The 71470-nt window shown below is 49.1% G+C and overlaps 1 protein-coding gene across 1 annotated transcript; it reads right to left on the bottom strand.

The window, feature by feature from the left end:
* Nucleotides 1-36999: 36999 nt before the first annotated feature.
* RRM2 (ribonucleotide reductase regulatory subunit M2) lies at nucleotides 37000-44415 on the bottom strand. The gene is made up of 10 exons (XM_065928584.1): nucleotides 44262-44415; nucleotides 44090-44164; nucleotides 43593-43736; nucleotides 43191-43307; nucleotides 42438-42571; nucleotides 40737-40831; nucleotides 40490-40623; nucleotides 39324-39428; nucleotides 39126-39239; nucleotides 37000-39047 (listed from the first exon to the last, which is right to left on the bottom strand). The coding sequence occupies exons 1-10, from the start codon at nucleotides 44358-44360 to the stop codon at nucleotides 38895-38897; spliced, it is 1170 nt and encodes a 389-aa protein (XP_065784656.1). The 5' UTR covers nucleotides 44361-44415; the 3' UTR covers nucleotides 37000-38894.
* Between the last annotated feature and the right edge of the window lie 27055 nt (nucleotides 44416-71470).

Raw genomic sequence — 71470 nt, 5'->3', positions numbered from 1 at the left:
GCAGATCAAGCCACATGTGAGCCATGGAAGGGATGGCCTTGATAGCCTGAAAGCCCCATCCTCACCCCGTCCCTGGTGTGGATGCTGAGCCCAGTGGAGGCCCGCACACGTCCGCTTAGGGCAGATAGTGCCCTGGGGTGACCTCTCCCGCCCCCACCAGGCCTGGGCCTGGCCCGCTTCTCAGAGCAGCCTGTGGCCCCAAGGTACAGCCCCTGGTTCCCGAGCTCTTTAATGGATGCTGTCTCTCTAGGCCTCCCACTTTGCACTGGCTTTTTATACTTTTTTTTGCACTGGCTTTTTAGAACAGCATCTGATTTCTAATCAGGCGTTCATCTCCCGGGCTTTCAAGGGGCCGAGTCTGGGAGGGTGCGGAGCCTGAGTCTCGCACTCTCTCTCTGCTGCCCAGAGGCTTGTGGGAGCCTCTCAATTCCTTCCAGTAGGAAGGCAGGTTGGAGGGAAGGAGCTGGGAGGGGAGAGGGAGGCCCAGACCTTAAACGACCCACCTCACAGCGGGGCCCGTGTCTGTCCCTGATAACAGGCCCAAACTGACTGCAGCCACCGAGGGAAGCTGCGCTAATCAGCCACCCAGACTTCACCAGGGGCATCTCCCCCCACCACACACACCCCAGACAGGAAAACCAGACTGACAACACAGTCCGTCCAGCTACCTCTTCCAGCATCAGTAGCTCGGACTGAAAGCCCCACTCTGATTCCAGCACCCAGGGGATGAGGAGGGGCTGCCTGGTTCCCCCACCGGCTGAGATCCGAGCCAGTCAGGGGATTGTTCAGCAGCCTGGCCACAGGACCCGTTCTTGGGAGGGAAGCATGTGTTACCACGATCTACCAGCCGACTCCCCGATCATGATATATTCATGCTTTGTGTCTCAGCCACGTGCTCAGCCTCAACAACAAATTCCCAGTTCCAGCCAAGGAGGAAAGGTGACAGATAGTTGGGAAAGCTGCAAATGGATCATTCTGGAAGATGGGCAGGGTGACAAGGGGTTCCAGCAGGCACAAAAGCTCCTAGATGGGGAGTCTGGGGTTTCCCGAGCCCTCCTAAGAGCGGGAAGCCTGCAGAGAGGCAGACCTTGTTACCGAGTACAGGTTTGCTCTGCTTACTGCATGAAAGAAAGAAAGAGAGTGAAGTCGCTCAGTTGTATCTGACTCTTTGCGATCCCACAGACTGTGGCCTACCAGGCTCCTCAGTCCATGGGATTTTCCAGGCAAGAATACTGGAGTGGGTTGCCATTTCCTTCTCCAGGAAATCTTCCCGACCCAGGGATCAGACCCGGGTCTCCCACGTTGTAGGCAGACGCTTTACCGTCTGAGCCACCAGGGAAGTAGATTACTGCATGAGAGGCCAATAAATCCGAGATGAGGTGTTAAGACAAGGAAGGGGCTTTATTCGGCTAACCAAGAAGATGGCAGGCTAGTGCCTCAAAATAACCATTTTGTTGGGGTTCTTTTATGGATCAGAGATGACAGGTGAGGGAACAAAGTAAAAGACTTCTCAGTCCTTGCACATTTCCCCTAGAATGGCAAGCCTCAGACAGGGGGATGTGTTAGTTTCACTTCCTTACCGTCCTTCAAAGGGTGGGCATATAGGGTTACTTCTGGGGTCAGGTTATCTTCCTGAGGCAGGCCATTATGTCTGCCTACAATAACAAAAGCAGCAAGATGAGGGTTAAAATCACCTGTAAAAGAATGAAACTAGAACACTTTCTAACACCCATACACAAAAATAAACTCAAAATGGATTAAAGATCTAAATGTAAGACCAGAAACTATAAAACTCCTAGAGGAAAACATAGGCAGAACACTCTCTGACATAAATCACAGCAAGATCCTCTATGACCCACCTCCCAGAGTAATGGACATAAAAGCAAAAATAAACAAATGGGACCTAATTAAACTTAAAAGCTTTTGCACAATGGAGGAAACTATAAGCAAGGTGAAAAGACAGCCTTCAGAATGGGAGAAAATAATAGCAAATGAAACAACTGACAAATAGTTAATCTCAAAAATACACAAGCAGCTCATGCAGCTCAATACCAGAAAAATAAATGACCAATCAAAAAATAGGCCAAAGAACTAAACCGACATTTCTCCAAAGAAGACATACAGATGGCTAACAAACACATGAAAAGATGCTCAACGTCACTCATTATCAGAGAAATGCAAATCAAAGCCACAATTAGGTACCATCTCACGCCAGTCAGAATGGCTGCTATCCAAAAGTCTACAAACAATAAATACTGGAGAGGGTGGGGAGAAAAAGGAACTCTCTTACACTGTTGGTGGGAATGCAAATTAGTACAGCCAATATGGAGAACAGTATGGAGATTCCTTAAAAAAACTGGAACTAGAACTGCCATATGACCCGGCAATCCCACTGCTGGGCATACACACCGAGGAAACCAGAATTCAAAGAGACAAATGTACCCCAGTGTTCATCGCAGCACTGTTTACAATAGTTAGAAGAAGTTAGGACTGTTTACAATAGTTAGGACTAGATGTCCACCGGCAGGCAAATGAATAAGAAAGTTGTGGTACATATACACAATGGAATATTACTCAGCTATTAACAATGCATTTGAGTCAGTTCTAATGAGGTGGATGAAACTGGAGCCTATTATAGAGTGAAGAAAGTAAAAAAGAAAAACACCAATACAGTATATTAATGCATATATATGGAATCTAAAAAGGTGGTAACAACTACCCTATATGTGAGACAGCAAAAGAGACACAGATATAAAGAACAGACTTTTGGACTCTGTGGGAGAAGGCAAGGATGGGATGATTTGAGAGAATAGTATTGAAACATGTATATTACCATATGTGAAACAGATGACCAGTCCAAGTTCGATGCATGAAACAGGGCACTCAAAGCCGGTGCACTGGGACAACCAGAGGGATGGGAAGGAGAGGGAGGCGGGAGGGGGTTCGGGGTGGGGGACACATGTACACCCATGGCTGATTCATGTCAGTGTATGGCAAAAACCACCACAATATTGTAAAAGATTTAGCCTCCAATTATAATAAATAAATTGATTTTAAAAAGAAAGATGAGGGTTAAAATCACAGAAGCAGATCCAGCATGAATTCAAAATTAACCTTTCCTGATTGCATCCTCACCACGTCCCTCCAGGACAAATTCCCTCTAGGAACGGACTTCCTCTGAGCCTGGGACACACAGGGTGCTCTCCTGAGGGACCTTAGTGGCAGGAGGAGTAGGTGGGTTCCCCCGTCCAGTGGGAGAGTACTGGGCAGGCCGCCTGCAAGGCGGGACTGAAGCTGCTCCCCTGGGTTCACTCACTTTGGGTTACTCTCAGTGGGGAGGGGGCAAGACCCAAGCTGGCAAACTGGGTGTCAGCCAAGGCCACTAGGGCCCTCAGGAGCTGGGAAAACCTGACTCCCATCTCTCTTTGGTCCTGAAGTCAAATTAACTTCAAGACTTTAGACCCCCTGGGGCCTCCAGGATCCTGCTTCCTTATCTCAGGGATCCAGGAGTGAAAAGCAGCTCAGAGAACCTGAACTTCCAGTCTATTTACACAGCCTTCAGGAGCCAGTGGTCTTCAAGAGGAGTCTGGAAAGGGCATTTGTTCCCTGGTGGCTCAGTGGTCAAGGATACACCTGCAATGCAGAAGACACAGGTTCAACCCCTGGGTCTGGAAGATCCCATGGAGAATGGAATGGCAACCGACTCCAGCATTCTTGCCTGGAGAATCCCATGGACAGAGGAGCCTGGTGGGCTACAGTCCGTGGGGTTGCAAAGAATCAGACATGACTGAGCAGGGCCTTTCTTTTTTGTTCTCATGCCAGCAAGCCTCCAAGTAGCAGCAGGCCCTGCCAGTCTCAGAATGTCCTCTGCTGGGAGGGCCTTGGTCTCCCCCAACAGCTCCCCAGCCCCCCACCCCCCACCACACTTGCCTTCTCATCTTTTACTGTCTCTGCCACAGAATGCAGACTTGTCTCATACAGAGCATCTTTCCACCTTCTCTGTTGAGTTGGTACCAAGGACATCTAGGCCTCAACAGGGCATATGAGGGCATCCTTGGAAACAAAGACAGTCCTTTTCTTAACAGCAGTATTGGAACCAGTAGTTAATCCAATACGTCTTTCCTTCTTGTCCCATGTGTATGTATGTGCATGAGTCAGTCTCTGTCCGACTCTTTGTGACTCCATGGACTATTAGCCCTCCAGGCTCCTCTGTCCACAGGATTCTCCAGGGAAGAATACTGAAGTGGGTTGCCATTTCTTTCTCCAGTGGATCTCCCCGATCTGCGAATCGAAACCTCGTCTCCTTTGTTGGCAGATGGATTCTTTACCACTGCGCCACCTGCAAAGCCCACATGTGTATAACTGTACCAAAAAGGGGGCTCCAACTTGAGAAATTATAAAAAGAATCCAGTAGTCAGGGCGTAAAGGGCTGACTGCTTACTGATGAATGAAATAGATAAATAAACAGGTACAGAAAGAAGACTTTTGGGAGTTTCCATTATCAGACTAAAGACAGATGCTTCTGGGAGGGGAGCTGCCATAAATCTCCTCCCTGGGCGGGTGGGGATTCCCTCCAGGAAAAGACACAGGACCACTTGTATAAACAAAGTGGTAAGTCATCAAGCTGTCTTATCTCTTAAAGCCTGTAGGTCTTCCCTAAATAAACTCATTTTTTTCTTTCTGTCCCTCCCCTCCCCCTACTGTTGGGTGTACAATCGCCTGTCTCCAGTTATTAAGCCACTTCATTTGTGCTCGCATCTGTATGTGAATCTTTTCTCTTGCTCATCTGTCCCCTTGTCAGTTAAAGTCACAGGCCCCCCTCCTCTGAAGCCAGATCTATAGAATGAAAGTTTTTCCTCCTGACAATTTGATGTGTCACTTTGGGAGCTGTCTCCAAGAAAGCCCTGGAGACAGTTCCTCTGGGCAAGCAGACATTTGGCCAAAGGGCTTAGCAAATGCAAGGAGACAGAGACAGGGCCTTGCGTGGGAAGAAAAATCAGAACAGCCACAGTCATCTTCAATTTGGAAAATGGGAATGGGCAGGCCATAAACAAGGGCCATGAACTACACTGGGAGCACACTGCCCCTGGAGCCAGGGACACTGGCCCCGAGCCCATCTCTCCCATCTCTGTCCAGCCAGCCTGCCTTCTCCTGTCCCCTGCCCTCCCCTGTAATGGACAACCAGGCTCCAGCTGCTCTGGTCTGGGGACCGTCTCTGATCCATCCAGGAGGACTCTGGCTGCAGCCTTGACCCCATGGACACCCTGCCTTGCTCCCCAGCCTCCTGCCCAGGCGCTCAGCTCCTGTTTTGCTCCAGTTCCTCCTGGCCCAGAGAGGAGAGGGGCAGAGACAGGAGGCAGGAGACCCAAGGGAAAGAGGACCTTCATGACTGCTGTGTCTTGGGCCCACACCTGCCCAGGACAAGGCATGGCCTGTCGGTGGGGAAGATCAGCAAGACAGGGTCATCACCTTTGAGCCCCGAGGCCCCCCTGAAAGCAAGCCCACAGACATACATCCACCTTGCACTGCCCAAGAGGGTGCCCGCCTTGGGAGGAACTCCAGACTCTGGCCTGCCCTTGCTCTCACCTGTGTAGGACATGGGCACTTCCTTTCTGGGCCTGCGTACAGAGCAGGTATCTGTCCATCCTCATAGCCTGCAAGGCCAAAAGGTGTCTGGGGGCTGAGCAGTGAGGTCCAGGAGAGAGGGGAGGTGCGATGCCTAGGGATGCCTCCTCCCAACCCAGGTAAGGGATCTGCTCACAGGCTCTCACTCCTTTCTCACCCACTTGCTAATACATGCCTTAATCTGCCCATTGCTTCCTCTAACAACCATTTGCCGGGTGTCTACTAGGCGGCAGATCTGGGAAAACTGAGGCAAGTAAGACTCAGTGGTGAAGGGCATAGTGGAGGGACGTCCTGGCAACCAAGTTCACAGCTGAGAGATGCTCCAGGGGAGCTGAAGGCAAGATGGGAGACCTCACAGAGGAGGTGGCATCTGAGCCCGGTTAGAGAGAAGCTGGGGCAGGCCTCTGTGACAGGTGTCAATACACGTGCCTTGGACAGAATTGTACATCCGGCTCTTAAGGCACAAGCTCTCATTCCCACTGCCATCTGCCCCCAGCGAACAGAGGGGTGCTCTGTGAGAGACACACTCAGGTCTTTACAGGGCGAGTGGGCCCCTCCAGGCCTCACAGGTGGGGAAGGCTTGCCCCAGGAAAGATGGTGGGCGCACCGGTCAGGACTCCTCCTGACCGAGTCCACCTGGCAGAATGTTCCAACACTGCAGGGTGCAGCACACATGGCAATGGGGCCTGGAGGGTGCCTCTCCCAGCCCCACAGGGTGGCGAACATGCTTGGGCTCCAGAGTCAACAGAGCCAGCCTGAGGCCCCAGCACCACCCAGCCGGTCTCAGTTTCTCCAGCTGTAAAATGGGATCATAAAGAATCGTCTTCCTCTTGGAGCAGTTGGGAGGATTAACGGAGACCAAATGTTTCACCCACTTGCCATGCAGGGTGCCCTTGACCCTTGCCTACCCCAAGACAGAGGCCCTGGTCACAGGCTGCGGGGGTCCAGAGAGGACAGAGGCTGTTAGGAGCCAGTGGCTGACATACGTCGCCAGGTTCGCAGGAAGCTGGGGTATGGGGGGGCGGTTGGTCTGAAGGAAGCAGTGCAGGATCTAGAAGATGGATCGCAGCCTGCATTGTGGGGATCCGAGGAGCTTCCCCCACCCCTTCCCCCTCCACTGTTGCCCCCCACCCCCTGGGCAAGCCACTCTATCTGCCTGGCTCTCTACCCCACCCTCGGCTCTGCAGGGCCTGGTTAATTTAGAGGAGTCATTCTAATCAATTAGATGAAGTGTAAAATAACTGCTCTCTGCTCTACTCAGGAAATGGGGTCTGTCATCTTTAAGGCTTTATTGAAAAGGCATTAGGATGGAATTGTGTGTTCCTGGCAGGTAGGCAGCAGAGAGGGCCAGGGGGAGGCCGACGGACAGAGATTCCCTGGCAGAGAGCTGCCCCAGGCCGCCCTCCTACTCGGCCCCACGGGTAGAAGGACCGCTGGGCCAGCAAGCCCACCAGCAAACTCCCTCCGCGCTTCCCACCGCCCTTTCCACCTTCAGACACTGTGGGCTGTGGGAGGGCCGCTGTACTCGAGCTCAGCAAAGTGGGCAGAGAAGCCCCAGGGAGCCACAGGGCACACGACACACACCCGCAGTGAACAGGGTGAACAGTGACCCAGCCGAACCCCAAGTCCAATCAGCCGCATGACCTTTCCAGTCTCTTCAGGGGGAGCATCCTCCCTGACCTCTTCACCTCCTTCATCCGTTGTGGTTTGCCTCCACTCCTACTACGGGTCACCCAGGAGAGGATGCTAGTCATATAACCCTGAGTGCCTGTTGGCATGATGCTGTTTACAGACCTTGTTTCAAACCATTTTATATCATGTAGGTGTTACACTACTTATCTCTCGTGTCCAAAAGGAGCGGCTGGGGTCAGGAGCAGTGTGTCCCCTCTGTGGTGCTGGCAGTCCTGTTAGCTTCGCCCGGCCTCCTCCCCGCGCGGAACGGGGTCCTGGGGACATCAGCTACCTGGCCACGTGTCCTCAGGGGCCACCATTGCTCTCAGCCATGCCACCCTCTGGAAACTTCATTGCTCAGGATTCCACAAAGGTGCTCAGTGGGAAACGCATATGGCGGCTCCAAAATTTCCTTAAGAGTCAAGATTATAAAGTTAAAGTTAGTTGCTCAGTCGTGTCTGACTCTTTGTGACCCCATGGACTAAAGCCCGCCAGGAGCCTCCGTCCATGGAATTTTCCAGGCAAGAATACCAGAGTGGGTTGCTATTTCCTTTTCCAGGGGATCTTCCCGACCCAGGGATTGAACCCAGGTCTTCAGCATTGCAGGCAGACTCTTTACCATCTGAGCCACCAGGGAAGCCCCATGTCGAGATTAAGATAACCAAAAGATGAGACTTCCCTCAGGGTCCGGTGGCTAAGACTCCAGGCTCCCATTGCAGGGAACTGGAGTGCGATCCCTGATCAGGGAACTGAATCCCACATGCTGCAGTGAAGATAAGACCTCGAGTACCACAGCTAAGACCAGGTGCAGGCAAATAAATAAATATATGTAAAGATAACTAAAAGAATAGAGTGGCTATCTTCTGAACGGGAAGAATGCAAAGCCTTTAGTTCGAGAAACAGCCAAAGGATAACGGACAAGGACAAAGACACGGAAGATTCCTCTCGTGGCCAGGGTAGCCTGTTCCCACGTGCATGCCGAAAATGCCGAGGCTGGTGTTGCAGCTGCATTCTCACCCCTGGGGACCAGAGGAGTGGCTATGGGATCGGGAGACCCCTGCAGGGCCCTGGGCTCCCCACAGCAGACCTGGGTCACCTCTAGGACCAGTTTGCTAGCCACACCCACACCTAGTCCCTCAGTAAGAGGGTCTATCTCTTCTATCCAGGTGTAGGTATTCAAAATAGTTGACAACTGACATGATCCAGCACAGACCAATAGCCCAGATGTCAGCCTGGCAGCCTTGCCGTGAACACTGGCTGAACCTGAGCCCTGACTCTCTCATTTAGCCATGTGGGAATAGAGTCATCCCCCTGTCGCCTGCTGGCACACGTGTGGCTCAGCGTGACCCTGAGCCATCATATAATAAAGATGATGATGTTAAACTCTGTTGAGTACTTATAAAGTGCCAGTCCCTGTGCTGAGTATAGTAGTTCCCATCACTTACCCATTACTTACTTAAGTGGGTGTGATCGTTATCTCTACTGAGAAATAAGGAAACTGGGGATCAAAGTGATTATCACACAGCCGCTGAGAGGTGGAGCCCTGATGCAGGCTCAGGCACCCAACTTCAAGGCTGGGGCCCTGACACTTGTTTGCTTCTCTTTATTTTCTTTTTTAAATATGTATTTATGTATTGGCTATTGCTGGGTCTTAACTGAGGCATGTGGAATCTAGTTCTCTGACTAGGGATTGAACCCAGGACCCCTGCATTGGGAGCACGGAGTCTTAGCCATTGGACCATCAGGGAAGTCCCTGTTTCTCTCCCTGTTTCTCTTTAAAAGAAAATAAAAAATGAAATATGCACCCTGGACTCCATTCAAAAAAGGTAGGAAGGCACATCCTCTATTTTGAAAATGCTGTCTAAACACCCACACACTCACCCAAGCTTTCCTTATGGGAAGAATGAGCTTGCGTGGACCCTAGTTTCCAGATGCTGTGGCAGTAGTAACAAGCATTCATGACCCACCGGGAGTCAGGCCACTGTGTACCACAATGTACCTAGCTAAGAAAAAGCTTGGGAGAGGTTAGGGAGCATCCCTAATGCCACAGATCTAAGAGGAGACACAACTGAGATTTGAACTGCTACCCCTCTGAACTGCAAGCCCAACAAGGCACTCGAATTAGAATTAGAAATTTTCAGGACTTCCCTGGTGGTCCAGTGGCTAAGATTCTCCGTTACCAACGCAGGGAGCTCGGGGGTTCAATCCCTGGTCAGGGAACTAGATTCCACATGCTGAAACTAAAGATCCTGAAAGCTGCAACTAAGACTTAGCACAGCCAAATAAGTAACTTTTGGGGGGAAAAAAAATTAGAAACTTTCCTCCAGTCCAGGCAGAAAACGGAGGGGAAGGAGGAGGGTGCAGCCATGGCCGAGAAATGGCCAGAGGACCGGCCCGTGCCCGGCTGCGGGAGCCCTCTCCTCCAGCCCTTCCAGCACCATCTGCTCTGGACCCCTCGGCTCCCACCTGTCATTTCCGTGATGGATGGTTCCATCCGGTCCTTTTGCACAGCCCTCATTCTGCAGACTCAGGGAAACCGAGACTCCACTGAAACCCTCGGTGACTGGCCCACGGTCACACCACCCACCCCTGCAGTCTGAGCGACCAAAGCCCTCCTTGGTCCAGCCTGGGCTCTGCTCCCACCTGATGGCTGAACCCAGCCACCCCCCCAAAGGCAGGCCCAGCAGACGCCCTGCTTTTTTCTTGCTGTCTTTTCTCCCAGTTCTGTGCCCTTTGGTTCTCCTGGGAACAGGCTGTCATTCACCATGATTAGCTCGCTTCCCCTCTTGCTGCAGCCAAGAGCTAATCGTCCTGATTTCCTTCCAAGAACGGTCTCTCTGAATAGCCTTCACAGGCACAATTAGGCAGGTTCAGACTGGCTTTCACACTCCAACTCTATAAAAAAAAAAATCAAATCAGCCAGGAAGCGGGGCCTCTCGGAAGTTCTCTGAGAGCTCCTTTGTGCAGGGAACAAAGAGCACACATAATTACCTGCTTAGCTGATGAGCACTGGACCCCAGAGCCACGCTTGCAGCAGAGCGGGGGCCGCCAGCGCACCCCCACCAAGACCCGGTCTCTCGCCTGCCCCATCAGCAGCTGTTCCTGGGGGCAGGCGGCCGAGCGCACCTGCCGGGACGTGCCGTGGGGATGGCGGTGCCCTCAAGGGCCCCTCCCCGGTCAGGCCTGGCCAGCTGCAACTGCAGGCCATTAGTCAGGGCCTGGAGAACCCCTGATAGTTCAGTTGGTAAAGAATCCACCTGCGATGCAGGAGACCCCAATGCAGGAGGTTCGATTCCTGCGTCGGGAAGATCCACTGGAGAAGGGATAGACTACCCACTCCAATATTCTTGGGCTTCCCTGGTGGCTGGTAAAGAATCCACCTGCAACATGGGAGACCTGGGTTCTACCCCTGGGTTGGGAAGATCCCCTGGAGAAAGGAAAGGCTACCCACTCCCGTATTCTGGCCTGGAGAATCCCATGGACTGTATAGTTCATGGGGTCACAAAGAGTCAGAAACAACTGAGTGACTTTCACTTTCCCTTTGGGAGAACCCGAGTCGTGCAATGCTGGAACTGCAAAGCTAATCGCCTCATTATCATGATGGAGGACCCGAGGTCAGAGAGGAGAGACATCCTTCCCAAGGTCATGAGGCCCGTCCAGGCCGAGCCCCTGCTCGGAACCCAATCTTCCTACAGGTGTGCTTGCCGCGCTGACCATACAGCTGGTTTGAGATGCGCAGTCATCTTGACCAGAATAAAGCAAAGGCTTCCAGCCAAGTAAAGAAGATCGCCTTCCCCACCAGACTGGCACATGCCTCAAATTGTCGACAGGCCGAGTAAACTGTTGCCAGTACTTTGCATGGAGACAAAGAAAGGGGTCCTTTATCTCCATGTGGAGAAACCAAGATCCAGAAGGAACTGGTTCAACTCAGATAGCCAATAAACGGCAGAGCCAAGACTGCCCCCACGTCCCCTGCTCCCTGGACCAGGGCTCCCATCAGATATCCATCACTGCCAACTCCCAACACTGTACCTGCTGTCCTAACGAGACAGCATCTTGGGTGACTCAGAGAGCCCATGACATTGACAGGTGGTTCCAGACCGTCTAAACAGATTTGGAGACTCAGAAGCTTGGGAGAGACCAGTACAGGCGAGGGACCCCTGGCGATCACTCAGCTCCTCACTGAGCTGTGTACCTGGGCGAGTCCCTCACCTCTTCACACCCCTGCGTGCGTGCAGGGAGGGTCATACCCTCATGTGTTTGGGAAATGGCACCGTATTCTTCTCCTAAACCAGTAAAGGCTCTGAGCAGTCCTACGGGAAGGAAGCCTGATGAACTGTTTCAGTCCAGTGATCCCTAAATCTCATGCCTCCTGGAGCTGTGTTGTTTTTTTTTTCTTCCCTGCCTGCAGTAGTAGAAGCCTGATTTGGAAAACATCATTGCGAGCCCACCTGTCCATGAGGTCCTCATGGAAAGACCCTGCATCCCATCTCGGGATCCCCAGTACAGAGGCCCCAGGGTTGTGAGTGGGACTGAAGGGTAGAAGAGTCTCAAGGAGGGTAGCCCCAATCTTGTGAGAATCAGAGGAGCAGACCCTAAGAAAACACTGCCAGCCGAGGGGAAGGAAGAAACAAGGAACTCGGAGTGCATCCCTGACGCTGAAGGGCAGGGAGCAAGGAAGAGCGAGATACTGTGGCCCTGGGGTCCCCTGGCTGTTGCTGTGGCCCCCTGGGCTCCCTTGGGTGTCACAGTGGCCCCCTTGGAGTCCCTTGGGTATTGCTGTGGCCCCCCCGGGGTCCCTTGGGTATTGCTGCGGCCCCTCCCCCGGGGTCCCTTGGGTATTTCTGTGGCCCCTTGGGGTCCCGTGGGAGTTGCTGTGACCCCCTGGGGTCCTTCGGGGCTGAGCAAGAGACACCCAGGGAGAATGTGGTGACCACTGTTCACAGCTCCTCCACCACTCAAGCTTGAACTAAGGCCATCCCCGCTCACTGGAGAAGTGGTGCTTTCTTATTCGGAGCCACAGATTCCTTTGAGAATGTCACCTGCCTCCTCTCACCTCTTAGCACCAGCTGCGACTAAAAGCAGGACCAGACTTGATCCCCATTTGAAACTGACATCTGTCTCTTGGCCAAAGAGTGTGATATAAATGACCAATTAATGGAAGAAGACAAGAGAGTTTCATCCAGAGGGCTAAGGCCCTGCCAGCCCCAGCAGCACCACTTTTTATGGGGCACTGTTCTAATCACAAGCGGGTCCTCCGGAGGTGAAGAAGCGGGGCGTGCCCAGGGTGGGTCCACAAGGCCTCAGCTTGGGAGGCCCGAAGTACCTGCCATGCCCTCTGCCAGGAGCAGCCGGCCAAGCCCAGGGCAGAGAGCTCACAGCTCTGGTCACACACTAGGCTGGTTGTTATTCAAATTTAAATCGGCCTGAAAGTTCAAGAGGCCTTACTACTCCGGACACAGAAAATGAAATTAGTGAACAGAGCCCATGGTTGCATGCTCTTTTCATTCTCTGGATAAGGAATTTTGGAGGTGGGAGGGTGTCAGATCCCAGGGCAGAGTCTAAACTGATCTGCTTAATCATAGGCTGATTATGTGCAGTGAGGAGGGTGGGGGGAGACACAGAGGTGGCTCAGGCACAAGCCCCCCTCACATCCCAGAATTCAAGAGAGAAAAGGACAGGTTGGGGCTGTAAAGATACAGCCACGATCCCTCCTTCACACTCCCATATCCCCAGGGGTGGAAATGATGTAGTGAGATGATGTAAGGTTCACAGGTTCAAATCCTGGCTCGGCCACTTACAAGCCACATGAATTTAAAACATAAAGAGGATGAGCCAGAGATTATTAAGCACTCATCTGTGCCAGGATTGTGCTGACTGCTTTATGTAGATCATGCAACTGTTCTCCCAACCACCTGATGAGACCTACTGTTGCCATTTCACAGATGCAGAAACTGAGTCCAGAAGTTAAATGACCTGAATGCCCTGGTCCTTGAATCTTTTTTTTCTTCTATAAAGTCAAGGGAGTCACCCCATCTCCAAGGCTTAAATACAATAACATTTACAAAAATGGCCAGCACCGTATTTGACACGCAATAATGTTCTTTTCTGAAATGCATTCATGTGTTCATTCATTTATCTCTTCATTAATTCATGCAACCTCTTATTTAAAATAAAAGGGCCAGCAATGGTGCCAAGAGGCCAACAGCAGGCCCTCCATCAGGCGACGGCATTACAAGTCCCATTAGAATGCATGCGTGTCCCCCTCACCTCCACCCCACCACGTCAAGCTAGTCCTTACTCCTGAGTAAGGAGTAAGACTGAGCATCAATCCCTCTCCCAGGATTATTCATAATTCTAAAAATGGGAGCAACAAAAATGCCAATCAAAGGTAGCATGAATAAACTGTGGTGCATTTAGTGGGATACTCCCTACAGCAACAAAAAGGATATACCACAGCCACATGGAAATGTGGATGAGTCCCACACATGTGACACTGAGCCAAAGAAGCCAGATGTCAGAGGAGATGTCATGATTCCGCTCGTGTTCAGCACCAGGCCAGGTGAGACCCACCTCAGGTGATAAGAGTCAGGACCTGTCCACGCCCATGTGGTGGGGCCACACGGCCCGGGAGTGGCTTCCTCGAGCTGTAGCATCCTCTTTCCTAATTCTGGAGCTGACATCCCAATGCATTCATGTTCTGGAAAGGCAATGAGCTGGGCTCTTATGCGGGTGCATTTTTCTGTATCACGAAACCTGGTTTTAAAAACGTGTATTAGACACCGCAGGGTGGCACTGTTATAGACTGTGAGATGCCTGTGTATGATGATCAGAGGGGTCAGGACTGGTCAGTGAGTGCCCAGGACATCAGGGGAGCTGGGAGGCGGGGGAGAGAGGAGAGGAAGGCTCAGTCCAGGGCCCGCAGGTGTTCAGAGGTCAGAGGACCCAGCAGAGGAGACAGAGAAGGGGGCCAGGGATGCTGGTGTGAACCCCGGAATCCGTGGAAGCCCCTCGGAGCACTTGCTCTGGGAGTCAGGGAAGATGAGGATGGACCAAGGGCCCATGTTTGGGTCTCACAATGTGAAGGTCACCTGATAAGAGCATTTCAGAGGTGAAGAGGGGACAAAAGCCAGACTACAGCCTGCTGCAGAGAAAAAGAAAGTGAGGAGGAGGACAAGACCCAGCAGATGCTGTCTTCCCAGGCTCACCTCAATGCTGCCGCCTCCAGGAAGCCTTCCATGTGGTCCTTTTCCTTTCAAGGCCACACCACTTTACAGTCACTCATGGCTGTCCCCACCATGGGAGCTGGGTGCTCCCCCAGAGCAAGGACTGTCTCTTTGATCCCCCCGCATCCTAGCTCACAGCAGCCACTTCAGAAACCTTAGTGCCTCTCTCTCCCTCCTCAGATCACAGAAGGAAGCTCTGAGACTTATCCAAAACTGTTCTCCCGTGTTATGAGTCACCCCTCCCCAAACAATTGTTTTTGTACTGCTATGCGAAGATTATTAGTATAATGATGAGACCTAATATTGCATTAATTTGGTGGTGAATCATATTGTCACAGTCATTAACTCAGCGATGGCAATTTTGTTTTAATTTAATCCAGCTCCTTGCGCATTCTGTCAAAACCTCCAAAAATCATGTAACCCAGAACCTCGTTTCAGAACAGACCGAATATCAAATTTATGGAATTCATGGAAATCTGCCTGCAGTGATCGCTCTCTGGAGTGAGGAAACCCAAAGATAGCAGGCAGACAGGTGAGCCCAGGGCAGGGCTAACAAACTGTCCCACCTCCCACACGAGATCCCCTCCACTCCCTCTAGACCCCAAGGGCCTCAAGGGCAAGAACTGGGTGGGATTCTCCTCTCTGCTCCTCGCCAGGCTCAGGGCAACAGCCTGCGTACGGCATGTCCGTGCTCCAAAAGCAGTGGAAGAGCAGCCCGGGAATGGAGGAAGGAAGAGCCCAGTGCCGATAGCACAATTTTTAGTCCACAGGAGGGACAGATGAGATAACATGGTTCTCTCTCCAGCTCACATCAGGACCCTGGCCCTACTCCAGGCTGCAAAGGCTGGGGAAAAGCTGACCAAGAGCCTGGGGTGACAGGAATTCATCTTGTTTTTCACTACTGGGCTTCACAGTCTCCGTGCTTGAACCAGGCATGAACTCTTGCTTACTAAGTCACTAGTGGCTGAAACTGGTTGGCTGTCCTTCAGGAGCCTCCCAAGATGGCACCTACCCCTCAACCGACCCTACTCACTGCTGTGCTAGAATCAGAGTAAAGATTAGCTTGCAGGGAAGACTCGCATTAGCCAGACTCATGTAACTGATGTATAAACCAGAGCCATGTTTTTTGTTTTTTTTTTTTAAACAGACAATGAGCAACTGAGGTGTGACAAGGATTGGGCTACTTTCTCCCAGAGACGCAGTCCTCCCTGTCTTCTCTCTGGACAGGGTCACAGGGCCTGGGAGGTCACAGGGTCACAGGGCCTGGGAGGTCATAGGGTCACAGGGTCACAGGGCCTGGGAGGTCACAGGTCACCCAGCACAGCACCTTCCCCTGGCCCTTACCCTGCTCTCCTCTCCTGCTCCCTGAAACAGAGAGGGCTTCCAGGCCCTCTAAGCTGCTGAAGCTCCAGTTCCACTTTCTGCTGAGACCACTGCCTTTCTTTTTCATTGTAGCTCCTCACCCTGGGGCTTTGGGGAAGAAAGTCCCAGCCCAAGCAATGGGCTGAGCTCAGCAACTGCCCTCCCTTCATCCCATCCTTGTGTCCAGAACCCAGAACAGTCAAGGCTCAGTAAACACAACTGAATGAGTGGATGAATGAACTGGTGAGGTTCCTTTCTCCCTTCCGGCAGGTGAGCACTTCTCAGGAGTCTAACAAACCTGGAGTAGGGGGTGGGGGGCTGTCTGCCAGCCCTCCAGACGACCAAGATGTGCCTCGTCTGAAGAAACACAGCTGGACACCCACCACCAAGCTGCACGCGGCACAGCCTGCCCCTTTCTTCCTTCACAGCGCTCACTCAGCTTCCTTTAGGTCCTCCAGGCCTGTGAGCTGTTCCCCTCTAAGACGACTGTGAAGTCTGTCCCATAACAGACTGACTTGAATTTAAGAGTAGCTATCCTTCCAAGGTTTAGATGGGCTCCTTAGGGTGCCCTCAGGGCTCTTCCCAGGCAGACCTCTGCCAGTTGGAATCCAGTCCTTGGACAGCGGGGTGGGACAGGGACTTTGGGTTCAGATGGTCTGGTTTAGAAGATGACCTGTGTGACTTTCTACAAGTTGAACAACCTCTCTGGGCTAAAACTTCCTCATTCTTAAAGCAGAGTCAGTGAAAATGTGATGGCATAATTACACCTCCCTGGGGGCACAATACACTTCCCTGGTGTCCCAGCAGGAAAGAACCTGCCTGCCAATGCAGGAGACCTGGGTTCAATCCCTGGGTCGGGAAGATTCCCTGGAGATGGAAATGGCAACCCATCCTGGTATTCTTGCCTGGGAAATTCCATGAGCAGAGGAGCCTGGAGGGCTACAGACCATGGGGCCTCAAAGAGTTGGACATGACGTAGTGACTAGACAACAGTGAGGGCACAGTGGAGGGTCATGTAACCCTGGCTCAGCATCACTCCCCAGCTGGGGGCACTCTGGCTCTCGGCGGACTCTGCAGTGTCCTGGAGAAATCCCAGGCACTGGGGAGGACTGGAAAAGAAGAGGGAGGCGTCACCCAGGGAAGGCCCAGTGGCTCCTGTTTCTCGGGCTGCTGCCGGTCAACTGAAAATCAGAGGCATTGAGGCAGAAAGAAAACACCTTGGGCTGAAACAAAAGAGGGGAGAGAATCAGAAAAACTGGAGGAAAACTCCAGAAGCCAACCGCAGCGTGGGGTGGGAGACAAGATATTCTGCACTACTCTCGCTTTTCAGTGAGGAAACTGAGGCCAGGGAATAAGCTGGAGACACACCCAGGGCTAGCCTGTTTCCAGCCCGTGTCCCTCCACTCCTCTGGGTTGACTCATAGCTGACCAGCTGGGTGGATGGAACGACTGAGGGACTGAGTTCCTTCTGCTGCCGAACAAAGACGCCGAGAGAAGAAAACCCAGCCCGGGAAGTCTCACATGGCCAGGTTGCAATTTAACACGTGATACTCAGATATGCCAAATATTTAGCTTATTTATTTCTCTGCAGTTTATCTTACCATTTTCACCAAACTCCACCCATTTGGAGAATGTAAACTTACCAATTAAAGAAACCCCAGTGGAATGGGGCCTTGCAGCTCAAATATAGCAGAGGAACAGGAATATCTTTTCAAAAACTGTCTCAAAGATGAGTGCATACGTGCTCAGTTATGTCCGACTCTTTGTGATCCCCGTGGACTGTAGCCCGCCAGGCTTCTCTGTCCATGGGATTCTCCAGGCAAGAATACTGGAGTGGGTTGCCATTCCCTTCTCTAGGAGATCTTACCAACTCAGGGATTGAACCCACATCTCCTGTGTCTCCTCCATTGGTGGGCAGATTTTTTACCATGGTGCCATCTGGGAAGTCCCATCTTAAAGATAGCCATATGCAAAAACAAAACAAAACAAAAAACCCTACCTTATACCATATTCAAAATTTAACTAAAAAATGGATCATAAGGCTATATGTAAAGACCAAGTTTCTTTTGTTTTGTCAAAGAAGATGCCCACACTCAAACTGCAGAATATGTAGAAATAGTAATAAAACACCCCAAACCAGACCCTACAAGATTCAGCTAAAACAGTCCTCATAGGAAAACCCGTGCTCTTAAAAACTTATATTTAAATTAGGAGAACAACAACAACAATAAAAGAAATAAATTATAAATCCAAAGCTGGAAGTAAAAATCAACCTACGTGGAAGGAAAGAATACAAACAAAAGTGAACATAATGGGTTAGAATAGCAAGGCCCAGGAATGTCCTTCCTGCACCAGTGGGCATAAAGCATTACCTTCCCCTCCTCCTCCTCCCTCCCCTCTGGGCTCACTGGCACCTCAGGGCCTGCTCCACCCCTCCAGCCCACCAAACTGGCCCATCTGAGGAGGAGGGCATGAACACACACCTGGATGGGGGCAGGGTCTGGGCTGCCAGGCCCCCAGCAGAGGATCCACCCAGTGCACCGGCTGAATGGACCACCCAGCAGAGAATAGACAGAGTCCACTCACTCCCCTCCCCACCCTCTAGAGCAGTGGTCCCCAGTCCTTACCGCACATCAGGTCTGCCAGGGAGCTTTAAACATGCCCAAGTCCTTCCCTCAGAAGCTCGAATTTCATCTAGTTGCAAAGCAAAAGTCGCTCAGTTGTGTCCAGCTCTTTGCAGCCCCATGGACTCGTCCATGGAATTCTCCAGGCCAGAATACTGGAGTGGGCAACCTTTCCTTTCTCCAGGGGATCTTTCCAACCCAGGGAATCAAACCCAGGTCTCCCATCCTGCAGGCAGATTCCTTACCAGCTGAGCCACAGGGAAGCAGGGAAGCCCAAGAATACTAGAGTGGGTAGCCTATCCCTTCACCAGGAGATCTTCCCAACCCAGGGATTGAACACAGGTCTCCCACATTGCAGGCAGATTCTTTACCAGCTGAGCCAGAAGGGAAGCCCAGTTGCAAAAGCCAGGAGCAAGTGGGGAGAGGAAGCCCAGGACACAGAAAAGAAGGTGGGTGTGGGAGCCGCCCTGGAGCTCAAACCCCTGCTGCCTTTATGAGCTGTGTGACCTCAGGCCAATACCTTGCCCTCCCTGAGCTTCGGTGTTCTCAAATGGAAGAAGCGTCCCAGATGATTTGGGAGGAGATCAGCAATAACACAGGTAACTGTTTAACTCAGCACAGGTACCTAGGAGCGTATGACAAGGCAAGCTGGCATCACTGGCCCCACCTGGGCAGCCTCCAATTCCAGCAAGGCAGTGGGGCTCCAGGACCACCTGCCACAGCTGGGGAATCACAGAAGCCCCAGGGAGAGATGCTGGCCTGCAGACACGGCTGCCATGGACCCACAGTCCCAGCCTCCAGGAGACTATTCTGGTTCCAATTCAGAATGCCTGGCTCCTGGCTCAATGGGCTTTGTCCCAAAGATGTAATTTCTATTTTGATTCCACTCGACATTTAATGAAATGACTTTCAGACACCACGCAGCGTGTCTGAGTTATGAAACCACATCTTCTGGATCCCGTACTCAGCTCAATCACAAGGCCCTTCTTGTTGCTTCAGGAGCTGCCCCACGTCACCCGAGGGGGCTGAGAACACCCTGGGGGGGCCAAAGCCTGCGGCGCGGAACCTTCACTCTGTCTGATCAGGGCCCAGGCCAGCGTCCCCGCCGGCTAGACCATGACAACAGCCTCCATCCTGCCTCCTGCCCCCATCTCCCTCTCTCCAATCCATCGCTGTACAAACTGAAGATTAAAAACATCCAAGGAGACAGGAAATCAATTGGGAGGGTTGCAAACAGCACTGTCAGAAAAACAGATCAGAGAGAATAGGGTAGAAAACACTGGAATGTATCAGCCATTGCAAGAGTGATGGCTGATGCCAGGACACCCTGCCTGTGGGGTAGACACCAGGCCTCCGTGAATTGAGAAAACTGAAAGACACAGCTCTCATCCATGACCCTTGATCTTTCTGAAATGCACACCTGAGCATGTCACTCCCCAGCTAGAATTCAGCGGGTTTAGCGACGGAGTTCAGATTCCTCAGCATGACATCAAAAGCCCCCCAAGACCCTCATCCCACCCCCATCCCCATTAGAGAGCAGGGGTATCCAGGCCACCCAGCTCCCAACCCCAGAGGACTCAAGGGCAGGACCTAATGAGCAGGGCATGACATCATAGGTCATCTCCTAGGTGATCCCAGTCCACCTGCTGACCTCCTCTGGGCTAAGACCACTTTCTGGATTCTACAGAAGCAAAGATATGAATATTTCTGGAAGCTTTCTATTCAAAACGAAGTGGTGATGGTGGCAGTGGTTCAGTCAATAAGTCATGTCCAACTTTTACAACCCCATGGACTGTAGCATACCAGGCTCCTCCATCCATGGGATTTCCCAGGTAAGAATACTGGAGTGGGTTGCCATTTCCTTCTCCAGGGGATCTTCCTGACCCAGGGATCAAACCTGGGTCTCCTGCATTGCAGGCAGATTCCTTACCACTGAGCCACCAGGGAAGCTCCCCCAAAGAAGTAGAGGCCTTAAAATTTCTCCATGACTTGGCTATTAAAAGGGCTTCCCTTGTGGCTCAGCTGGTAAAGAATCCGCCTGCAATGGGGGAGACCTGGGTTCGATCCCTGGGTTGGAAAGATCTGCTGGAGAAGGGATAGGCTACCCAGTCTAGTATTCTGGCCTGCAGAATTCCATGGACTATACAGTCCATGGGGTCGCAAAGAGTTGGACATGACTGAGCAACTTTCACTTCACTGGCTGTTAAAAATAGGAAGGCAGGCAGCTGTCTGCAGCTGGAGCCCTGCCCCAAGGCCCTGGAAACCTCTAGAATCACAGGGATGCCAAATGCTACTCTGCCAGCAGCTTCATAAAGCCCAGTTGCCACCATATGACGTGAACATCTGGACAAGCCCAGGTTCCAAGAGAAACTGAAAAAGAAATAAACCGAGGACTTCCCGGGTGGTACAGTGGACAGGAATCCACCTGCCGAGGCAGGGGACATAGGTTGGATCCCTGGTCTGGGAAGATCCCACGTGCTACGGAGCAACTGTGCACCTCAGCTACTAGGCCTGTGCTCCAGAGCCTGGGAACTGCGACTGCTGAACCCGCCTGTGTTTTGCAACTACTGAAGCCTGCACGTCCTTCCGAGAGAAGCCACCTCAACGAGAAGCCCCAGGACGGCAACTAGAGAGTAGTCCCTGCTCACCAGTCCTAGGGAAAGCCCCCACAGCAACGAAGACCCAGCACAACTAAAAATAAATAAATTTATTCTAAAAATGAAAGAAATTGAACATTAACCACGGGTCACTGACCCCTGAGGAACCCGAGGTCTCAGGCGCTGGCTGGTCTGCATTCTCTCTGAGTCCTCAGAAGGGTGATTGGCCAAGGAGTTTGAGGACACCTGCGGAAGGAAGTTCAGGTCCCCGGCCCTAAAGGCTTGAAGCTCTGCTCACAGGACAGTCTCCAGAAGGCCCTGCGAGTGCAGGGGAGGGATGGCAGAGACATCTACAGCATCTGAGGATGCAGTTAGCCCTGAGAGTAAGCAGGGAGACTGGCTTCCCAGGTGGCGCTAGTGGTACAGAACCCACCTGCCAATGCAGGACACATAAGAGACGCAGGTTTGAGCCCTGGGTCAGGAAGATGCCCTGGAGGAGGGCCTGGCAACCCACTCCAGTATTCTGGCCTGGAGAATCCCGTGGACAGAGGAGCCTGGCGGGCTACAGTCCATGGGGTCACACGGAGTTGGACACAACTGAAGCCACTTAGCACTCAGCACTCATGAGGGGGGACAGTGCGGAGAAAGAGGCCCAACCACTATCTCACTTAACCCCTACCGTGTGCCCCCAACTCTGGCCTGCTACTGAGTCACAGACAGCAGTTCCTCCAGGTCAGTCACTCACTCTCTCATTCATTCATTCAACAAACATTCGAGAGAATCCAGAATGCCAGGCCTGTGCCCAATGCTGTCTGGCGGTACCAGGGCACGTGGCCTCATCCCTGCCCTCAGGGCACTCACTACCCGAGGGACTGGGGGGTGATCAGGAAAGGGACCGACAGGTACCATTCTGTATTATAAACACTCAGAGCCACAGGCACACAGAGGCGGCCCCAAGCCCAGGCCCACGGTGTCAGTAGCACCATGGGAAAGTGACTTGCTGGACAGGTGCTGAGGTCCAGAGGCCCTGAGGCTCGGTGCTGGTCAGATGGGGTGAAGCCAGCGGGTGCCTGGGCTACAGTAGTGCAAGCGTGAGGGAGGCTCATCCTTTGATCAGCTTTCTAAGAGATCACCTGGAGGCTACATGGAAAACGGATTGGAGGAGGGCATAGTGGGGGAAGACTATTTTTTGGGTGGCTCCAAAATCACTGCAGATGGTGACTGCAGCCATGAAATAAAAATATGCTTACTCCTTGGAAGAAAAGTTATGACCAACCTAGACAGCATATTAAAAAGCAGAGACATTACTTTGCCAACAAAGGTTCATCTAGTCAAGGCTATGGTTTTTCCAGTAGTCATGTATGGATGTGAGAGTTGGACTATAAAGAAAGCTGAACGCCAAAGAATTGATGCTTTTGAACTGTGGTGTTGGAGAAGACTCTTGAGAGTCCCTTGGACTGAAAGGAGATCCAACCAGTCCATCCTCAAGAAAATCAGTCCTGAATATTCATTGGAAGGACTGATGTTGAAGCTGAAGCTCCAATATTTTGGCCACCTGATGTGAAGAACTGACTCATTGGAAAAGACTCTGATGCTGGGAAAGATTGAAGACAGGAGGAGAAGGGGACGACAGAGGATGAGATGGTTGGATGGCATCACTGATTCAATGGACATGGGTTTGGGTAGACTCCGGGAGTTGGTGACGGACAGGGAGGCCTGGCATGCTGTGGTTCATGGGGTCACAAAGGGTCGGACACGACTGAGTGACTGAACTGAACTGCACTGGGAGTGGGGGAACTGTGAGCATGAGTGCGGCCATAACCCAGGAGGGATGGCTGGGATCTCCACTAGGAGGGGCTGCCTGGGAGCTTCCAGGATGATTCCCCAGGATGGTGCGGAAGAGGGTGCAGATGAGGGAGACGGTGGCAGGGAAGGCTCCCCCTCCTGGCCACAGCAGGAAGAGCCACTCCACCAGCTTGGATCTCTGGCCTGGAGAGTTGGGGGCGTGTGGAGTGAGGAAGCTGCGGGTGGTGAGCATCTTGGGGATGTAACTTGGGGAGTGGCAGTGGAACGCCCAAGTGGAGGTGTATACTTGCATGTTAGGTTTGGAACTCGAGAACCTGCATCAAGGTGAGAGTTACGACTCCACAGACAGGCGTGTAGACGGCCTGGGGAAAAACCCTGCAGGAGAGACAGAAGAGGGCACCGGGAGGGGTGGGGTGGGGGAGGCAAAGGGCACCGAGGAGGGGCCCCCAGAGCAGAGCCCAGAGGACACAGGTGAGAACTGAAGGGGCCACAAGGGGGCAGAACACGACAGACCTGAAAGTTCAGAGCCACCGCGCTGGGTTACCCCAGGCTCAAATGCCAGCTCCTCCCCTTGCTGGCTGTGTGACCTTCCGGAAAATGCTGGCTTAAAGCTCAACACTCAGAAAACCAGGATCTCTGCATCCGGTCCCATCACTCCATGGCAAGTAGAAGGGGAAACAGTGGAAACAGTGGCAGATTTTATTTCTGGGGGCTCCAAAATCACTGCAGATGGTGACTGCAGCCATGAAATTAAAAGACGCTTACTCCTTGGAAGGAAAGTTATGATGGACTGAACTGACCTTCGGGAAGTGACTTAACCTTTCTGGGCCTCCAGTTCCTCGCTTGTAAAGGGATGGTATGAGGATCGAGTGAGTCAGTATATGAAAAATGCTTGGAATAGTGCATGAAAGTCACTCAGTAGTGTCCGACTCTTTGCGACCCCATGGACTATACAGTCCATGGAATTCTCCAGGCCAGAATACTGGAGTGGGTAGCCTATCCCTGCTCCAGGGGATCTTCCCAACCCAGGGATCGAACCCAGGTCTCCCGCATTGCAGGTGGATTCTTTACCAGCTGAGCCACCAGGAAAGCCCAAGGATACTGGAGTGGGTGGCCTATGCCTTCTCTAGCATATCTTCCCATCCCAGAAATTGAGCCCAGGTCTCCGGTATTGCAGGCAGATTCTTCACCAGCTGAGTGACGTGACGTATCAATGTTAGGGAAAAGAAAGCAAAGGCCCAGTGTCTCGGGGACATAGTGTCAGGGGATGAGGTGGGGAAGAAGCCAGACTGCGGGGGAAACAGGCAGGGATGGGGGGGCGGGGAAGGTGGTGGAAACAGCAGAGGGCTGGATGGGCGGAGCAGGGAGAGATGAGCCGGCAGACAGGAAGGGATGTCACCCCTCCAAGGACAAGACCCAGGAAGGACAAAGAAACCCAGTCCAGCACCTGGGAAACCTCCTGGGGGCCCAAGCCCTGACCCGACCCCTGCCTGGTGCCCTGGCAACGCAGGCTGACGGGTCACGAAGGCTGATCCTGCCTGCCCTCCCTCTGTCCTCCCCACAGCCCTCCCACCCCAGGTGAGACCACTCGGGCCCAAATCGCTCACTTCCTAGGAACACTGATTCTTGAGTTCCCAGACAAGCAGGGGCCCACAGGGCTGGGGAGAAATGCTTGGAGATCCACGGTGTCCACGAGCCACGTGGCCCCACTGACCACACTTCAAATAGCAGAGGCTGGTGGGACCCGGAGGGCTGGGCCGGGGCCAGGTCGGGGCAGAGGTGCCCTGTGAGGGGGACAGACTCACCGCTGCCCCCCAGCAATAGTTGGGAGCACCCACAGAGAGGATGCCCGTCCTTCTGCCCCCTGGACCTGGCATGTCCCCCTCACCCTCCGCCAGCCACACCTCCCTCCTGCAACCTGCTATGTCCCTTTTCCCCCCGGCCCCCCCGGCCGCCCTCCTCCTTTGCCCCCTTTTCCAGCCTCATGGGGCAGCCCTCAGCCTCCTCTCCCCTTGTCTACACCTGTTTCCTGACTTCAGATCCCACCTACCCATCAAAGCCCCCGAAAGGGCTGTCTCCAGCTTAGTCAGGCCTCCTCCCAGAACTCCTGTCCCCCCTTCTCACCTGCCCGTCCAGCTCTTGCTTGTGCACGTGCTAAGTCACTTGCAACCCCATGGACTCTAGCCCACCAGGCTCCTCTGTCCATGGGGATTCTCCAGGCAAGAATACTGGAGTGGGTTGCCATTTCCTCCTCCAAGGGATCTTCCTGACCCAGGGACTGAACCTGTCTCTCCCGCATTGCAGGCAGACTTTTCACAACTAAGCCACGGGGGAAGCCCACCTGCTTGTGTACCCAGCAGGCACCTCAAAGGGAACCTGCCCAGGACAGGACTCTCGTGTGTCCCTCCGGGCGCCTTGCTCTGACTACTTCCTCTGACTCCCAGCTCACACCACAGGCGGCCCTGGAGCTAATCCCATCCGCTTTGTCTTAAAAATCCAGACAAGACGTGGTCACACCCGCCACCCCTCCGCTGCCCTCCCCACCCGAGCAGATCACATCGCGTCACCTACGCACCTGCAGCGGCCTCTGAGCGGGTCTCTGGCCTCCACCAGGACATCCCGGCCGATGGCTGACACGTGGAGAAGCAGGAGAAGCACGATGGAAGACTGATCCCAAACGCCTCACGCTCCTCATCCCGTAACAGAGAACAAAAGCCAAACTCTTTCCCTGGGGTTGCAAGGCCCCACGCAACCCCCCACGCACAGACACCGCCCCCCCACCCCGCCCACTGACCTGATCCTGTCTCCCCCCTCGTTCTGCTCTGACCGCACAAAGACAATGGAGGTTCCTGCCGCAGGGCCTTGGCACTTGACTGGCAGCCGCCAGAAACGTGCTTCCTTCCTTTAATCGCGTGCTGTGTCCCCCAGTTCCTCCTCCCGTTCCTGGGAGAGAGCCCTTCGCTGACCACACACCGCAAAGAGCCCATGGCCTTTCTGGCACCCCCTCCTGCCCTGGTCTTGTCCAGAGTGCGGCCACCGCCCGACGTACGGCGGAGAGGGGAGTCCCGGGTCGGCGGGTTTTCTGTCTCCCCACCAGCACATGCTCTGCGCCAGGGCCTGGTCTCCCCGGAGCCTGGACCAGCAAGGGCACACAGCAGGGCTGGGATTAATGGCCTCCCGGCCCCAGGCCTCACCCTTCCTCCGGACGGCTAGGTCTGCCTCACCCAGGCTCAGTATTTCTGACCCTGGACTAGCTCCCTGACTCCCTCCTGCTCTATCCTTCCCAGGTGCATGGAGGGGGCTCCTCCCCAGCCCCCTATTCCCCCCTCTCGGGAGACGATCACACTCCCTCTCTGTGACCTTGGAACACAGGACCCTAACTCCGTGCTCCCGGACCCTGGGCTCCCCCCATTCAGTCACGTCACGATCTGTCTTCTAGCTGCCTCTGCTGGCAGCAACCAGGGATGAGAAGGAGTTGGGTCCTGCCCAGAAGGGGCTGGCAGTGTCCCCGGAGAGGCCCTATGAGCAAAGGGACGCCATCCTAGCACAGCCCACAAAGGGCATCGCAGAGCATGGCTGGCTGGCACCAGCTGTCTGAAGCCCTGAGGGGCACCCAGTGGGGGTGGTGGGGGCAGAGGGCGCCGCCTGAAGTCAGGCTCTGCCATCCGCAGACTGAACTCCTGTGAGCTCGGGGTGTACACAGCGGAGCGGGACTTGGCTGGTCTCAGTCCTCTCAACTGAAAGAGGCTTCACAGCATCCCCAACCCTCCCCCAGCCAGCCCTTGTGACAGAAGCAGCAGGTTCCCGGGTCCCAGCTAGATCTAGAACCTTCTGAGCAGCATTGAGAGGCCACAACAGAGGAGAAGGTGCACATAGGAGTCACCAACGCGGCTTAGCAAGTGGCAGCCTGGGGTCCTTAGCCCCCACGTGGCCGGCACTTTCCACCGCAGCTCCAGGGCTGGGCCCTCTGCCCTGAGCTCCTCAGGGGCCAGGACGGCCATCTACCTGGTAGAAGCAACTGCTCTTCAATAGAAATTAAAATAGAAATGCAGAATAGAAAGCCAAACAGCTCTCCCTCCCACCACTCTGATTTCACTTCTGCATTTGTGATACCCTGTCTTTATCCAGATGGACTCATATTTCTAGATCACTTATGTCACCGTAACCACTGAGCACATATAATTTTCTGTTTGGCTCTTTCATTTCCCATTACTCTGGAACCAGCTTCCCGTGTTGCGACACAGCCTGCATATTTACCACGTGTAATGACTAGTTAGTACTCCACTGGGTCCATACCCCGTGATTTATTTTAACCATTCCCCTTCTGCTTGACATTTAGGCAATTCCCAGCTCCAGCTCGACTTGAAGATGGAAGGCTGAGTCCCCTGTTAAAAGATTTCGGAAAGAATGGGAGGATGCAGCCTGTCAGCTGGCGTCTGGGGAGGCCTTCCACCTGCATAGGATATGGAGGAAGCAAGTCACGGAGCCCTGCATCCACACATCACTCATAGGCCCAGCCACAAACCCGACAGACAGCAACCCCCTCACCACCCTGGTCCGTCCCCCTCCGGCTGGCTCCGTATCTTTCCATGGCTCCCCGTGACCTGACCGCTGGGGCAAGTAGACCCCCCTGAGGCTGGCGCTCCAGGGCCTGCCCCACCCCTTCAGACTCCTCTCTTCTCTCCCAACAGGTGGTTCACGCACCATCTCTGCCATCACCCCTACCCCCAGACCCACACAAGGCCCGGGCTGACCTCTGCCTCGGCGAGTAGTGTCTTGTCATTGCTGTGCCGGCAGAGGTCACTGGCTCTATGGGAGGGGACCCTGAATTGCAGCATGTATCAATTTCCATGGTGTAAATACCAAAAGCTGATTCTGAGCTACCAAAGTGATGTCACTGGATGTCATGGAATTGGAAAGAGATGCCCAGTAACATGCAAAAAATGTAGAGAACCCCAGACGCACGGAAAATGATAGCAACATGTAATAAGATAGACTTTTGAGTATTGATCATGCTTCTCTTTAATATAATTTATTTAATTGCAAGTTTATGTAATTTAATTTTTAGTAGAAAGGCAAGAGGGCAAAGTGGTTGTCTGAGGAGGCCTTACAATTAGCTAAGAAAAGAAGAGAAGCAAAAGGCAAAGGAGAAAGGGAAAGATATACCCATCTGAATGCAGAGTTCCAAAGAATAGCAAGGAGAAATAAGAAAGCCTTCTTAAGGGAACAATGCAAAGAAATAGAGAAAATTGAAGATACTAAGGGAAACGTTTTTGTAAAGATGAGCACAATAAAGGACAGAAATGGCAAGGACCTAACAGAAGCAGAAGAATTAAGAAAAGGTGGCAAGAATACACAGAACTGTACAAAAAAGGTCTTAATGACCCAGATAATCACAATGGTGTGGTCACTCACCTAGAGTCAGACATCCTGGAGTGTGAAGTCAAGTGGGACTTAGTAAGCATCACTAGGAACAAAGCTAGTGGAGGTGATGTAATTCCAGCCGAGCTATTTCAAATTCTAAAAGATGATGCTGTGAAAGTGCTGTACTCAATATGCCAGCAAATTGGGAAAACTCAGCAATGGCCACAGGATTGGAAAAGGTCAGTTTTCATTTTAATCTGAAAGAAGTGAAGTGAGGTCGCTCAGTCGTGTCCGACTCTTTGCAGCCCCATGGACTGTAGCCTACCAGGATCCTCAGTCCATGAGATTTTCCAGGCAAGAATACTGGATTGGGTTGCCATTTTCTTCTCCAGGGAATCTGAAAGAAAGGCAATGCCAAACAACGCCCAAGCTACCATACAATTGTGCTCATTTCACAAACTAGCAAGGTAATGCTCAAAATCCTTCAAGCTAGGCTTCAATTGTACGTGAACCATGAACTTCCAGATGTTCAAGCTGAATTTAGAAAGGGCAGAGGAATCAGAAACCAAATTGTAACCATCCACTGGATCATAGAAAAGACAAGGGAATTCCAGAAAAACACATACTTCTGCTTCTCTGACTATGCTAAAGCCTTTGACCATGTGAATTACAATCAACTGTGGAAAATTCTTAAAGAGATGGGAATACCAGACCACCTTACCTGCCTCCTGAGAAACCTGTATGCAGATTAAGAAGCAACAGTTAGAACCAAACATGGAACAACGGACTGGTTCAAAATTGAGAAAAAAGTATGTCAAGGCTGTATACTGTTACCCTGTTTACTTAACTTATATGCAGAATGTGTGAGCGCATGTTAAGTCACTTCAATTGTACCAACTCTGCAACCCTATGAACTGTAGCCCACCAGGCTCCTCTGTCCATATGATTCTCCAGGCAAGAATACTGGAGTGGTTGGCATGACCTCCTCCAGGGGATCTTCCTGACCCTGGGATTGAACCTGAGTCTCTTATGCCTCCTGCACTGGCAGGTGGGATCTTTATCACTAGCACCTCCTGGGAAGCCCCCATATGTTCAGTGTATCATTCAAAATGCTGGGCTGGATGAATCACAATAGAATCAAGATTGCCTGGAGAAATATCAACAACCTCAGATATGCAGATGATACCAGTCTAATGGCAGAAAGCAAAGAGGAACTAAAGAGCCTCTTGATGAAGGTGAAAAAGGAGAATTACAAAGCTGGCTGAAAACTCAACATTAAAAAAACAAAATCATATCATCTGGTCCCATCCCTTCATGGCAAATAGATGGAGAAAAAGTGGAAACAGTGGCAGATTTTATTTTCTTGGGCTCCAAAATTACTGCAGATGGTGACTGCAGCCATGAAATTAAAAGATGCTTGCTCCTTGGAAGAAAAGCAATGACAGACTTAGACAGCGCATTAAAAAGTAGAGACATTACTTTGCCAGCAAAGGTCAAACTGTGATGCCGGAGAAGACTCTTGAGAATCCCTTGGATGGCAAGGAGATCAAACCAGTCAATCCTAAAGGACATCAACCTTGAATATTCATTGGATGGACTGATGCTGAAGCTGAAGCTCCAATACTTTGGCCACCTGATGTGAAGAGTTGACTCATTGAAAAAGACCCCAATGCTGGGAAAGATTGAAGGCAGAAGGAGAAGGGGGTGACAGAGGATGAGATGGTTGGATGGCATCACCAACTCAATGGACATGAGTTTGAGCAAACTCCAGGAGATAGTGGCAGACAGAGAAACCTGGCATGCTGCAGTCCATGGGGTCGCAAAGAGGTGGCCATGACTTAGCAACTGAACAACAACATCAATAATTGTTAATAATGGCTGTAATTAACAACGCTCAGTGCTATGGGTTGAATTGAGCCCCCTTGCCCAAAATTCATATGCTGAAGTCCCAATCCCCATTACCTCAGGAGTAATGAAGGCTACATGAGATCTTAAGGGTGGACCCTGATCCAAACTGACTGGTGTCCTTTTAAGAGAATAACACACACATAGATCAAGGGACAACCATGGGACCACACTGTGAGAAGGTAGTCATCTGCCAGCTAAGGAGAGAGATCCCAGGAGAAACCAAACCTGCCAAGAACCTGATCTTGGACTTCCAGCCTCCAAAACTGTGAGAAAGCAAGCGTCTGTGTGCAAGCCATCCACTCCGGGGTGCTTTGTTGTGGTGGCCCTAGCAAGTGAATACACTCAAAAAATTCCTGAAAATATACTAACCGACTCCCGAGTGGGTATTTGCTGGCTCCAGCTGACCATTACTGACCATCTACCACTTTCCCGTTTCCTGACTTAATCGTGGATCCCTTAAGAGCAAGGTCCTGCCTCACTCAGAGGTTATCAAAAACATTTTTTAGAAAGAGCCAGAGAGAAAACATCTCAGCTGCACACACAGCACAACCTCTGTTGCAATACATAAACAAGCCATGTGGCCATGCGCCAGAGGAAGCATCCAGTGGGTGCTGAAATGTAGATTTCATATCATTTCTGTGTATCATGAAATTTTATTCTTTTGATACATTTTTAAACATTCTTAGCTCAGAATCTGTGAAAAATAGGCATCGGACCAGATGTGGCCCCGGGGCCTGGTGTTCTGACCCCTGACCTTCAGTACGTCCCTCCCCCAGCAGAGGGAGGAGGGCGCGGTTAATGTTTGATGAACCAGGGAGGGATGGAATGAAGGTCCACCAGCCTGCCTGGCATTTCAGTCAGCCAAGTCCCCTTCCGGGCAATGTCAGGAATCTTTTTTTAATGCAAAATGTTTTTCTAATGTGCCAAGGGAAAAAGAGCTTTCTGAAATATAAATCAAATCTCTCTCTGCAAGGCAGACCCATCCCCTGCTTGCTGCCTCTAACATTCTAAGTGATGTGTCGTAGAAATAAAATCCAGTAACTCTTCCATTAATAACTTCTGTTTACGGAGCACCCCAAAACTATGTCATATCAAACCTAAGGAGACAGAACTGCTGATCACTGGTTCCCGGGGGCTCAATTCAACCCATAGCACTGAGCGTTGTTAATTACAGCCATTATTAACAATTATTGATGTTGTTGTTCAGTTGCTAAGTCATGGCCACCTCTTTGCGACCCCATGGACTGCAGCATGCCAGGTTTCCCTGTCTGCCACTATCTCCTGGAGTTTGCTCAAACCAGGACTAGAGTCGCCTAATTCTCACGGTGAGAGTTTCTAAATCCAGTCTTTGCTGCTGCTGTCCCTGCAGGGGACAGAAGGGAGGCCCCCTGGCGCCCATCTGCAGGCCTTCCCAAGCAGGAGTGCATTGTTGGGGGGGGGGGTCCCTGGGGTCCCACAGGAGAGGCTGCCCACCCCAAGGGGAGTGAGGAGAGGCACAGCGAGATCTCACACAGGCAGCCAGGCTTCGAGGCACCTTCTGGAAACAGCTGGAACCTTCCCATTTTCCACCCCCGAGGGCGGGGCACTGCGCCCATTACTAAACCTGGGATTCAACCTTCCTGGTGCTTCCTTGAGAGCTTATTTGCGGGACTCAGGCAGAAGCCAGCCAAGAATGGCTCCAAAGCCTGGGGCCAGTGATGACTTTCTCTGATTTACATACAGGGAAGCAAGCCACAGGCCCACGGTGGCAGGGACAGGGCAGAGTGCAGCCCGCCCACCACACCAGGTACACAGTGAAGGCAGGACGAGGACACGGGCCCCTGGACAAGGTCCCTGAGCAGCAGGAGCAGCTCCAGAAATGCTTCTTGGGACCAGCGTGGCGGCCTGGGAGCCCGGCCTCTCCAAAAGGAGAACCATCACTCCCAAGGGGTAAAGGGATGGAGCGTGGCCATGGGGCCAGGACACGTGAGTTCCAATCCTGGTCATCCACTGTTTTATCTACGTCCAGTTCCCAGCAAGGCAGGTGACCTGCCTGTGCCTCAAGGCTGTATCTGTAAAATGGATCTAATTCTCCCTGCCCCAGGGTGATTGTGGATGACAGGAACTCAGGGCTGTTGTGAACTCATTGGCTTACTTAAGGGAATAGTTTGGGTGTGGACTTCAGGCATGGCTGGATCCAGAAAATGAAGTCTCAACACTCTGTTTCTCTGAAAATCAGCTCTCTTCTCCCGTATGTGGGATGCACTGTCAATACAGGCCTGCTTCATGGTTGCAAGGTGGCTGCAGCAGCCCCAAACCCTCTGTACCCTAAACCCCAAGGCCTGGGGGAAAAACAGGGCCTCCACTAGCTCAAACCAAATGCAAGCCCTAAGCCTGGCCCTGGCTGGCAGTAAACCAGATCCTCCTTTCAAACCATCTCCACACGGTGACTGTGGTCACGGGACTTTGACTGTGAGCAACAAGGGTCGTCAGTGGCCTCTGGTGGGAGGAGGGGGTAACCAGCCTTCCCAGGCTCTACCCACTCCTAAAGCAGATTCCATCTTGCAGAGCCAGGAGGGACAGCAACACCGCCCACCATGTCACAACCCTATTCAGAGGGTGCAGAGTTAGAGGTCTTCTCTGGGTCACGGGAAGCCTCAGGCAAGGCTTAAACTCTCCGGTCAAGGGCCACACCCAGGAAGCCTCAGCTCCAACCCCCAAACTTGGAGGGCCCTGCTGTCTCCACACCGGCCTCTGTGCAGGAGCAGCCCCGTCTCTTCCCCTGCTACCAGCCTGGCCTCAACCCCTCACCTGGCTTGTCCCCAGGTGAGTGTGGCCAAACTGCAAACTTGCCCTGCTCACATCACGAGCAGTGATGGGTCACAGCTGGCCAGCCTACGCTGGCCCCAGAACGCTGCTCTGATGGTACCATCTGGACGTGGGAGGATGGGCATCCTTGGACTCTGATTATGAGGACAAGCCAATTCTGGAAAGTTACATGACTACCTCGACATTGACCCCTCTATGAACTCCCTTTAGACATGAGGTGTCCTTCCGTCCTGCCCTCCATGTCTCCTGTCCCTCCCAACTTCACACCTACTTTCAGGTAATTCCTTACAGCTACATCCCTGAGGGTCACTAATTCACCAGCCATGTCTAATCGTACTAAGCAGGCTATTTTTTAAAGCTCTAAGAGCTTGAATCCCAGTAGTATTGTATTCTTAGAAATTCTAGCTGGTTCTTTAAAAATCGGCCTGTTATTTCTTTATAGTTCTGTTCTTTGCGGCTTGATTCACTTTTCCTTTTGATCACGTGTGTGTCAGTCGTTCAGTCATGTCCGACTCTGCAACCCCGTGGACTGTAGCTCACCGGGCTCCTCTGTACAAGGGATTCTCCAGGCAAGAGTACTTGTTATCTTATTAATCCACATTCTTGAGATGTTTATACCCATTGTTCCTACAGTCATGTGGCTTGTTTCTTTGAATGTTTTTTAAAAAATAGTATTGTATTTAACTTTACTTTATTTGACTCCATCGGGTCTTACTTGCAGTACCCCAGCTTCTCTCTAGCTGTGGCACACAGGCATAGTTGCCTTGCCACATATGGGATCTTAGTTCCCCAGACCAGCGATCGAACTCACGTCCTCTGTATTGGAAGGCGGATTCTTGACCACTGGACTGCCAGGGAAGCCCTTCCTTGTACGTTGTTATGTGGGAACCACACACAGCTGGGTTGGGGGTATGCATCTCCAAGTTTCTAGACCACAAATCCGAGAGGTGCGGGCCTACCTAGGGTTTTGCCTTTTTCAGAGTCCAGAAAGATCAACACCCTCATCCTCTCCTCAGGGCTAGTGGGATTATTAGACTCTATTTCTGTTCAACTTCCTGCTTTGTGCAGATGTTTTGGTTCTAACTCCTCCTATGGTGCAGATCAACCCCTCCCAGCTAACCCAAGAGTGTTTGGTCCTTTACCCTGATTTCTCTAAGGAACCAACAAGAGAAATTGTTGGTTCCTTAGAGTAAACAACAGGGCTTTTCCAAGCAGTCTCCCAGGGTCACTGTCTTTGTTCCCAGCATCTGAGAATCTTCCTTTCTTAGGAAGTCAGCAGCCATTTAACTTTTGTTTATCACTGGGAGGTGTCTGAAGCAGGAGGGTTTTCATGCACCATCTTGCTGGAACCACACTTTAATCTTTAGAGCCAAACTATGGTTTATCCAGTAGTCACGTACAGATGTGAGCACTGGACCATAAAGGCTGTGCGCCGAAGAATTGTTGCTTTCGAACTACAGTGTTGGAGAAAACTCTTGAGAGCCTCTTGGACAGCAAGATCAAACCAGTCAATCCTAAAGGAAATCAACCTTGAATATTCATTGGAAAGTCTGACATTGAAGCTGAAGTTCCAATACTATGGCCACCTGATATGAAGAACCAACTCATTGGAAAAGACACTGATGCTGGGAAAGATTGAAGGCAGGAGAAGAGGGCGACAGAGGATGAGATGGTTGGAAGGCATCATTGACGCAAAACTCAGGGACATGAATTTTGAGCAAACTCCGAGAGCTAGTGAAGGCCAGGGAAGCCCAGTGTGCTGCAGTCCATGGGATCGAACACAACTGAACAAGGTGGTTGTAGTTACTGAATCCACTCCAAGGAATGACTGTGCCCAGAGACTACAGCAGGAGGTGGAGCCCCCTCTAGAGAAGGGGATGGGGTAGATAGGGTCCAAAGTGTTAGCTGGTCTGAATGGGCCAAGCCATGCAATTGTGTGGCCTCAAAGCTGCGGTCACTCACTGAGGGGCTGGGATTGTCTTGCTCTGCAGTTAAGACGTTATCAGGATCTTGATCCTACTGAACAGCTCCCTGGCCAGAAAGGGAAAGTGAAAGTCGCTCAGTCGTGTGACTCTTTGCTGTATAATCCATGGAATTCTCCAGGCCAGAATACTGGAGTGGGTAGCCTTTCCCTTCTCCAGGGGATCTTCCTGACCAAGGAATTGAACCCAGGTCTCCCGCATTGCAGGTGGATTCTTTACCAGCTGAGTAACCAGGGAAGCCCAAGAATACTGGAGTGGGTACCCTACCCCTTCTCTAGCATATCTTTGCGACCCAGGAATCAAACTCAGGTCTCCCACATTGCAGGCAGATTCTTTACAACTGAGCTATCAGGGAAGCCCCTCCCTGGCCAGAGGGCACTTATAAATACCATCTTTGCAAGGAGCCAGTCCTCAGGCTGGATCAAAGGCCAGGCAATGCCTGGCAGGCAAGGGGGGGCTCCCACCACTGTTATGGCAGCCAGGCTGGGCCACACCAAGGGAGCAGAACCCCAGGGATCAGGAGTGATTAAATGTGCCTCCTACGTAAGTGTTGGGGCTCAGTACATCTGAAGCCCAATCAGAAAGCACATCCAGGGAAACCAGAAAGTGGGATCCAGGCTACTAGGTTTTTTAAAGCCCATGGGCGATTATAATGTCCATGAGTTGAAAACCACTGGTTTGAACCATATAAAGTCCATCCCAATGTCAAATGTTTCAGAATCTCCCAAGGTAAACTCATTAAAACTGTGGGCTCCCTAGTTTCACCCCCAAGATCAATGCAGCAAAGGCAGTTCAGGCCCAGTGGTCTGACCGCACTGATGCAGGTCCTCCAAGTGAAGTATGGGGGCTGTATCTGAGAGCTCAGGCAGTCAGCATAGGTAGATCTCAAGAAAAAACATGACCTTGGGCTGCCCGCTTGGAGGCTAATAGTTGATGGTCCTTAGAGCACAGCTGCCTGGAAGTATCTGATGGTGTTTTGGGGATAAAAGGCAAAGCTCCCCAAAGAGACTCCTCCAGGACATAGAACACACTTCTAACCACTCCAAATGCCAGCACAAATTCAATGGCATCCACCAGCCACTCCAAGGGCATAATCCTTGGAGGCTGTGTGATAAGATAGTTGTTGTCTCTTGTGACTTTGTGGACTATAGCTCACCGGGCTCCTCTGTCCATGGGATTCCCCACCCAGGGACTGAACCTACATTGGCAGGTCTTCTGCATTGGCAGGCAGATTCTTTACCACCGAGCTACGAGGGAAGCCCAAACTCCAAGACAGGAAGTGGCTAAAATCTGTGCATTCTAAGTGAACATTCTTCATAGGAGTACAGGGAAGGAATCTCAATGCAATGAAGCAGAAAAGCAGTTGGGAAGATTCATCTGTAACCCCACCCCCACCAGGGGAAGCAGTATCTCCACACTCCTAAATGTTCCCTCCCAACCAGCATCCCCATCGCTGTCTCCCTTGGTTTGGCTCCAGAACTGCATCCTCATCTAACTGGGATTTACTTAGGCACCCAGCTTCCGCCTGAGGGGTAAACCTAAACCTCACAGGGAGGGCTTTGCCCTCTGCCCCACCTGACACCCGGCGGGAAGCCTGCCATTTGCTCAATGAATGACTGTACATCACCAGTGGGGATACAATGAGTAATTCGTTAGTTTAAGGATGCACAGGTGAAGGGAAGTGGGATTGCCCCAGTAAAGGGCATTTACAGACAAGAGGGACAGTCTGATGAGGGCCAGCAAAGCAAAACCCTAGTCCAGGAGACCCAGGCCCTGAGAGGTTCACCCGAGGCTGTGAGCCAAGTTCAACTCCCTTGCTCCTGGTTTCACAAATCCGTGTGCAGTTCGGCAGATGCTTCAGGGCATCACCCTTCAAGTGAACCCATTTCCCACAACTTGTGCTAGAACAGCCACGACAAAGCCCCCTCCCCAGAACTGCAGAAAGCAAACGAACCCCTATGCAATATTTATGAAATACTTTTTAGTTTTTTCTTCCTAGATTGAAACACAAATGTTAACAAGGAACTGACACAAGAACAGTTTTATTGAAATCACTGAACACTTGTGCAGTACTCAATATTAGGATTTTGAGACGTTTTAGACAAAATCTGTTTTCCCTTTAAACAGATGAAGAAACCGGATCCTAAATGGTGGAAGTTAATGCTTTTATCACACAGCTAATGGGAGGTAGAATCCTAAAATTTGCTTCCAACTTCCACCTGTACCTGACCATGCCAGCTAAAGTGTTTATATTTTTGTGTTGCCTAAGTTTAAGGACCACATAATCTGGATTAACTTTACAACAATAATTTAAGATAGAGAAGGATCCCATATTACAGAAAATCTTAAATCGACTATTTTACCATTTATACAATGAAGAAAACTGACAATAGGACAGGCCAGTGGTCAGCCAACACACAACACAATGTGTTAACAAACAGCCGAGAGATTGATGGGTGTCACTTATTTCCTTCCATATTACATCTTGTCTTTTTTGGAGGGAGGAAGGAATAAAAAGGCAGATTGATTCAAACCAGCCCTATTAAATATACCAATTAAGTTTATACTTTCTTTTCTGAAATTAATATTTGAGTGGAACATGTATTAATTATTCACATAACACTAGTTTTCTACTGCAGTTTAAGAATCCAGCAGATGATGCTAAGGTTTAGGCAAATCCTAGAAGTCATTGCACTGAATGATAACTACTCAATTATGAACTGGAAAATAATACTGGGTAATTATTTCAAAGTATAAACTACAGATATAATATTAAAAAAACATAGATAGTAGAAAACTTTTCTAACTTAAAAGTATAAATGGTTAAGTCAACAGTACCTACTTACAAATTTCACAAAATCAGAATGAACACTCAACTTTTAGGAGGGGACATTTCAGTCCTGCTTAATAGGAGTCCACTTAATAGGAGAAAGATCTTATATAGGTAGGTCCTTTCGTTCAAGGGTGATTTCAAAACCAACTTACAATGTTAATATTATATCTTGGATCCCTGCTAAGAAGACTCTTCAAGGATCTTTCATACTAACTTGAAGTTGAGGAACATACAATTTGAGAAACTAAATGATACAGCCCCTCCCGCACACCCAGGTAACCTACAGTGAGTCTGGATCTGAACTTTAGTTCCTAGAAATCTCTCATCTCTTATCCTGAGATACTCAACCTGGGCTCTACAACAGGACACCAACCTGTGTTCCAGAGGGCCCCACCTGGCTGATACTAATACCTAGGCGTGCACAGGACTGAGTCAAAAAGCGCTTCAATTCAATTCATTCAAGAAAAGAAGAAAAATAACATGCTTAGTTTACATAGGCTTAACCTACTCTGGTCACCTAGTAAATCTTCAATTGGCTCCCACTACTGGTAAATAGAACACTTTTGTATTTGGTGCAGAAACCAACAAATTTAGGTAAAATCAAGCCTTTACCCTGATAGTTCAAACTATGTTTATTTGTGTGTAAAGTGCCAGTTTTATATACAAATCATAAGTAAACTTTAATCTGCTCAGAAGCAGTGAGTCTGATGTCTTCCTACAGTCTTGTGGCAGTTACTCTTTAATCTTTCCGGATCAAACTCGCTGGAGTCCCTACACTTGGAGGCCAAGAAAGTGGCTGTTAAGAGGCAAAGTAAGTCCTGTTCAGCTAGCCTGCTTGCAAAAGTCAAACACGGACAAGATCTTTCAAGAACCTGAGTAGCTTTTGACTACTTTTCATCTAGGTGACCCCACTAGCATTAACAGGATTGATTTTGAGGTAGCTACACAGTGCTAAAGATGCCATTAGTGAACATGATGGACAATTCATGGTGTAGCTCGTTGATATGGTTCAAGTAGCTGATTTTTTTCTTTTTTGATGAGAAGGAAAAAAAAAAAATCAGCAAGGTAAGAGCACATCTTCAGGTCACTTAGAAGTCGGCATCCAAAGTAAAGGAATTCTCTGTCGGACTTGACATCACTCCCATCCTCTGATACTCGCCTACTCTCTTCTCAAAGAAGTTAGTCTTCCCCTCCAGCGAAATATTTTCCATAAAGTCGAATGGATTTTCTACTCTGAAAACCTGAAAAGGTTCATAGCAAAACGTAAGCACAGAACACCGGTTTCAGAAAGAACCAGAGGGCTACCCACAATACTTTACCTTGCTAAAGCCCAGCTCCAGCATAAGTCTATCTGCCACGAACTCGATGTACTGCTTCATCAAAGTACAATTCATCCCAATAAGCTTCACAGGCAGGGCCTCCGTGAGGAACTCCTAGGGGCCAGAGCACAGCTTCTCAATAAAACGGAAGCATTAAGAGGTCTTCTAGCAAGCACAAGGCCTCCCCGAGTTACCCACCTGTTCTATCCTAACTGCATTGACGATTATTTCTTTTACTCTCTGTTCCGAAGGTTTGTGCAACAGGTGTTTGAACATAAGGCAGGCAAAGTCACAGTGCAAACCCTAGAAGAAAAAGGTTTAAGGTCACCAACAGAGCAGTAGACTTCTATCATTAACGTGGAAGAGGAAACTGTTAGGCTGGCATTCTTGTTAGACATCCTATGTGGTCAGACTAAAGCATTCCAAATGTCAAGGGGAAGATGACTCAACTGCTGTGTCACCTAAGCAGGCTTGGTCCCACCCTGGGCCCCCTAGAGGACAGTGAGACAAGTCTGGTCCTCACTCCTCTGTGGTTGCCAAGGAGTGGGAGGAACTTTTTCTCAGCATTCTTCCTTCCTACAGCCCTGAGCTCTAACATTCACCACCACTACTTCCAGCAGGAAAGGCAAAACTCTGAATAGCCTGGTTAGTTTTTAGATTTATAACCTAATGTCTGGGAAATCAGTAATAGTAATGCAATTTCAAGTGAATCAAGTCTGCAAGTCTTAGTGCATTAAATCCCAAGTAAAGTTGATGGGAGTGGTTTCCCTGATAGCTCAATGGTAAAGAATTCGCCTGCCAATACAGGAGATACAAGTTCGATCCCTGGGTTAGGAAGATCCCCTGGAGAAGGGAACGGCAACACTGTAGTATCTCTTGCCTGCAAAATTTCACGGACAGAAGAGCCTGGCAGGCTACACAGTCCACAGGGTCGCAGAGTCAGACATGACTGAGAACACACACACCCAGACAACGCTGATGGGAGTTATACAGAATATCTGGGCACCTTTACTTTCCTCTTTGGCATTTTAATCCAAGTGCATTCAAAGACATACTGAACCAGAATGGATTCACTGAGATGTTCTCTAACTAGTTGAAGTACAGAAAGATCACACAGAAGACCAGGTAGAAATAATATTACTTCCCCTAAAAAAAATTCCATACATAGAGAAATACCTATGTATACTGAGAATATGAGTAAAATAATTTCAGCAAATTATTTCATTCTCTGCCAAGATGCCTATGGTTGAACCCACAAGTTAAATGTGCATTTAAGGCAATCTCACATCTTGGGTTCCCGTCAGTGAACACGGGGTTGTAGGTGTTTGGGGTGCAGGTCAGCCTGTTTTCTGAATTAGACCCACCTCATCTCTGCTAATAAGTTCATTGGAAAACGTGAGGCCAGGCATCAGTCCTCGTTTCTTGAGCCAGAATATCGATGCAAAAGAACCGGAAAAGAAGATGCCTTCCACTGCGGCAAAGGCTACCACACGTTCTCCTACAGTTAAAAACAAAATATTTCTGTGAGTATCTGTCTGTGTTCATAGGAACAAACCAGTAACATCACTTAGAAAATGAAGCTCAGGGGTAACTAGGGCCAAGGTCCCTTACCATATGTAGCTTCTTTGTCCCCAATCCAGCGCAAGGCCCAATCTGCCTTCTTCTTCACACAAGGCATCGTCTCAATGGCGTTGAAGAGAAATTCCCTGGTAGGCACACACAGATGATCAGCCATTCTAGCAAAGACTTCTAGTATCAGCTTCTCAGTAAGAGCACTGGGACCATGACCAATTTGGGATTCAAACTGAAATGTTTTCTTTTTACTAGCTTGCTTTTTCCTCCAGTGTTTTAGAAAAAATATCAAAAATCCATTTGGTTTATGTGAATAAAATTTAGGTACCATTAGTTCATACTAAGCCCCACAACCTCAGTCTGTTACATCAAGAGCATTGATTGGTTTCATTATTTCAAGTTCAGGTGATAACAAGGTCCACAGGCCCTATCTTTAAATTCAAAGAACTGCAAAAGCTTAACTGCTAGGACTACTTAAGTTATGTTGACCATTGTCTCCCTAAACTGATGCCCTAACCGCCTACACAATATCACTGTGCCAATTATTTGGGCCCCAAATGCCGTAAGTATATAATAAAATAATTGAAGTCAATAAACTAAACAACCTGTGATTGCTTTCACTTTATAACTCTGCTACATCCTTGATCCCAGGTCAGAAAAGCAAACCAACTGGCCCTACACTCACCCAGGTCTTCCTCATTACCCTATTCCTCCCTGCGCCTACTTTGGGAGTCCAGAGATTCCCCAGCCTGTCCCAGTGAACTTGTTTCCATCAGACCTTGGGCTCCTTTTATTCTCTTTCCTTGACTCTCCCTAGCTTTCAAAGCTCAACCATCAGGCCATTCTGATCCCTCCCTTCTGGTAACCTATTCCAATCATGCCCTACCTTTACTTTCTTTTCTCATTTCTGTCTGCAAACATGTTCAAATCATTTTACAACCGCCCCCTGGCCCCCGCAAAGAGTTTCCTCCATCCTGCTGGCCTTTCAAGTCACCACTCATTTTCCCTCTTCACTTTCTTCCACATCATCTACAAAAGGCAACTCCTCAGCTTCACCAGTTCTGTGCTACACAGGCTCTTGTCCTGAAGCTGACCTTAGTATCTAAACTACTCAAACGCCTATTTCTAGTGCTCCCCTCCTCTCCAGTCCATCCTGACAATGTAAAATAGGCCCTAAGCTACTTACATTTGCTCTCTGTTATCCCAATATATACTATCATTTCAGGCAAATTGCTGTGTGCCTGAATTAATTTCATGGTTCACTGATGCCTCTGTGCTATTATGTAATTCCTCCACTTATATTCCTAGGTCTTATTTTCTATATTATGTTGCAAGCCCCTTAAGAGGCTGGTTTTATTTTCAACTTTGCATCCTCCACCCACTCCACCCTGCGCCAGCCTCACACTGTAAGTTGACAGATTTGTCAGATATGAAAACTATCAAATCTAAGTTTTAGCTCATCAGACAGCCTCTTGGAATGTTTTCTCAGAAGGCATTAGATTGGATGTTCACTAGTATGTTTCCAGCTCTCAAAGGATGGAGTAACCTTATAACTGTTTTTAGCAATTGACTAGTAAAGTGAATTTAGGCCTGTTCTTAAGAGTAGACATGACCATGGGTGCTAGGAGTTTCTTTGACTTACTCATTTTAGAGTCATTTTTCTATCCCTATACGATTTCAAAAAGTAACAACCAGTAATCCTAAATAAATATGTTGGCATATCACCACCCAAATACTCACCTTTCTTTGGAATCTTTAATGTAAGTGTCAATGAGGAGACTATACATTTCCGAATGTATGTTTTCCATGGCAATTTGGAAGCCATAGAAACAACGGGCTTCAGTAATCTGAACTTCTTGGCTAAACCGCTCCACCTAGTGGTAAAACACAAAGATCATTTTATGGAAAATCTACCAGCAGCAATTCAGTCAATGAACACTGGTTGCCTCACACTTCCGTTTTTGTATCATTATAAGCTAGACATAGCAATTCATTTTCATTCATTGCAAGGAGGATGCACTCAAGACATAGATGTGACCAGTTATTAAAAAAAAAGCAAAGCCACAAAATGGAGAGCAAATAGATAGTTACTAGGGTTCTGGATGTATTACTATCACTTAGTTAAGTCGCTCAGTCGTGTCCGACTCTTTGTGACCCTGTGGACTGTAGCCCATCAGGCTCCTCTGTCCATGGGATTCTCCAGGCAAGAATACTGGAGTGGGTTGCCATTTCCTTCACATAACATTGCCTTAACATTGTTTCTGCACAGTTGAGGGAAAAAAATACCATAAGGAAGAAAATAACTGTAAAGTACACTATAGAACAGAAAATGCCATAGAATATAAAACCCTGGTTTACAGATATAGATATATACATCTTCAGTGTGCAAAATTTTAAAAGACAAAAAAGAGAATTGTTAGTTCTCACGTAAATCTTGAGTAAAGGTACTTTTTCCGGGGCTGGGGGGAGGGGTGGGAGACAGGGGGAACTCACCAAATTTTCATTTACTATGCCATCACTTGCTGCAAAGAAAGCCAGCACATGGGAAATAAAATATCTCTCCTCAGGCTTCAGAGCTTCCCAGTGCTGAATGTCCTTGGAAAGGTCCACCTGAAATACAGAAGTTCACAAAGGGTTCAAGCCGGCAGGACCTTCACACATACGCCTAATGGTTCAACTTTAATAAGTCTACTAGCACCACCTGATTTATATACCCCTCCCATATTCTGCCAATTTGAACATCTCACATCCTGAGTGGACAACCATTCCAAACAGGGATAGGGAGAACAGCAAAGCATATTTTAAACATGTTATAGCCGGCCCGGCTGGGGTCTTCCTCTAGAGAGGCAATGGGCAAAGGGTCTTTTAAGTCTCCTAGTTGCTGCATCTGATTACCTCCTCAGCTGTCCAAAAGGAAGCCTCAGCTTTCTTATACATCTGCCAAATATCATGGTATTCGATAGGAAAGATGACAAAGCGGCGGGGGTTTTCTCTCAGAAGTGGTTCGTCCTCCACACTGGGGGCAGATAGCTTAGGGTTCTGTTGGGAGAGGAAAATGTAAGGGGAAAAAAATGTTAAGTATAGGGCGAATCATGAAACTGTCATTTCTTTTTCAAGCAGAATACCTCCAATGATCAGAAATCCCATGGGCCTGAATGTAAGTCGGTTGTCATACTTGGATTTTATGGGAGTATAGAGAAATAGGAAATGTCCAGATGTGCAATGGTGCTGGGGAGGGAACAGACTTTGGCGGGAAGGCAGCGCGGGCCCGGGAAAGGTGGGTAGGGTTTGAGAGCAGACAATGAGGCTTTGGCGCCAAGCAGGCTCCGCCCGCACCGCCTTGCCTGCAGCGCCCCCTCGCCGCGCGCCCCCGCCGCAGCCCACCTACTCACCGGCTCTGAGGGCTCCTGGAAGATCCTCCTCGCGGTCTTGCTGGCCAGCACACGGGTCCCGCTGAGGGAAGGGGGCTGTAGGGAGGTGCGTGGTCAGAGGCCTGCCCGCGCCCCAACCCACCCACAGGACTCCGCCGCCCTGCCCCCGACCCCCGCCCCCCGGGGCGCTCACAGTGTTCTCCTTGTCCGCTAGGCTGAGCCCCTTCAGGGGCGAGAGCTGCTGCTGCTGCGGGTCAGCGATGGTGGCGAGCGGGACGCGGACGGAGAGCATGGTGGCGAGAAGGTCAGTGCGGTGGGGCTGCGCGCGAGTCCCGAGAGCCCCTGCAAGGCCCCGCGGGGGAATATTTAAAACCCCAGGCGCCGGCCCAGTGGGCGGGGCCACTTCCCCATTGGCTGGATCCCGGCTGGCCCCGCCCACCCCACACAGATTCAAGCGCAGCGCGGGAGCTCAGTCTGGCCCCCAGGCCCTGCCCTCCCGGGACCCCCGGGCACCTGCCCCTCCCAGGCCTCTGGGGGGCCGCGAGCGCCGCCGCCCGCCTCCCCGAAGACCTCGTCGGACAAAGGCTGCAGCCCCTGCGCGCTCCGTGCGCCCTAGCGGGCGCGAGGGCACTCTCGCGCGTCCCCGGAACGGTTTGGGATTGAATGAAGCAACGCGATTGGAGCCCGCCGGCCCGCGAGCGGGAGCGAATTCCCCACCCCCGCGGAGCCCCACCTCTCTGAAGACGTCTCTGGAACCCGGTTCTCGGTTCCGCGTAAATAGTTTTTGCAGATGAGCTTGGTACGGAGGCCCGTAAAACGCCCCTGACTGCGAGGGAGATGTGGCTGCGGCGATCTGGATACGTGTGTGTACCCGGATGGGGGTTCCAGGTCCCTGAGGCCCGGCAAAGGTGGGGGCTGGCCGGTGGTGACCGCCTAACGGTTAGAGCCGCGGAACTACAGGGTCCCCGGGGTGCAGTGGCTGTGTCCCTTGGACACGTCATCTGTTGTCCCCTCGCTGGTAAAATGGGCTTGTAGCCATATCTAAGCTGCGGGCTTTCTAATAAAACGAGAAGACTAAATGAGGTAATTCATGAACAATACGAAGTCCATTGTAAACCTTCAAGCTGATAACAGAGAGGGTCTTTGGTGAAGTTTCCCCCTGAAATCTCGTCCTCAACGTCGACAGTGTTTTAAAAATTGCAAACTGAGCGAAGATTCAGAGAAAAAGTTCCGAGAATGATTGAATAACTAGGACTTCATATACTCCTTTAAAAGTGAAAAGTGAAGTCCACTCAGTCATGTCCGACTCTTTGCGACCCCATGAACTGTAGCCTGCCAGACTGCTCTGTCCATGGAATTTTCCAGGCAAGGATACTGGAGTGGGTTGCCATTTCCTTCTCTAGGGGATATTCCCAAACCAGGGATCGAACCCCGGTCTCCCGCACTGCAGGCAGACGTTTGACGTCTGAGCCACCAGGGAAGCCCAAATAAGCCCATTTACTGCGTATTGGGCCTCAAAGAGCTTGAAGAGGAGGTTGAAACCCTCCATTGGGGTGATGGTGGAGGCATAAACTTAGTAATATTTTAATTTTACTTTACACTTGGTCTTTCAAATTTGCCATAGATTTTTGCCCTGCATGTGGCAAAACGCCAGAAATGACTGATGAGACAGAAGTGTTAGGATCCAGGAAAGAAATGATTAACCAGGATAAGCTCTAACAGCTCACACACTCAGGGCTGTCACTGAGTGAGGCTTGGACTTTGTACACTGTCTTTTCTAGATACAATACTTTAAATAGGTGAGGGTAGGGAAGGATACCCTCCCCACAGAGGTCTATTTCTTAGAGTACTGTATACTGTGTTTAAAGTATTCTCTAAGCCTGAGAAGAAAGGTCAGCGACCATCACATCTCTTAGACAAAGCAACAACTAAAACTTTGGTCTCAATCATGTGTTTGAAAGCAAGTCACAGACATTGTCAATTTCCCCGTTGGCATGTACCTCCAGAAAATGGGTATTTTTATTGACAGATGTGGTCATAACTTTATCAGCCATAAAACTAACAAAACTATCGAGAAGTCCTTGGTATCCTCTAATACCTGACTCACATTCCGATTTCGGGTAATTCATATCCGACCTGCTCCTTTTGGTGGCTGCCCCAGGCACCATGTGCTTTTTTTTATAAGCTCCTGCTATATAGTCTGTGCACGGGTACCATAAAGGATCACTCTGAGAGCCAGAAGCTGTGACTTCATTTTCGGCTGAACAGCCACGAGGCAGTGGTGGTGGGGGTGGGGGGCGGTAAGCCGCCTTCCTTACCGTCGCCTCCTCCCACCTCTGAGTCATTCCGGCATGTCCCGACTTCCCCCTACATCGGGTTTTTACTGCTCTCACTTTATAAAGAAGGAAGCAAGGGCCGAAGGCTACGTGGCCCCGCCGAGGGGTCACATAGCCGATTCAAGGTTCTGGTCTGCAGTGGCCCCGTCCGTCTCTTTGCCTGGGTACTGTAGAGAGAAAGGGCCCCGGCGGGACCAGGTCTGGCCCAGTCCCCGGAAGAGAGATTGTTCCCGGCAGCCGCCAAGCGCTGAGATCCGCCTGGGATCTTCCCCCTTTTCCCTTCCGCGCCAGTTTTGACAGCTCCTCGGCGACTGGTCCACACACGGAGGCTCCGCCCCCAACTTCCGGGAGACCGTGCTCATTCATAGCTTTGGGATCCCACGCCGGCCACCGCAAGCCGCACCCCGCTTCCGCCACCCGCCCCCCAGTGGCCACGCCCCCCGAAGTCGCACTTTTTTTTTCCGCCTGGAGGCGCACGAGATGCGGCTCAGTGACATCTACCCGGCCCCTCGCTCGCTTCACCCCCAGGCAGCATCATTAAGCGTCAGCCCACCCAGGGAGCTCAAGTGAGTTTCCCGATGCCGCTCATGCCTCCATATATACCTGACATCGTGCTGGAGACTGTCATAATAGTACTAATGACGATGACCCTATAGCCGCTGGACCAGGCGATTTACACTTTAATCCAGAGACAGTGGGAAAGTAGGTGTTTTCAGCCCTGTTCTTAGTTTGAGACTAAGGCCCGAGAGGCAAGGAGGCTGCCAAGGTCACACAGCTCCTTTCACTGCACAGCGGCAACTTTTCTTTCCCAACTTTTTATTAACAGTATTTTCAACAGGGATTTCCCTGGTGGTGGCCCAGTGGATAAGAATCTGCCTCCCAGTGCAAGGGACTTGGGTTCCATCCCTGGTCCAGGAAGATCCCACATGCCTTGTAGCAACAGAGCCTGTTGCTACAGCTACAGAGCCCACATGCCCTGGAACCCAGAGCTCCAGAAGAAGAGAAGCAGTGGCAATGCGAAGCCCCTGCTCCCAGCAACTAGAGAAAGCCCCCGCACAGCAACCAAGACCTAGTACAGCCAAAACATAAAATAGTAATAAATAAATGATTTTTTTTTTAATTTAAGGAATGTATTCTACAGGGATTTCCCTCATAGTCCAGTGGCTAAGACTCCAGGATCCCAATGAAGGGGTCCTAGGTTCAATCCCCGGTCAGGGAAGTAAATCCCACATGCCACATCTCAGACTTCACACAGCCAGATAAATATATATATATATATTTATATATATATATATATATATATATATGTATTTAATGTTTTCAACATACAGAAAAATGAGACGAAGTCTACAGTGTTCACCCATCATCTAGGATTCAACAGTTGTTTCTCTTTTGCCCTATTTGCTCCATCCCACTCTACATGTATGTGACACTTTGTTTTTTTCTGGATCATTTGATGTGGGTTATAGATATGACACTTCACACCTAGATATTTCAGCATGCTACATCATGTAGCTCCTAAAAGTATCCACATTTTCTAACATAACCACAATACCATATTCAGACCTAAGAAAACTAACATCAATTCTGTATATCAATATCTAGTCCATAAGTCTCTTAATTTGGTTTGTTCATTTTTGGTGCAGGATCCTATTAAATGCATGCATTATAGTTGGTTATTGTGTCTTTTTAGTCTCTTTTGATTCGAACAACTCCTCCACCTTTTTCCCCCATGACATCGAATTTTCAAAGTCCAGGCTAGTTTTCTTGTAGACTGTCCCACATTCTACATTTATCTCGTGTGTCTTCACATTATCATTTAACTTGTTCTGCTAATCCCTGTATTTAAACGGAAAGATCTAAAGGCTTTATTAGATTAATTTATCTTTTTTTTGCATGTGGTAAAACATACATAAACTAAAATTCACTATTTGAACCGTTTTCAAGTGCACATTTACAGCATTATGCAAACATTGTCACCATCCATTTCCAGAACTTTTTATCATCTCATTAAACACTAGCTCCCCATTCCTCCCTCCCAGCAATCTCTTGTAAAAACCATTCTATTTTCTGGACTTCCCTGGTGGTGTGGTGGTTGGGAGTCCGCCTGCCAGTGCAGGAGCCACAGGTTCAATCCCTGGTTCAGGAAGATCCCATGTGCCACCGAGCAACTAAGCCCATGCACCACAACTGCTGAAGCCCTATGCACCCTAGAGCTCTTGTTTCCCAGCAAGAGAAGTCACTGCAATGAGAAGTCCACTCACTATAATTGGCACGATTAGAGAAAGCCCTCACAAAGCAACAAAGACCCAGTGCAGCCAAATAGAAATGAAATTATTTTTAAAAATTCCACTTTCCATATGAATATAAGTGCCTCATGTGAACGCATTCTTACAATATTTGTCCTTTAGTGTCTAGCTTTTTAAATTTAGTGTAATGTCTCTTTATTTTTTTTTAATAAGAGAAAATAGTCTTAGGTATTGCCATATTTTACAGCTTTTTAAAATTGAGGTACAGTTAACATATAACATATAATGTTATATTAGTTTCAGGTGCACAGCATAATGATTTAGTATTTGTATGCATTGCAAAATTATCTCCACAATAAACTAGTTAACATCTGTCACCATCAGTTTAGTTCAGTTCAGTTGCTCAGTCGTGTCTGACTCTGCAACCCCATGGACTGCAGCACACCAGGCCTCCCTGTCCATCACCAACTTCCGGAGTCCACCCAAACCCACGTCCATTGAGTCGGTGATGCCATCCAACCATCTCATCCTCTGTCATCCCCTTCTCCTCCTGCCTTCAGTCTCTCCCAGCATCAGTTCAGTTCAGTTCAGTTCAGTCGTTCAGTCGTGTCTGACTCTTTGCAATCCCGTGAACCGCAGCATGCCAGGCCTCCCTGTCCATCACCAACTTCCAGAGTCCACCCAAACCCACGTCCATCGAGTCAGTGATGCCATCCAACCATCTCATCCTCTGTTGTCCCCTTCTCCTCATGCCCTCAATCCTTCCCAGCATCAGGGTCTTTTCAGATGAGTCATCTCTTCGCATCAGGTGGCCAAAATAGTGGAGTTTCAGCTTCAGCATCAGTCCTTCCAATGAATATTCAGGACTGATTTCCTTTAGTATGGACTGGTTGGATCTCCTTGCAGTCCAAGGGACTCTCAAGAGTCTTCTCCAACACCACAGTTCATAAGCATCAATTTTTCGGCATTCAGCTTTCTTCACAGTTCAACTCTCACATCCATACATGACCGCTGGAAAAACCATAGCTTTGACTAGACGGACCTTTGTTGCAAAGCAATGTCTCTGCTTTTTAATATGCTGTCTAGGTTGGTCATAAATTTTCTTACAAGGAGCAAGCATCTTTTAATTCCATGGCTATAGTCACCATCTGCAGAGATTTTGGAGCCCCCCAAAATAAAGTCTGTCAGTGTTTCCATTGTTTCCCCATCTATTTCCCTACATAGTTACAATTTTTTTTTCTTGGGTTGAAGACTTTTAGATCTACTCTCTTAGCAGTTTTCAAATATGCAATACAGTATTAGTAACTAGATATGCATTACACCCTATGACTTGTAGCATAATGTCTTCAGCATTCAGCCATGTTGTAGCCTGTGTCAGAACTTCATTCTTTTTTAAGGCTGGACAATATTCCCCTGTGTGGGTATCCCACAGTTTGTTGCTGAGATTTCCTTTCTGCAGTCCATCCTGCAGTCATGCAGGACTCCTTCTGCAGTCCTCCATGGAGTTCTTTTGTTTCCCAACTGCTAGGAAGCAAGTCAACCTTCCTCTAAACCGAGCTACGTATGTGGCTCTAGAGCACCTCCTTCCTCTTCCTGAACTTGGCACCCCCGTTTCAGACCTTCTGGATGCTCAGACTCCTCTGTTGAAAACACATCGTTGGGAAGCAGGAAGATGGAATACTCTATTCCAGGCATGATTGTGGGCTGTGGAATTTCAAGAGCGAGGCAGTAGCCTGAGGGGTGGGGTTGGGTCCACCTCCTTCTGCCCTCCAGTCTCTCTGCCTGATGCCAGAAAGCTTGCCAAGGGATGTCCTCCTCAATATGTCTATCTCCTTTGAAAATGCACCCCCCATCTTACCCCGGGGGGGATGTTTCCCTCCCTCCTCCAGGCTGGGCCTTTGCTTGCTCTCCTGGCTCCAGAGCCCTGCTCTGGTCTTCCTGGGCCCAGGTCAAGGCCCTTCTCCAAAGGCTGTGGGTTTGCCCCTTCCAGGCTATGTCTGAAAGACTGACTTGAAAAAGAAAGAAAAATAAGTGTCAGGCCATGATTGTGCAAGTCTAAGGTTAGTTTATTTCTCTCCCCAATTCAGCTTCCTGTCGACTTATTACTGAATAATTTCTTCTCTAATGGCCTTCTTAAGGAGGCCATCATATTGACTTTTTTCTAAGTACAATGGTGTGTGTGTGTATGTTTGGGAGGATGGGGGTGCGGCCAGCTTAATGATATTCTGAACTAGCAGACTGAGAGCAACCTAAGCAAACAGGATGCAATTCCTGCTTTTAGTGAGTGTGTAGGGGGCTGGGGGCTTGCTTTCCTGATGGCTCAGTTTGGTGAAGAATCCACCTGCCAATACAGAAGACTCAGTTTGATCCCTGGGTTGGGAATATCTCCTGAAGATGAAAATGGCAACCCATTCCACCATTTTTGCCTAGAAAATCCTGTGGACAGAGGAGCCTGGTGGGCTACAGTCCAGGGGGTTGCAAAAGAGTCAGACATGACTTAGAGACTAAACAATAAGGGGGCAGGGGAGGGGAAGGGGAAACAGCAGGGTCAGCTCCAGCACAGAAATAAAATATCCAGGCCATCGCGCACCATCTTAGCTAAATAACAACTTCAAGAGGGAGAGAAGAAAAGCCCAGGAGAATCCACCCAGCAAAACCCTGACAATTCACTTCCTGGAAGTTCAGATGCTTTTAGACCAGATCAGTATAGTGGAATAAAGGGCCCAACACTGGATTCAGGTCTGCATTTGTGTCACTTCTTATTTACTCGATGACCTTGGACCAATCACTTGACATTTCTGAGCCTGTTACTCTACTGATAAAATGGGCATGATGATTTCTACACCACAGGGTGAGCCTAAGGACTAAATGGGGTAAGATATTTAATTCAATCCTTGCCATTTAGCCAGTCTCGCTGACCACTCTTAGCTCCATGGAACACAAAACTCAAGTTATTACCATGTGTTTTTCTTAGGTTCCTAGTTCAGTTCATCTCTGGGTCGTCAGTTAACCACACCCCTGGATTTTCTTTTTTTTTTTTTTTTTAATTTTTTTATTTTTCAGTGGATTTTGTTATACATTGATGTGAATCAGCCATAGAGTTACACGAATTCCCCATCCCGGTCTCCCATCCCACCTCCCTCTCCACCCGATTCCTCTGGATCTTCCCAGCCCAACAGGCCCGAGCACTTGATACATGCTGTTCTTTCGAAACTTCCCACCCTCCCCTTCTCCCACAGAGTTCAAAAGTCTGTTCTGTACTTACCCCTGGATTTTCTATTCCAGCTCCTCTGTCCCCATATCTTTTGTCTCCTCCCTGTCACCACCACAGTATTCTTCATGCTGGTGAGCGAAGCAGAAGCAACCTCTGTCGCCCAAGCCAGAGGGCCCTGATGCACCTGCTGGCCATCACAAGTGGGGGTCAAGTTTCCTCCAAGGAAACGAAAGGGTAACTCTTTAGGAAGAGGGAACCAGGCCCAAGTGTCTCAACTCCACAAAGCCCCTATGCCTTCTCGCCTAATTCTTACTCTCATGAAAGTATCCACCCCCTGACATTCTGACCTGAGTCCTGTCCTAACTAGCCAGGTCTGATGACATCCATGTTAAAGGGTGTCACCTCTGGACATCCCAGCAACAGTGCATGGCTGGTCTGGGCAGCAACTTGACTGCTCTCTGCAGGCCTGATGTCTGTGTTATGGGGCTGCCCCATCCCTCCTCAGCTTGTCATTGTCTGCTGTGCCCTCTTAGGTCATCAGGTTGAGCATGGGGATGGGAATGAAGGAGGCAGTGCCCATGCGTGGGCACACAATGGTTGAATTAAAAGAATGAGGAAGAAGAGACATCATGGCGTAGAGATCTTGAACCTAGACTGTGAATCCCAGCTGCACCAGGAAGCACTTCCAGCCTGCAAGAACCTTGCACTGGACCAAATTCAAGCACAGCCTTGATCCCAAAGAACAAAGAGATACATGAGGGGACTTGGGTCAAAAGCCCAGGAAAAATTATGTGCTTCTTCGTGTCTAACTCTTCACAACCCCATGGACTGTAGCCTGCCAGGCTCCTCTGTCCATGGAATTTCTCAGGTAAGAATACTGGAGTGAGTTGCCATTTCCTGCTCCAAGGGATCTTCCCGACCCAAGGACTGAACCCATGTCTCTTGAGTCTCCTGCATTGGCAGGCAGATTCTTTACCACTAGCACCACCTGGGAAGCCCACTCAAAAGCCCAGATTTTCTCCTATTTAATGAGCAGGAGGACATGTTTGAAATTCACCTTTTCATTGTTCGAAGAGAACTAGCATTTGCTAAAGAGAATGTCTCTTCTTGGAAGAAATGCTGCCCACAGGCTTCCTCTAGTTGTGTCCAGCAGGGGCTACTCTCTAATTGTGGCAGGCAGGCTCCTTGGGGCAGTGGCTGCTCTCCTTACAGAACACAGATTCTAGGGTACCGGCTTCAGTAGTTGTGGCTCGAGGATTAGTTATCCTCATGGCATGTGGGATCTTCCTGGACCAGGGATCGAACCCACATCCCCTGCATTGGATGGCAAATTATTAACCACTGGACCACCTGGGAAACCCTGGCCCTACCCTTGTAGTTAAAACTTTGAAATTAATTTATGTAGCTCACCAGAAGTGGGCAGGAAATGGTTAAGCAGGAAGAGCCCCACCCCTCCTCTCCCCAAACAGTTGGAGCCTTTGATGTGGACCTCAACCACACCAAAGATGGGAGAAGAATTTAGGCAGTTCTTGCCCCCACAACCTGGCAGAACCCTAAATTTCAGACAAGCAGATTCAGGGCATCAGCCATCCAGACAAAATCAGGCAGCAAGCACAGCGCGGGGCTGAGAACAGGGCTTTTCTTTTTGCTGGGGTAGCCCCTAAAAAGTGACATTGGAAAGTAGCATGCTCCTTTGTACACATGTAAGTTGATCTTTAAACATCTTCGTGGTAAGTTAAAGTAGTTGCAGGGGATGTCATTGCCACCATGTGGCACAAATATCAGCATCTCAGAAACAGACAATGTGTTTCTTCAAATCCCAAATCCACAGACTTCTGTAGGCTTCTTATGTTTAAATTCTTGATCTTTTCCTTCTAATCTCCAGTGTTGGTGGTATGACTTCCATTCCAGGTGGCTCCAGGGGTAAAGAATTGCCTGCCAATGGTAGTAGATGTAGGAGATGCTGGTTTGATCCCTGGGTTGGCAAGATCCGCTGGAGAAGGAAATGACAACCCGCTCCAGTATTCTTGCCTGGGAAACCCCATGGACAGAAGAGCCCGGTGGGCTATTGTCTATCAGGTCGCAAAGAGTTGGACACGACTGAGCAAGTATGCGCACGTAACCCAGTTTATTGTTTTTCTTTTGAAGTTAATTTACTTTGCTCACCTGGGAAGGGTATCAGCTCCCCAGGGTAGAGCCAGCCTTGGAGCGCTCTGGAGTGGGTGGGTCCCCGTACATAAGTCAGCACCTCCTGCATCTTCCTGGAAGCTTCACCTTCACCTCGAGGGAAAAAGGAGCCCCAGCCAGAGGAAGAACTTTGCAAGACACACATCCCCTGGCTGGGGTGGGATGGAGGGGCTAAGGGCAGCGCCCCAGGCTGTGCAGTTCCTATGTATGCTTTTTTCTTCCAGTTTCATTGAGATATAGTTGACACACCGCACTGTCTATGTATAGAGCACAATGAATTTTTTTTTTTTTTGCTTATGAAAACATGTATTTCATGGAACAAAACATAATTTAGGAAATGCTGACATAAAAACACAGCATAGGCTCTAGAGTCAGGCTTGGTGGGGACACACCACAGCTGTGTGATCCTGGGAAAGTTACAGAATTTCCCTGGGTCTCAGGTTTCTATCTCAAGGAGTTAGGAAGACTGATCCTGCCTATCTCAGCATCTCCAAGTTGTGCGTGCTCCGTCATGTCCAACTCTTTGCAACCCCATGAACTGTAGCCACCCCGCCCCCACCAGGCTCCTCTGTCCAGGGGATTTTCCAAGCAGAAGACTGGAGCGGGTGGCCATTTCCTACTCCAGGAGCAGAATGATTTTTGAAACCATTTGATGTCATTTCAGGGGCTCTGAAGAGCTCCTGTATCCCAGTTCTTTATGTCTCAGAGACAAAAAGAATTCAGTGAGAGGCAAAGTGATAGATAAGAAGTGGCTTATTAGAATAAGATGCTTGTAAGGTTTACAGTCGGGTGGGCAAAGGAATGCCAGACCCCCAAGAACTTACCAGGCGTAAGTAAAACCTACAGTTTTATAATCAAAGGAAAAGTGGGGAGAGTAAGAACTTCTTTGGCTTTCTTGAGTAGACGTCATGCTTCCATCATCAGCTCCTCACTGGCCCATCTCCCCAGTGGTAAAACAGGCATAATAACAGTGTTTAGAACCTACCTCATAGGATGGTTGTGAGGATTAAACTGAGTTACTTCATATAAAATACTCAGGACTAAGTTCCTGGAACATTGAAAGCAACAAGTTAGTAGTAGTTGCCATTATTGCAGTTTGTCTAACCAGCCCCCTGTAACAAGTATGCAAGCCATCTCCAGTTTTTTACGATTATACATGATGCTGCAACGTATATCTTTGTGTTTCCTAGAAGCAGAATTACTGGATCCAGTGAGGTAAACGTTTATAAAATTTGGATAGGTGCCACCAAGTTGCGGGTTAGACTGTTGGCCAATCCCTACTGTCACTGGCAGTGCCTGGGAGTGGCTCTTTCTCTGTATCCATCAGTCTTTATGGATGGAAACTCAGATTTCCTTGTCTTAATCTGAATGTATTTGATTATTAGTGAGGTTGAATGTAGACATATGGGCATTTATATTTCTTCTCTGAACTTCCTGATATTTATCCACATATAGATTGAGCTATTTATTTTCATGGTGATTTATAGGAGCTCTATACGTTTTGAATGCCACTTCTTTTTCCTGTAATATATGTTGCAGTTATATTTCGTGACTTTTCATTTACATCTTTTTTCTCTTCTTTTCCTAAATGATAGGTTTTTATTTTGAAAGAATTCAAGACACACAAGAAACTGCAAAATTAGAACAGGGTATTTCTGTGTATTTCACCCAGGTTCCCTTCACACCTTACACAACCATGGTGCATGTTAAAACCAGGAAGCTGATCCTACCTTACACAATCATCTTGCATTGTTAAAACCAGGAAGCTGGCACTGGTGCAATCCTCTTAAGTAAATTATCAACCTTATTTGATAATTTTACCAGTTACCACATGCACATTTTACCAGTTACTACATGCATTTGTATATGTGTGTGTGTACATGGTTCTTGGAAATATCATTGCATGTGTAGATTTGAATAAGCATCACCAAATCAGGATGCAGAACTGTTCTGTCACCAGAAGGAAACTCCCTGGGATAGTCCTTAATAGTTGTCTTTTTTTAAAAATATATAATTTATTTATTTATTTTTGGTTGCACTCAGTCTTCGTTGCTGCCTGCAGGAAGCAGCAAGCAGGGACCACTCTTGGTTTTGGTGTGTGGGCTTTCATTACAGTGGTTTCTCTTGTTGCAGAACACAGACTCTGGGTGTGTGGGCTTCGACCTTGGAATGCGTGAGCTCAGTCGTAGTGGCATAGGGGCTCAGTTGCTCCACAGCACGTGGAATCTTCCCAGACCAGGGATCAGACCCGTGTCCTCTGCTTTGGCACTTGGTATCACCAGTGTTTTATTATTTCAGCTGTTCTAGTAGGCCTGAGCATTGTCTCATCAATGCTACATGCCTATTTGAACACGTTGATCTGAGTTACTTAGAAGGTCAAAAATGTTAATTATCCATATTGGTTTGATTTCAGCTTGGAATATCTTTTAGTTTCCACTCTGTTTTTATTGGAGTAGTTTGGACATTCTTTGGCATTGTGATCAGAAGACGTGGCATATTTTTCTTCCTCATTAAAAAAAAATGTCTTTGGGGGACTTCCCTGGCAGTCCAGTGGTTAAGACTTCCAGCTTATGATGCAAGGGCCATACGTTCTATCCCTGGTAGGGGAACTGAGATCACATGTATCACACAGCCAAAAAAAAAGTGTTCTCAAGTACAGAGAATAATCTAATTTTTTATTTTTTGAACAACTGCCATATTGTTTTCCACAGTGGCTGCATCATTTTATATTCCCACCAAGAGTACACAAGGGTTCCAACTTCTTTATCTCCTCGTCAACACATTATTTCACCTGTTTTTTTTTTTTTTAAAAAAGAGAGACTTCCCTGGTGGTCCAGTGACTGGGATTCTGAGCTCCCAATGCAGGGGGCTTGAGTTATATCCCTGGTTGGAAAACAGGATCCCACATGCTGCCTCCTGAATGTGACAGCTAAGACCCATCACAGACAAACAGACAAATATTAAAAAAAAAAAGTTGTGGTTATTATGTACATTTCCAGCATTAACTTTTATAGGAGTATTTTAATAAGTGGACCATGTAGAGTTTGGGACAAAATTGATACTATTATCTGTTGCATATCACATGACACCATTCAGTGAAAAATGTTGACAAGAGACCAGATTCATGTGAGGTGGACACGGAAACGGTGGGGGCCTTTGGAGCCAGACACCCTGAGGCGGATCTTCCCTGCCACCTCCTGGCTGTGTAACTGGACAAGCTGCTTTTCCATTGTGCTTTACCTCCCTCATTTGCGAAATGGGTATCCGCACTGCAGTAGGATGTTGTGAGGCTTAAGTGAGGATCCACGGCAGGTCTGACACAACGCCTGGTGTGCTGCGATCCTCAGAAAATGGTAGCTCTTACAATGCTTGTGAATTTGCTCCAGGAGTTTCCAAGGCCCCCGCCCCGTACCCCTCACCCAAAAGGCCCACTGCCGAGTTGCGAAAGGAGACTGGGGAGGCGTTGCTCTCCTCTCTCTGCCTGCGTCTGATGGACGGCTTATCTGGGCTCAGCCCCAGGCAGCAGGGGGGAGATTAGACAGGTGGTGACTGGGCCTGACTGATGCACATTTTCAGAAACCTGCAGAATCACACTTAGGGCGGGTAGACGTAACCCAAAGGGGCCAGAAAATGTCCCAGGAAGTAGAAGGATGAGGATGAGGTCATGGAGAGAGTGCGGACAGGGGCCAGGATGCCAGGGTCCCACATTCTGTGGGGATCCTGATGCCCTTTGTCTTCACCTGTCTCATCCTGCGCAGGGCAGAAGTGCGAGTCCTTACAAGGCCCACGAGGCTCGTGAGATTTAACATACAGCTCATTCCAAACAGTGGCTTTCCAAAGAGCATCAGTCAAGATCCATAGTCACTCCCACTCCCTCAGTTTAGGGGCAGGTGACAGCCCCTCCGCCTCTCCCATGTGGAGGTTCTGGGAGCCCCCTTGTTGTTCTTCAGTCCCTAAGTCATGTCTGACTCTTTGTGACCCCGTGGACTTCGTCACACCAGGCTTCCCTGGCCATCGCCATCTCTCGGAGTTTGCTCAAACTCATGTCCATTGAGTCGATGATGGCATCCAACTATCTCATACTCTGTCGCCCCCTTCTCCTCCCACCTTCAATCTTTCCCAGCATCAGCGTCTTTTCCAATGAGTTGGCTCTTCACATCAGGTGGCCAAAGTATTGGAACTTCAGCATCAGTCCTTCCAATGACTATTCAGGGCTGATTTCCTGTAGGGTTGACTGGTTGGCTCTCCTTGCTGTTCAAGGAACTCCCAAGAGTCTTCTCCAGAACCACAGTTCAAAAGCATCAGTTCTTCAACACTCGGCATTCCTTATAGTCCAACTCTCACATCCATGCATGACTATTGGAAAAACCATAGCTTTGACTAGACGGACCTTTCTCAGCAAAGTAATGTCTCTGCTTTTTAATATGCTATCTATGTTTGTCATAGATTTTCTTCCAAGGAGCAAGCATCTTTTAATTTCATGGCTGCAGTCACCGTCCGCAGTGATTTTGGAGCCTCCCCAAAAATAAAATCTGCCACTGTTTCCATTTCCCCCCATCTATGTGCCTTACTCAGCTCCAACAGGGATTCTTGTCCTGGAGAAAGTATTCCACTAGTGGTCAACAGATGGCGTGCTTGGCCTTTGGGATGCAAACAAGTTTTTTCCGCTCAAGGCTGGGAGCCAAACAGAAGGCAGCCTTGCTGCTCTCCAGAAGCTGTGAGAGTGACTGTGATATGAAACATAACAGAAAGAATAAGACGTGTAAGAAGGAAGCTCAGGCCTCACGTGCCAAGGCCGAGAGCAGTGGCATAGTTGTTCATTGTATAGAAGACACCAGGCCATGTGTGTATTACAAAGGAGACATTTTAATCCATGCATAGTCAGTTATGGGCTTCTCTGATAGCTCAGTTGGTAAAGAATCCGTCTGCAGTGCAGGAGACCCCAGTTCGATTCCCAGGTCGAGAAGATCCACTGGAGAAAGGATAGGCTACCCATTCCAATATTGTTGGGTTTCCCTTGTGTCTCAGCTGGTAAAGAATCCGGTTGCAATGCAGGAGACCTGGGTTCGATCCCTGGGTTGGGAAGATTCCCTGGAGAAGGGAAAGGCTACCCACTCCCGTATTCTGGCCTGGAGAATTCCATGAACTGTATAGTCCGTGGGGTCACAAAGAATTGGACATGATTGAGTGACTTTCACTTTCACTATAGTCAGTTATTAATGTGGTTGAGGTCAAGAGCATCAAAGAGATGATTCTGGAAGCAGACAGACCTGTGTTGAATTCCTCTCCCTCACCAGCTGGTGACGCTGGGAAGCTGTGCACTCAGTGTAACAGGCACCTGGTTAAGATGCTTCATCCGTGGGCTTCATTCAGTCCTTACAGCAGGACATGGAACTTGGAGGAGGGAAGCGGAGTGAGGCATATGCCAGCTGTGTGACCCTGGGCATGGCATTTGCACCTTCTCCAGGCCTCAGCTTGATCATGCCGAAGGGTGGCATTTAGACCGTCGTTGCTAAGGGTAAGCTTCCTTGGTGGTGCTAGGGGTAGAGAACCTGCTTGCCAGTGCAGGAGGCATAGGGAACACTGGTTTGATCCCTGGGTAGGGAAGATCCCCCAGAGGAGGGCATGGCAACCCACTCCAGTATTCTTGCCTGGAGAGTCCTGTGGACAGAGGAGCCTGGAGGGCTACAGTCCACCGGGTTCACAAAGAGTCGAACATGAATGAAGTGACTTAGCACGCACGCATGCTAAAGGTTCTTTGAGTTCTGCCCTACTTTGCTTTCTGATCCTATTGATAAGATGAGTCTGGAGCCAGCAGGCAAAACCAAGTTGTGCAGTGGTTAAGAAGTAAGAATAGCCTGTCATGGCTGCACTGACCAGCGTGTCCCCAGTGAATGTTCACAGAACTGGGATCAGCCTTAGGCTGATTATACATCCTCAGTTCAATTACCAAACTCTTCTCATGAGCTCTAAGGAATAATTAGCTTTTCCTGTACATTCTCTGGGAAAATGTACTTTGGATTTTAAACAGTCACCTTTTACAAATGCATTTGAGCTCACATTCTTTGAGTGCTTGTTATGGGCTAGACGCTGTTCTGTGCTGATGGCTTGATATGCATGACCACATTTAATTTTATTCACTTCTCACAGAAGCTTGATGAGGCAAGTACTATTAATGCCCATTTGACGGATGAAGAGACTGAGGCACCATGAGATTAAGCTACAGAGATGGTGTCAGAGTCACACCTGAGTGTCTCCGCTTCCAAGGTGCCACTGCTCCATAATGCTGACACTTGAGAACAGACCCCATTTCTGGGTGGGCTTGGCAGAACCGTGTGCATGTGACATATTTCTGCTCTGGAGAGACAAACACCTACAACAGAACAGTTCTGTGAACAGTTTGCCCATGCTTGTCCCTGGAGAGAACGAGTGACTCTTCTCATACTAATCACTGACTTGGCAAATAGTTACCAAGGGCCAGCCACTATTCTAGATGCTGGGGTCACTGCCAGGGACAACACAGAAAAAATCCTGGCCCTGGGAGCTTGTATTCTAGCAGGAGAAAAACAGAAGCAAATTATCAACATAATTAATAAGTATACCAAATTGTATGTTAGAAGGAGAATGGGCTATGGAAAGAAAATAGAGCCAAATAAAGAGGATCTAAAGTGTAGGAGGGGAGATTTAATTTAGAATAAGCTTCCTTGTGATAATGAAATGGGAGGGGACACAGCAGGGAGTGAGATATGGATGGATATGAGCTGTACAGCTTTCTGGAAGAGTGAGGCAGACAGAGTCAGTGCAAAGGCCCTGAGGTATGTGTGTTTGGCATGGCTGAGGATGAGCAAGGAGTCCAGGGAGGCTGGAGAGAAGTGAGAGAGGGCAATGGAGGTGGTGAGAAGGGGCCAGATTCTAGATATGAAGTCAGAAGGCAGAACTAAGGGAATTGCTGGTGGTTTAAAGGGGGGTTGTGAGAGAAGAGGAGTCAAGGAAGACCCCCAAGTAACTGAGTAACTGGAATAATAGGGATTTTGGAACGATGCTGTAGCATTAAGAAGAGGTCAGTTCTCCGAACTTACGGTTGCTAGGGGGAAGGGATGTTAGAGAGTTTGGGATGGACATGTACACACTGCTCTATTTTAACTGGACAACCAGGAAGGATCTACTGTATAGCACAGGGAACCCTGCTCAATGTTATGTAGCAGCCAAGATGAGGAGGGAAGTTTGGGGGAGAATGGATTCATGTATATGTTTGGCTGAATCCCTTTATTGTTCACCTGAAATTGTCACAACATTGTTAACTGGCTATACCCCAAACAAAATCAAAAGTTGTATTTTTTTTCTAAAGAAGACGCCAGTTCTCGTCTCTGTTGTCCATGGTCTCTCTAGACTTTTGCTCGGTGGTCTGGATGGCATGGCTGTGCCAGAATTAGAAGGGCAAACACGCAGGCAGTATGACAAAATCATTTTACACTGTGCCAAGATAATGAAGCCAGCACCTCCTTTTATTTCCATGAAGAAAAATACACAATTTTAGAAACTTTTTATTTTGAAATAATTTCAGGCTTATAGAAGGTATGAATTGTACAGTTTCTATACTGCACCCAGCTCCCCCTCCTGTTAACATGTGGCATAACCACAGAAAAGTTACAAAAATAAGACATCAACTTTGGTGCAATACTGCTAACTACACTGCAGACTTTATGCAAATTTCCAGAGTTTTCCCCCTTCTGTCCTTTTTCTTTTCTGACTTTTTACTTTATATAGGAGTATAGCCGATTAACAATATTGGGATAGTTTCAGGTGGACAGCAAAAGGACTCAGCCATACATATACATGTGTCGAGGGAGTGTGTAATTTCCTTGGTTCTGTTTCGCCACAGCAAAAATTTGAAGCCGCAGACGTGTTACAGTTCGGTTACAGCTCAGTTTTATTTGGCAAGCAAGGGAAAATACATCCTTGAGCCGGGAGGGCGGGCTGACCCAAAGGAGAGAGCGGTTCAATTTTGGCTCCTCTTTTTATATGTTTTTTCTCCTTCCCCTGAGCCTGGACTATGTAAATTGGGCTAGCCAGGAGGGCTGTGTTTCACCTGAGGTTCTTACTCGGGTCCTCGGACCATCCTTTTTCTATTTTGGGGGACTTTCCCCTCTCTTTGTCTTTTAGCCACTGCTATTTTGGACTCCTTCTTCCTATTCTAACTACCTAACACGTGTATCCCTTCTCCCCTCCCCTCCAGGCTGCCACGTAACATTGAGCAGAGTTCCCTGTGCCCGACTGTACTGCCATTTTTATGATACAGGGTCCCTCCCTGAGTTTTCTGTCACGTCTCCTTACTCTCCTTCAACTCGAGATGGTTTCCCTGTCTCCTTGGCAGTTGCCTGGCACCTCTGTCCTTTCTCCTTGGGCCCCAGGTCTGGGCAGGAGTCTGGGGCCAGGGTGGAGCTCTGGTCAACCACCCAGGGAGCCCACCCGCCCCCCCAAGAGAGGAGCAACCCAAACTGGGTGTCTCCCTGCCCCGGGCCACCACCCGGCTCCCCACCTCACACCCGAGGACCACCAACCCCCCTGGTCACCACGGCCGCTTCCCATCCACAGAGCTGGGTCTAAGAGGCAGAGAAACATCCCCCCACCCCTTGTGTTTCCCCAGCAAAACACAGATGGTTAAGGAAAGGGAGGGCTCCTCGCTCAGGATCAAAGCACTGACTCTGAAATTTTCCCTGAGGCTGAAGAACACGGCAGCCAGTGAGGAGAGGCCCAGGATCCTGCACGTCTTCCTTGGCCCCCACCCTCCTCACTCCCCTCACCTCATCTCACCCCGGCCACGGTAGTCCCGCCCCCGCTGTGCCCAGCCAGACAGTGAGCTGCTGCAGGCGCCTTTTGGAGCTGAGACACAGGGGTGTTGCTGGCACTGTTGAAGCCAGGAAGAGGCTGATGGCCCGGTTACCATGGCAACCAAAGTTTGCTTTCAGAGCAGCTGGTGTTCAGCTCTTGCTTGGACCTAGAGAGGCATGAGGTCATGGTGGTGGCCGTGGCGACTCCAGGCACAGTCAGATGAAGCTCTCGGGGCGGGGAGGGGGTGCTGGAGTGGGTATGCGGGTGTCAGGTCGAAGCTAAAAGATGGACTGTGATCTCCCCAGGGTCTGGAAGATGCTGATACACCCTGGTCTAGGAAAGAGGCTCCTCAGAGGACAGGAGCACATGCTTTAAAACTGTCACCAAAGCCATTTGTGTCACCGTCTGCTGCTCTGCTAGTTAGGGTGGCTCGTTGGTAACGGAGGGACAGCCGGGGCCCAGGTGCCTGGGCTCAGCGTTAGGACAGGTGTTGGGGGCCAGTAGGGATTTGTAGCAAGACCACCGGAGGCTCCAGCACCGATTAACTGTGGGCAAGTGTCTTGGACTCTCTGAGCCTCAATGCCCCATCCATCAAACGGAGGACCACAGAATCTACCCCATGATGCTCCCAAGGGTCAAACCATCAGAACCTCACAGAGTGCCCAGGGCATCGTAGCTCTCAGTAAACAATAGCTCTGAAATCTTTGCCTGGGGACCCCGCAGGAGCCACTTTTCCTTCTTCAGGACCCACTTTTCCTTCTTCAGGACCCTGTTCTGAGCATGCCCTATCAGAGGCTCCCTCAGGGCCGACCCCACACCCCAGCCTTTGCTGTGTGCTCCTCCTCACCGTGGCTGCCACACGTGGAGGACCAAGTGCTCCGAGTGGCAGAATGACATCTATCTGTCCCGGGAGGGGGTGACGGTCTGGGGCTGGAGAAGCCATCATTTAATTTAGGATTTCATTTTGTACCAAGCGCAGGATTCTTTTTAAAAAATCAGGGTGCTGCCTTCCCCACTATAGCAGTAAGCTAAGGACCAGGAGGGCATTGGACCAGAGGGCACCAGCTCTCATTTCCCTCCTCACCCCCTGGCATAGCATAGGGACCATCCATATGTCCTTCCACATCTTGATCCTTTCTCATCTGCATTTTGGAAACTCTCCTTTTAACACCCAGCTCTAGTGTTTTCTCCATGGTGCTTTATTGACCTCTCCTAGACTTATTAACTCATATATGTTGTCTTTCCTCAGTATTTATACCTGTTATGTCACATTTCTTTCCTTATTTTAATTTTTGAACACGGCTGTCTCCCTCACTGGTCTCTGAGTTCCTGAAGCCAGGGACTATGAATCATTTATTTATATATTCCCCAAGTTTATCACATGGTAAAAGTTTTACAAGTGCTTATAGAGTTGAATCAAACTGCATTTCTGTGGGATATATACTTGTTCAAACAGAGTGAGTTTCTTTTCTGGTGATTTCATTTTGGTGTAAGTTTGCTTTCAGTTTAAATAATCAAAACATATTTGGATAAGTATTCCTGAGTAGATTAAAAATAACTCTTAACATATTCCTAGGGTTGATACTTGCAAAAACTTGGAAGACTTTTTTTTTTATATAAAAAGATTTTTATTTATCTCTAAATAAGAGAAAGGACAGGAAAGGAAATGCTGATAACATTTTATCTGTAGAGAAAAAGTACAATATAGAAGTAGAAAAAAAGAGGTGACTTTCAGATCTCATTTCTGGTTCACACACAAGAAGGAATTTAAATATTAAGATGGCTTATTTGTCTACAAGAACCTTTTCCCTTGGGTTTCATAACTCTACAATCTCACCTGGGGCTCCAAGTGAGCACGCTGAGTTAGGTATGAAGGCAGAAATAAGTTACTAAAAACTGTAGGTGGTTAATATTAACTTCCTTTTCTTTCATGAATAAACTCTATCATCTGGGACGAAACTCAGAGCACTTTCAATTAAACCAGGCCTCCACACACTTTGTGTAAAGGGCCAGATGGACATATTTCAGACTTCATAAGACAAATGATCTACAAGTCTTGAACCTATGCCCTCCATAGTGAAACCACAGAGTCGTAACCACTGGCCCATCAGGGAACTCCTTTTTTTTTTTTTTTTTGACAAATGGTCTTTGAAGCAAACTTTCATACATTAGAAGTGTTAACCCTTTGAGAAATGTACGAAGTGTTAATCGCTCAGTCGTGTCCGACTCTTTGCAACCCCATCGACTGTAACCCGCCAGGCTCCTCTGTCCGTGGAATTCTCTAGGCAAGAATACTGGAGTGGATTCCTCCTCCAGGGAGGAATGCAGGAAAGGAATCACTAAAAAGGTACATGTGCGTGCAGTGCTAAGTCACTTCAATCGTGTCCAACTCTTTGTCACCCCATGGACTGTATGTAGCCTGCCAGGCTCCTCTGTCCGTGAAATTCTCCAGGCAAGAATACTGGAGTGGGTTGCCAACACAATAAACTATTAACAGTGATTACCTTGGGAGACCTGGATGGCCTGTGGTGTAGTGCATGCTTTATTTATACATTTATCTTTCTGCACTCATTGTACTTTTTCCTCTGCCATGAGCATGCATGCTTTGTAGTCTAAAACACTAGTTAATAAAAAGCTATGTTAAAAAGTGAGAAAAAAAATGTAGGAAAGGAAATCTGCCTCTTTTATTACTCAGAGATTTTATGTGACTTATTGTATTAGTCAGGCCTCTCAGAGTAACAGAACCAACAGGATACTTGTGCTCCGTCGTGTCCCGCTCTCTGAGGCCCCATGGACTGTAGTCCGCCAGGCTTTTCTGTCCATGGAATTTTTCAGGCAAGAATACTGGAGTGGGTTGCCATTTTCTCTTCCAGGGGATCTTCCCTACCCAGAGATTGAACCCATGTCTCCTGCATCCCCTGCATTGCCAGGCAGGTTCTTTACCACTGATCCACCTGGGAAGCCCAAAAGAATACATAAAGAGATGTATATAAGAGGACACATTACAGGAATTGGCTCACAGGGTTATAGAGAACAAGAAGCCCCACAATCTGCCATCTGCAAGCTGGAGACCCAGAAAAGCCAGTGATGTCAGTGAGTCTGGCCCTGAAGGCCTGAGGATGAGGATGGCTGGTGTCCATGGGCAGGAGAAGACAATGCCCTAGCTCAGGCAGAGAGCGAGAATCTTCCCTTCTCCCACTTTCTGTTCCCTGCAGGCCTTCAACTGCATTGGTGAAGGCCTCGGCTATATTGAGTCCACTGACTCGTCTTGAAACACCCTCCCAGGCACAACCAGAAATAATGTTTTGCCAGCTATCTGGGCATCCCTTAGATCTGTCAAGTTGGCACATAAGATTAACCGTCACAACTACCATTAAAGTAACTTTTACTAAAAAAAAAATATATATATATATATATATTTAAGACTAACTTGATTATTAAACATATTCATGTTTTAAGTCCCCAAGGAAATAGTGATCTATGAAAACGACAAACCTGACTTTTTTACTCTCTAGGACACCGCCTCATTGATAGAATTGAGTGTCAATATCTTTTATATTTGGGGGGATTTTTTTTTTAACTTTACAATTATATATTTATTTATTTGGCTGCACTGGGTCTTAGTTGTGGCACATGGGATCTTCCATCTTTGTTGCAGCATGCAGGATCTTTAAGTTGGGCCATGTGAGATCTAGGTCCCTTATCAGGGAACGAACCCCCTGCCCTCAGCATTGGGAGCTCAGAGTTTTAGCCACTGGACCACCATGGAAGCCCCAAGTGTCAATGTCTTTGCTTTAGAGTATCATTGATGGTAGGCTGGATTATGTCACAGGAAGAAACAGCCCCAGTGGAACTGGCTTGGGACAATCAAGATTTAGTTCTCAGAACTCAAGATGAGTTCTTTAGCTCATCTATCATGAGCGGGATGCTCCAGAATGCTGACTGACAGAGCTGCCACCAACTTGAACCAGGTCCGTCTCCACGGTGGAGAAAGAGAATTTGAGGGGCTGTTTCAGCAGAATTGACTGCTTTAGTACATAAGTGACACACTCACTTTTCTCACACGAGATTGTCCCAGGACCATCCAGTCCCATGAGGGGAAGTCATCCCACTCCTACATCCAGGAGGAAGCGTTTGCACAACAGTACTGGGGACCAGCATATACTGCATTCTAGATCTACTATATTTCTCTAGCTTTCTCTCCTGTCTGTGACCAGACTAGTTTGTGAAAACATGACTGGGACTTTGTGTTTTGATGCTGTGTGAGTGTGTGTATAGGGATTGGGAGAAATTCTTTGACAAAACAGGGTAAAAAGCTTAGTTTAAAATGAAGCCATTATCTTCATCACTGAACTGCTTGAAGTTCTGGGTCAACAGTGTCAGAGGAACTGGTGGAGCCTTGGTGCCCTTGTCTAGGGGGATGCAACTCTGCTCCCCAGGGAACTGCTTGGCAAATGGAACGTCGCTGGATTGCAGCCTCGACATGCTGCTTGGTGTGGTATTTTTGTTCCATGAGCAACCTGTGCAACCCTACATGGAGGGTGATCTACTTATCTGCTTGAAAATTCCATGACCCGGAAATACCCCAAGACCCAGGCAGGCAGGAATGGTTGGTCACCCTCCCTGCACGGTAGCCCTGGGTACCAGAGTAGTAGTTCCTTCTACTCAGAGGTCAACTTGTCTATTCTGCTAGGTTTCTCATTTATTTGGGCATAGTTAGCATAATGAAAAGACCTTGTGGACTAGAGAGACCTGGGTTCAAGTCCCAGCTCTGCTATTTACTAGCTTTGAGAACCTAGGCATCCCACTCTTTTAAGCCTCAGCTTTGCATCCATAAAACGGAGGAGCTCAGAAGGTTGTTGAGAGGCTCCTTCAGTGAGTTATAACCTGGAAGGGAACTGGGGCAGCCTCTTAGGAAGAGGCAGTCGATGGCCTAGAGGAGGAAGTTGTGTTCCTGAGAGCCTTCTCAGCAGGAGGACTTGTGCAAACAGCTCACCGCTATTCATCAGGAACAGTTGTGAGCAGGCTAGGACTTCAGCTCCACTTGACAAGTTAAAGAGCTATGAACAAAAAAGTCAAGAGATGTAATGTTTAACCTGAGCTTTAAGCAGAGACCTCTGTCCCTTCAGCTGATTAACCCACTAGTTCATTCTCAGGTCTCCAGTGGGAAGTGGGGAACTGTATGTTTTTCCAACTCTCTGGGACCATAGGCTGTTTCTGTTCAGAATGGACCATCCAAATAGGACAACTTCCACATTGCGGAATCGCCATTATTGGTGACAATGTTTGAGCTTAAAGTGGGACATTTCAAGTATGTTACTCTTTTTTAAAATGTGTTAAAAAAAATGCGTTGATTTACTGACTGCGTCAGGTCTAGTGGCAGCACACTGGGTTTTCATTGTGTCATTCGGGATCTTGGGTTGGGCGCATGGACTCTCTAATTGCTGTGTATGAGCTCAGGAGTTGTAGCACAGGCTTAGTTGCCCTGCACATATGGGATCTTAAGTCCCCGAGCAGGGATCGAACCCACATCCACTGCATTGCAAGGCGGTTCTTAATTACTGGACCACCAGGGAAGTCCCATGTTACACCCTCCTTTTAGCCAGTGGTACTGCAAAGGTTGACTTCTGTGATAAGCAGAGCATGTCAATGGCCACGTTTGCACAGGCTTCCTTGCCCCCTCCCCACCTCCCCTCCTGCTACACAATTTCCTCAGGGTGATCAGTTTAGTTCAGCTCAGCCGTTCAGTCGTGTCCGACTCTTTGCAACCCCATGGACTGCAGCACGCCAGGCCTCCCTGTCCCTCACCAACTCCTGGAGTTTGCTCAGACTCATGTCCATCGAGTCGGTGATGCCATCCAAACATCTCATCCTCTGTCATCCCCCTCTCCTCCTGCCTTCAATCTTTCCCAGCATCAGGATCTTTTCCAATGAGTCGGGGTGATAAATAACCCTACCAAAGCCTGGAACCTGAGTGTGCTTTGAGTGGCCTCCAAATCTCCAACTCGAAACGATGAGTTCATGGAAAGGAGAGTCAGCCTGTGGCCTCTCGGCAGCGGCTCTGCCAGGAGAGGGGACCGGGCGCACCAAGGCCAGCAGATAACGAACTACGCAGTCAGGAGGCCTGCCCTGTTCACCCTTCCCCCCCCCGGGGAAGGACGGCCCTTCCGCAGGAGCCATCACCACAGCTCAGTGGGCAGGTGTGGGCACCTGAACCTGGGGGAGCCCGACTCTAGAGTGACCATCAAACACCCACCCCCACACACAGCTCCGCACTCCAGGTAAAAGCTCAGCAGGAAGAGAGTCTTCCTCACGCAGAAGCAGAGTGAGTCATGCCGGTCACCTGGTCCCCTTTCCTCACGCATGAAGGGGTTTGGGGGTGATACACCGTCCACAGGAGGAGTCCCAAGCCTCGTCTGTTAGAAGGCCGACCCCTGCTTCCCCTCCAGCCCCAGACAGCATATCTTAGGTTGTCACTTCTCTTCCTGTTTCATCTGGCAGCTCTCTACAGTCAGCTTTCCATCTTCCAAAAGTGTGTGGAAATCTCTCATTTGTGGATTTCTCTCCCTTTTACAATTCCTTCCCTGACTCCCCCTCCTTTTTATTCTTTTTCTGAACTTCCGTTTTTTAAACTTCAATATCTTAATTTTAGAGTCACAAAGAACAAGAGAAGCAAATTTTGCCTGCTCTGTCCTTTTGAACTAGAAGCCCGGAGATGTCTCTTTAAGCAGTGAGACCTGGTCAACTAATGGAAAAATCTGCATCAGGAATCCTGTTTCCCACCTTTTGTTCAAAAGGATGTAAGTCACCCATGTTTTACTGCAGGGGGTCAGAATCTTTTACAGTGTTATAGAATGGGCCAAAGCAATCGTGATGCAAACATGCCAGTTCTGAGGACTTAAGATATGTTTTTTTTTCTATTTTTTAATTTAAATATATGTTTTAAAATTTTTTATAATGTTGTGTCGGTTGCTGCCATACAACAATGCAAATCAGCCATCATTATACACACATCTCCTCTCCCCCTCCCCTCCCCCCTCCCCCCTCCCCACCCCTCCAAAGTCATCACAAAATGCCAGACTGGGCTCCCCAGCTGGTGTTGCACAGCAACCTCTCACGAGCAAGATATGTTATTTCTGAGTAAATCTTGCAAAAGGATTCTGTAACTCATTAATAGTCCTTAATGAACGGTGTTGACCCTCCCTTACAACTTTTCCTACCCCTCTCTGTGGGGAAGCCATGAAACAGGATGCAAATCCTTGGAGCTTTGCAAGAAGACAATAGCAATTATATGAGATGCTGCCCATTGAAAGGTATCAGCAATAATTGATAGCACTGTGGCTCTCTCAAGTTACTGATTAAGCATTAAAAACTGAAATCTGGCTTGCCTGTGTTTCAAATGCTGTCTCATTTCTCATCTGAATACAAACATTATCCTTCTGCATATTCATAATGACCTGCACCCACACAATATCTCTCTCCTATGTAATAGCTTGGGATGGGCAGGAATGGTGGGAAATTATACCGGTTCTCAGGAGGGAGAAGAGATCTGGAAGGTCCCGGAAAAAGGGAACTTGAGTGTGGCTTTGAAAAGAGGGCAGGTTTTGGCAGCCTACTGCAATGAGGGTGGTCCCCAGGCTGCAGTAAGGAGGGGACCTCCTTCATCTCCAGATGCCAGGCTTGTCCCGTTGCCAAGAGAAACATCACTCAGGAAACATCTCCTGCAGAAAGTATCAAGAACTGCAGTTCTCTCCCGAAGTTTACTTTGTTCATTGCAGGATGTTCTTATTTTCCAAGAGTTTAAGCAGACAGCTCCCAAGCGGGGCCTCATCTTCCACCCCCTCACCAGCCACCACTCCAGTCACTACATAAAGAAGTCCTTTAGTAGTGACTGATGAACCTACATGCTGGGCAACAATGGAGACACAGACATAGAGAACAGACTTCTGGACACGGCAGGGGGTAGGGGTGGGGGGTGGAGGGAGGAAGGAGAGGGTGGGATGTATGGAGAGAGTAACATGGAAACATACACTTTACTGTATGTAAAACAGATAGCCAATAGGCATTTGCTCTGTGACTCAGGAAACTCCAATGGGACCTCTGTAACAACCTAGAGGGGTGGGATGGGGAGGGAGGTGGGAGGGAGGCTCCAGAAGAAGAGGACATAGGTATACCTATGGTTAATTCATGTTGATATTTGGCAGAAACCAACATGATATTGTAAAGCAATGATCCTTCAATTAAAAATTTATTAAATAGATTTAATTATATAATTATAAAAAAAAGAAGTTCTTTAGCTGGAGGAGTGTGGCTGCCAGGATGCTTCCCTAAGAGGGATCAGACCCATTTTCAATGTCCCAATATTCCTTTGTCTCTTTGGGACAGAGAGATTCTTGTTTATTTCTAAATATGATCTTAGACGGCCTTGGTCATGTGGGAAAATTCAGGCTGTTTGCTTGTTATGGGAAGGTGCTAATAAAATCAATCTGGGTTTTAAGCATGAATAAATGGAAGCCAGTCCTGGAATGTGGCTGATTTTAAATGCACTCTCAGAGTGGAAAGAACACAGGCTTTGGCAGTTATG

Source organism: Muntiacus reevesi, chromosome 3, assembly GCF_963930625.1.
Source record: "Muntiacus reevesi chromosome 3, mMunRee1.1, whole genome shotgun sequence".
In the NCBI taxonomy this organism is placed as follows: Eukaryota; Metazoa; Chordata; class Mammalia; order Artiodactyla; family Cervidae; genus Muntiacus; species Muntiacus reevesi.
The sequence above is the reverse complement of the archived record's forward strand: the minus strand, read 5'-3'. Positions and strand labels throughout refer to the sequence as shown.

What these genes read in the sequence shown, in the direction of transcription:
- RRM2 (XM_065928584.1), bottom strand. Translation starts at nt 44,360, where the DNA reads ATGCTCTCCGTCCGCGTCCCGCTCGCCACCATCGCTGACCCGCAGCAG. An exon ending in TCCAGGAGCCCTCAGAGCCG is followed by an intron (nt 43,737 to 44,089) that starts GTGAGTAGGTGG and finishes CTCTCCCAACAG; the next exon opens with AACCCTAAGCTATCTGCCCC. An exon ending in GCATAGTAAATGAAAATTTG is followed by an intron (nt 42,572 to 43,190) that starts GTGAGTTCCCCC and finishes TTTTACCACTAG; the next exon opens with GTGGAGCGGTTTAGCCAAGA.